Genomic DNA, 70,597 nt, shown 5'->3' with positions numbered 1-70,597 from the left:
TTTCACAGCATCTTTTTATTCCAGGGAGGGAGGGAGGGAACAATAAATTATTTCAGAGGGATCATTTCAATCCGGTGTGTCCTCCTGGTGTCTCCATGCTTCCTGCAGAGGACGTGGAGAGAGGTGAAATCACTGAAGCAGCAGCTGCATTTCTCTTCAGTCCTGTTCCAAACAGGAATGTGGCTTTGGTGCCAGGCTTACAGCTCGGCTGCCGTGGTGACCGCGGACCAGAGCCAGCCTGCCTGCCGTCTTGGGGCTGGTTGCCATCAAATTTCCCAGGTTCCCTTTGCTCTGGCACCAGGAGGAGAAACATCAAGAAACGGGTTGGAAATTTATATCTGTAACTCGCTTTTGTGCACTGGGTCCAGGGAACTGCGGGGTCCAGTTTTGTACCCCTTGCCTCCATCCACCTCTTTGGAAGAAAGTATGAGATGGAAAAAGTTCCTGATACGTCTGCACTTTCACTGAGCAGCTGGAGTGGAAATTGCTAAAAATAAGGTGACTGAAGGCCTCGGGCCATCAAGAACTTGGCAGAAGCTCGCGCCACGCTGGAAGGTGAGGGACCAGCTGCATTAGGAAAACTCAAGGGTCGAGAGTTTGACCTAAAAATGAGTGGTAATGAGAGGCCATCCCAAGAAGGGGCCCTTGCTGGGCGGACGGCAGACACACAGCTCGCCCTTGGGGGTGTGCCGAGCTCGGCTGCCCCGGGGCTGCCCTTCTCACTGCGGGTCTGCCCGCCCCAAGGCACACGACCGTGTGACCGTGTGACCCTGGGACCAGGCCACCCAGAGCGAGAGCTTCTTCCCAAGGAATCGCTCTCAGTTAAGATCTGGAGTGGCCGGGAGGACATTTTTATATACAAAGAAATGCGGCCTGATGGAAGGGGCCATCCAGCGTGGAAACACTTCGTAATTAAATGTGTCCCCTCCTTGGAGGGCTGCTTCAGGCCTCCGGCCTGGCCCTGCCCAAGGTCAAGTCCCTGCCCCTGGCCGCCCCACCCCGAGGCCCATCTAGACTCCAGCTGAATGAAGGGCCTTGTGATGCCAGGGGTGGTGCCTACGGATCGGCCCCCGAACTGCAGAGCCCGCCCTGTGAGCCCTCACGCGTGTGTGCGCAGGTGTGCGTGTGTGCGCAGGTGTGCGTGTCTGCACCACCCCTTCCCCTCCCCAGATGTCAGGCACCAGGGCCTCTGTCTGTGTGTCACTGTGTTACATTGTATATGTGTATGTGCACACGTGTGACAGTTCACATGGCACACACAGTGCGGGGGAAGGTCTCTCACCCCTTCTGGCAGTGCCATCGTCATCCTTACGCAGTGACCACTACGCTTTCCCGGGCTGAGGGTCCACGTCCACAGAGTAGGTGTGAGGATGGTGCCCACCCCGGTCCAGAGTGCCAGCGCCACCTCTCCTAGGCCACCTCCAGCCCAGGGCCCACTGGACTCACCGCCCAGACCGTTCAGAGGGCAGAGGGGCCCGCGGGCCCCCAAGTAGCTGTGCATGTCGGGGGTCCCCAGTCACTGTGTCCAGACTGGACAGGCGTGCAGGGAGGACCCAGGGAGGGGGTTCAGGGCCGGGCGTCAGCCAGTGGACAGTCTTCACGAGGCTTCCTCTCCCGGGAGAGCTGGCCTCTCAACGAGCCCCCCGAGGCCCTACACATCCTTCTGTCCCACTGCTCCCTCCTCTGGAAGTGACCGCTGCCCTCGGGTCAGGCCGGACAGCCCCCCAGGAGCCCTCAGAGCTCCACACCCGCCTCCCTGACTGTTAGGTCAGCCAAGGTCACAGGCATGTGCTCGCTAGGTTGGCTTTTGTCTGGTTGCTCTGAAGCCCCTCCCCCCACCGTGGGTGGGAGAGCCATTTGGGGATACTTATTAGAGGAGGGAGAAGAAGAGGGGGCAGGAGCGGGTCTACGTGAGCGCTGGGAGCTCCCGCCCATTGGTTAAGTATTTGCTTGAGTAGTTGTACTGGGCTGTCCTGCTTCCCTGATCCTCTCTGCTGGGCGCTGACCCTCATCTGCTCACATCACTGCGGCCACCAGCGTCCAGGTGGGTCACTGCATGCCCCCTGGGCGGGCAGAGGCTCCTTATAAGCGGAGGGCTCCGTGGACATCTCCTCACCTGTCAGTTAAGCTGGGAAAGGGGCACGATGAGGGAGGCAGTCCGGGGGCCGACCCCCACCTGTCCCGTCTTCTTCCAGGGCCTTTTGAGTTTTCGTGAAAGCACCGAAGCTTGGGGGTTAGAGGAGGGGCTGGGAATTGGAGAAGGACTGGCCCAGGAAAGGACTGCCCAGCACGGAGGAGGCCACTTCCCCAGATCCCAGCTCCGTGGCTGTGTGGCCTTAAGCAAGTTACTCAACCTCTCTGTTCCCTGGTGTCATTATCATTATTCTTAGTGGTTCATCTGCTCAAGCGTATTTGTGTTCCGCCTGAGTAAAGGTTCTACTGGACCCTGGGTTCACGACAGAGACAGACACAAATATTTCCCATACTTAGCTTGTCGTTCAAGGAGACAGAAAATAAATAAGGAAGGAAAACTGTTTACAAACTGTGAGAATGCCACATAGGCAGCAGCCAGGGTGTGGTGACAGTCATGCAGGGGACCTGGATAATTTGGGCAGGTGATCCTGGGGGCCTTCCTGGAGGAGGTGACACTTCAGCAGTAACCTGGGTAATGGTAGAGCCAGGCGGTACCCAGAGAGGAGCATCACAGGCATGGAGGAGGGAGGCCTGGACCCCTGTGCTTTAGGCTGACCTGTGGCCCTGAGAGACCATGAGGTTGCCATGGGGGCCATGGAGTGTGGGGAGGATGATGCGTCAGGCAGCCACCGCTTTTTGTTTTCAGGGCCATTTTGATGGGGAGTTTGGGAGATGATGTTGGTCTCTGCCGTCGTGTGGGTGTCCATTCTCCTGTTGGCGAATGCTGGGTGGCCTCCTGGCTTTTGTGGCTGTAACCAGGGCAACTGTGGATGGGCCGGAACAGCCGCTGGATTGGATCTGGGAGGGTCAGGTTGAGGAGAGTAGCCACGACATAGGTTTCTCCTTCAGGCAGTGGGGTGGGGGTGGGGTGCCTGTACAGAAGAGGGAGGGCAGGAAGAAGCATCTGGAAGGCAGTTTGCAGCCCCCTGCCTGCTCCTACCTGGAGAGACACGTGTGGCCTGAGCTAGGGTCCCTTGCTGTCCAGGACTGGACTCGTCTGGTGGACGTGGCCCATCAGTGGCAGGTTCTGTCCTACGTTCCTTCACCCTGGAGTCAGCCGGGAGATGCTGGCCTGAGCCCAGGGACCGTTTGCAGGGGACAGCAGGGCCCTTGGCTGTGAGCTGTCTCCCTGCCACTGCTTCTGGGCTCCCTTCGTGGTGGGCTACCTGCGTTGTTTTTTCTTAATTGAAGTATAGTTGCTTTACGGTATCGTGGTAGCTTCTGGACGGCCACCTGCGTTTATATCACAGACAGAGCTCACTTCCTCCTGTTTCCCAGCTGTACGTCAGTGGAATCCGGGCATCTGGGTTCTTGGATGGCCCGCTGCTGCTTTGGCTCTCGTGGTGCATTTGAGGTTTCTCCTCAGAGAAGTACGTGCCTTATTTGCTTTCCCAGGAGATGTGAAGGATTCCACTTAAGACCAGACAGGTCCTTAGTGCCTCATCCGGAGCCCACGGGGCCAGGCTCCCTTCAGAGCAAAGGTGATAAAATAAATATGCATTATGTGTATATTTTATACTATAAACTAAATGTTAAAAAAAATACAAGGTTCTATTGTATTTCGTATAATCCCCGTGAGTAGCACCGTGTAATCAAGCACATTGATTTTTCCGCATCAGAATATCGGGATGTTCACACGAAGTGGGATCGATGTAGGTGATTAATGCCTTTGCTCCTGTTGCGACCAGGTTTTGCCACCAATCAAATTACCCAAAAAAAGGAGAAACGCGTTTTGTTTTCAGGGCCATTTTGATGGGGAGTTTGGGAGGTGGTGTTGGCGTCTGCCGTCGTGTGGGTGTCCACTCTCCTGTTGGCGAACGCTGGGTGGCCTCCTGGCTTTTGTGGCTGTAACCAGGGCAGCTTTCCCAGGGGCTGGCACAGAGCTTCTGGTAGTGGCCGTTCCGGTTGCCCCACCCCCCGCACCCCAGCCCATCGCGCTGGGAGGCAGGTCTCAGAGCTTCGCAGCTATTGCCCAGACCTTGTGGTTTTTGCCAGTCTAAGGGCATTCAATGGTTTTTCATTGGCATTTCAATTCGTATTGCCTGGTTACCAACGCACCCTCTGGAGCATCTTTTCATATGTTTATGAACGTTTGGGGTTCCATTTCTGGGGAATGCTTGTTTTCCTCTTTCGCCCAGTTTTCCCTGGGGTTGTTTATCTGTTTCTTCCTGATGTGTGTTCTTTGTATATTCCATAATGTACTAGAGATGAATGTATCCAACTTTTCCTTAAGGGCTTGTGCTTTTTGGTGACTGACTTAAGAAATTCTTTTCTACCAAGAGGTCATAAAGATATTTTCCAGTCTGACTTTCTAGGAATTTCATAAGTTTGGCGTTCACATCTAAGTCTTTAATCCAGGAATTTGTGTGTGTGTGTGTGTGTGTGTGTGTGTATGGTGCGAAGTAGGGACCCAATTTCATTTCTTCCCCCCCCGCCGCCCCCCGCCAAGGTGGAAAAACCCGTTCTTCCGGCATCACTTGTGGAGTAAGACACTTTTCTCCAAGTAACGCAGCGCTGGCTCGATCATAAACCGAGTGTCCACGCGGATGCGGGTCTGTTTCTGGGCGGGGCGTTGGTGCCATCGTCCGGAACACGTTTCCCTTCCCCCACCCAACCCAGCTTGTTCTTCTTTAGGATTATTTTAGCTATTGGACCTTTACTCTCCCATATACTTTTTTTCAGTGAATCAAGTTACACCAGATAACAAACAAAGAAAACACCCTGTTGGGATTTTTATTAGCATCGCATTGACCCCAAATAGACCAATTTGGGGAGAATCCACACCTATGCCGTATCATCTTCCTCTCCAAGAACGTAACTGTTTCTCCATCTGTTAAGGTCTCCTTTCGTGTCATTCAGAAAGATTTAATAATTGTCTCCATAAAGCGCTTAAAGGCGCCGTTTTTAGATTTATTCCTAAGTAGTTTCATCTTTTGTCGTTTCGTGGTATATATATTTTTTAATTACATTTGCTGATTGTTGCAGGAGTGTAGAAATGCAGCTGACCCGAGTATATGGACTTTTTATCCTGCTGCCTTGCTAAAATTCTCTTATTAATTCTCATCTTTTATCTGTTGGTTGTATCTTTTATTCTTTTTTCTCTCCGCTGAGTAGGACCCACCCGCCATAAAATATTGAATAAGAAGTGGTGATAGAAGGCACACTTGTCTTGATCCTAAAAGAAATGCTTTCAAAATTTCTGTCGACTCTAGGCGTTTCTGGATGCGCCGTCTATCAGGTTAAAGTATTTCATTCTCTTCCCAGTGTGCTGAGGGGTTTTGGTTTAATTACAAATGGATATTGAATTTTATCAAGGGCGTTTGCGTATCACGTGATACAATCGTGCGGCTTTTCCCCTTTGCTAATTAAGTACATGAATCGATGTTCTAAGAGACCCGCCTTAGGCTCCTAGGATAACCCAAGTCGCCATGATGAAGTAATCTTTTGAATACATCGCTAAATTCCATTCGCTATTACTTCATTTAGGATTTTTGCATCTAAGTTCATGAATGAGATTTCCTGTGATTTTCCTTTCTGATACTGTCCTTTTCTGATCTGAGAATCAATTCAGGCTCACAAAACAAGCTGGGGAGCCGTGTTCTCCCATTTTACCTCTGGAAGACGTTATTGGGGTTAGAATCATTTGTCCCTTCCGCGCTGGGTTGACCCTGCTCAGGCAGCCAACTGAGCCTCGTGTTTTCCTGGTGAGAAGATGTGTAATTGCTGGTGTGATGTCTTTCATGGTTGCCGGACTGTTCCGGTTTTGCTTCCTTCTTGAGTCATTTGTGCTAACTTGGGATCCATTCTAAACTCCTTCCCCAGATATTTAAGGCCCCCGAGCCTACATTTCCAGCCTCTCCCCCTGCCTTCTCCACCTTCAAACACCCTACACTCCAGACGAGCAGAGCTGTGCGGAGCTCCACGCACGCGCCCTTCATTCATCCGACAAACTCCCTGCTGCAGCCTTCCTGCCCGTCCTCCTGCAGCGGCCTCGGGCTCTGCTGGCCCCGGACTCCACGGGGTGGGGGTGGGGGACAGATAGGGTCTCTTTCACTGCCAGATCCCAGCCGGGCCCCGCCTGTGCCGGAGGGAAAGCGCAGGCATCCGGGTGGGCTGCCAGGAAGGCATCTCTTGGGAGGTGACATCTCAGGTGGGACCTGCAGGGGCAGGGTGACCGTGACAGGTGAGGAAGCTCTCTAGTCCCGACTGTGGCCAGCTGCCGCAGGTGACCTTTCACGTGGCTTTTCCAACAGGCCCCAGACCCATGGTGAGGTCCAGAAACTACGCCTGGGCTCCTTGGCCTCCGGGGTCTTCTGGAGCCATAGCTCTCCCGTCTCCCAGTCTGAGTCCTCGAGTCGTGGGTGCTCTGGAAGGGACAAGCCCCAAGAAGGCAGAGGGGCAAGAGTGAAGCCCGAGCAGGACACGGGGCGGGAGCCGTCAGCCTCGTGCCCCTTATGTGCCCAAACCTGCCCCCAGCGCCCCACTGCTGCTGCCCACCTGGCCCGAAGGGAACGGCCACACCTGGGAGCAGGTGCATTTCATACTCAGCTTTCTCCAGAGGGCCCTGGGGGGGCCTGTTCAGGGCTTTCGAGATGGATATAAAATACAGGTGCAGACAGGTCTCACTCACTGGGGTGCGGGGGGAGCTTGTATCCGTCCATGGCCAGCAGAAGGACTGAAATGAAATAAACTAAAATATTCACAGAGCGCAGGGGCTGAGTGGTGGCCCCTAAAATTCATGTCCACCCAGAACCTGTGAATGTGACCTTATTTGGGGAAAAGGTCTTTGTAGGTGTAATCAAGGTAAGGGTCTCAAGACCAGGTCATGCTGGATTACCCGGGGTGGGGATGGGGCCCCTAATGCCAGGGAGGGGTGTCCTCATAAGAGACAGAAGATGCCGTGTGACCACGAGGCAGAGGCCAAGTGAGGCGGGGACTTGACCCCAGATTGTGGAGGCTCCTGGGATAGCCGGGTGGTAGACCCCAGGGTCACGACCACACAGGAGCCCCCTTGTCCCAGTCGGTCCTCCTGTCACTTCACTCATGAGTGTGATCTCCCCCAGCAAGACCTCAAAGAAAGGGCCAGGCCCTCCCCTGGGCACACCCTCTGGCCGTGGTGGCAGAGGTCAGCGGTTAGCGTCGGTTGCGGATAGGCACTCGCAGCCTGTCCCACTGTGGCCAGACAAGACACGTGTTGCCCACACCCCCGGGATGAAGCCCGTGGCAGGTCGGCCGCGTCTCCCTCCATCTCTCAGCTCCCCCCAGCCCTCCACCTCTAGGCCTGTGTCCGTGCTGTGCCCCAGCCCCTCCCAGCCTTCAGGCTGCACTGTGGACCCCACTTCCTCCTCTGAGGAGCCTCCCGTGACTCCCCCAGCTCTGGCACCCCCAGTGCCCTAGGCTCACCCCGTCAAAGCACCTGTGCCCCTGGGCTAGGCGAGTTGTCTGTGGGGCCGTGGCACAGGGCGCCTGATAAATGCTGGCCGAGGGGAGGGGCGGGGCGGGAGTGGAGAAGGGTGGCTGCGCGGCGCCGGCCCCTTGACCCACCGGCCCCGCTGCCTGAGCAGCGCCTGCTGGACCCCCAGAGCCAGGACCCAGGCCACGGCTCTGGGTCACGGCGCTTCTCCCGCCCCAGAAGCTAGAACCCCCGAAGCCCCTCGCCCTCGCTCCCACCCAACCCCAGCCCGTCTCAGAAGCCCCCCTCCCCCCGGCCCCGTGGCCTGTGGTTTCTTCTGGAACTGCCTGGCAGATGTGCCCCCCGGCCCTTTGGTCCCCACACACCAGGTCGTCCGGGAGGAAGTACAAGGGGTAGGAAGCCTGGAGGGCAGCAAAGTGTCCAGTTCGGCCATGCGCCCCTCAGGTCTTCCATAGATTGTGGCAGGTGCCTCCTGTGTGCCAGGGGCTTTTGTCAGAGCACAGGGGAGGGAGCTGTCCTTGGAGCGGGGATGGTCCACGTGCCGGGGCAGCCGGAACAAGTGACCACACACCGGGCAGCTTAAACCACACAAACTGATGCTCTCACCGTCTGGAGGCCAGAATCCAGGGGAGGGTCCTTCCTGCCTCTTCCAGCTTCTGGGGGCTCCAGCTGTCCCTGGGCTTGTGGCCTCGTCCCTCCAGCCCCTGCCTCTGTCATCCCATGGCCACCGCCTCCGTGTTTGTGTATAAGGACACCAGCTGTGGGATCAGGGCCCACCCTACTCCCTGTGACCTCATCTTAACTGATGACATCTGCAGAGACCCCGTTTCCAAATGAGGTCACATTCTGAGGCTCTGGGTGGACACGGATTTTGAGGGGACACCATTAAACCCAGTACGGGGGGGCCCTTGGCCTGGGGAAGGCCTGCGGGTCCCACCTCTCCTGTGACGGGGGGTGGAGTCTGGGCCCGGGACTGCGGGTTTTCTCCTCCGACTTCATAGACACGTGCGAGGCTGCTGGGTGGCAGAGCAAGCGGCCCTGGGCGGAGAGCGCTCGGTGCCAGGCTGTGCTTCCCTAGGTGGGCGCGGCTCCCTCTGGGTCTCTAAAGCCCCATCTCAGAGGTGGAAGTTCATCTTTAAAAGAAGCCTCGGGCCCATTATAAGGAAATTTATTCAATTAAATGTTGCTGCGCAGGTGGTGCTGTGGATTTTGAACAAACGGGCACAGAGTCCGCTGGCTGCGGGGAGGGCGGGGAGGGCGGGACTGGCACGGGGGCCTCGGGGCCAGCCAGGCCTGCAGCCCTCCCCCCACCCGGTCCCGGGGCTGGTGCCAGGGCCGGCCTGCGGTTCTGCCTGGGCTGTGGGGCAAAGAGCAAATGTAGGAGGGGCCTCGGGCTGCAGTAAGCAAGGCTGTGGCAGCCGGGCACCCTCCCTCGGGCACAGCCCATCCCGGGAGCTGCAGGGGCAGCGGCCCCTTCCCCAGCCGCCCAGGGAGCGGGGAGCGTGAAGTGAGTGGCGTCCACGAGAAATGGGCTCCCTGTGGAGGGCCCAGCACATCAGGCTTGAAGCCTGTCTCACCCATCATCGGTTCAAGTTCACTTTTTAAACGTTTTACTGAGGTGAAGATTAACCATTTCAAAGTGTCCAATTCAGTGGCATTCACTGCTTCCACGGTGTCCCGCAAGCACCACCTCTGGCAGGTTCCAGAGCATTTTCATGCCCCCCCAAAGGGAGCCCTGCACCATCAGCTGGCGCTCCCCTCCCCCTCCCCCAGTCGCTCCCTCCCCCTCCCCCAGTCGCTCCCCTCCCCCTCCCCCTAGTCGCTCCCCTCCCCTCCCCCCCCCCCCCAGCCTGGCAGCCACTGGTGGAGTTTGGTCTCCTCTATGGATGCTGGACACCTGTTCTGGATGTTTCGTGCACATGAAATCACACAAGATGTGACCTCCTGAGTCTGGCTACATTCACTTAGCGCAGAACGTCATGGAGGGTCATCCACGTGGCGGCGTGTGTCATGGCTTCATTCCTTCCTGTGGCTGAACACATTCCCCTGCATGGATGGACGTACGTGTTTCGTTCACCCATTTGTCCGTCAGTGGTGTTTGATGGGTGTCAAGCTCCCTCTTTAAAGGGACCTGTTTTCTATTGATACAGAGCGCTCATGGCCCTGAAGAATGTTCTTTCTGTCTGATGGGCAGGGAAGTGGGGCCAAGCCTCTGAGGACGGGGGAGTTCAGGTGGGACAGTGTCACGGGGCCTTCCTGGTCTTTCTCGGCTGACCACAAGGTGTCAGGGGTGGCCACGTGTGTCAGGCCAGTGGACACAGCCAGGGCAGCCTGGGAAGGTCAGCTGCAGGCTGGCCTCACTGCCGCCAGGTGGGTCCAGACCACGCCTGACACCACAGGTCCCGCACAGGTGTCCTCATCGTTGTATCAGAGGGACCAGCGCGGTGTCTGCCATGTGCTTGTTGAATGAATGAACTAGTGAAGGAATGATGACAGCTGCACAGACACCCCACCCCCCAGCTCTCCGTCTGCCCCCTCCCTTCTCACATCGGCAGTGACCTTGGGCTGTGAGGCTCCAGGGGCCTGGCCCCCCTCCAGGAGGTGGACAGGCTGTGCGGGGACCCGCGTCACGGGGTGCGAGGGGGGAGTGCCCGTCTCCTCTTGCCTTTTCACATTCTTTCCTTCGCAGGGAGCTGGGAGGATGCTCGCCTCTGTTCTCGGCCTGTTGGGGAACTTTGGAGAGAAGCTTGTGTTGGAATGGCCTTTCTGTCTATGGAGGATTAGAAAGGGGACCCCGGTGGCCCCCACTGTCTCCGTCTGCCTTGCCTGGGTGCCTCCCAACAGCCGGGGGAGGGGGACTGCCAGCCAGCAGGCTCGGGGGCTGGTTGAAAGGACAAGATCGCCCCTTTGTCCCTTCAGAAGGTGGACACGCTTTGCTTGGCCACCAAGAACCGCCCCCCCCGCCCTGAGGCTTCCTGGCCCTTAACCCTCGTTTGCTCGCTCAGTCATTCATTCATTCATTCATTCAACAGATCGGCCGTGGACGCCCGCTGCCTGGGGATGTTGTAGGAGGGCACCTTCTGAGCACTTTGGGGTTTGCTGACTCTCCTCCTCGGCAGCCCCATGGGGCAGGCGGGCGGAACAGCCACCAGGCCCAGTGAGGAGGCGGAGGCTGGGGGAGGGGGCAGTGGCAGGGCACCGGCATCCTCCAGGACGCCTTTGCCAGGAGCTGAGAGCTCGCGAGCTTTGCCAAAGCAAAGAGATCTAGAAAAGACATTTTGAGGCTCCAAAACTTGAAAAGATAATAAAGCCATTTAAATGAGTAACTATTTAATGAAGTTTGTATCCAAACTTCATGTACTGTTACATGGAATGTTCATTTTAAACTAATTTGTAGGTGAGATTTCTCAGTGGGCAAGAAATCTCAGAGCCACGTGAGGATCACTGAGCAGGTACGGTCCATCCCCAGCAGAGGACCCACCCAGCCAGACAGCGGCAGAAGCAAACGTGTACAAATGCCTTCTTTCACAGCCAAAAAGTTACACTTGCTGGGCTGCATGTGCACTGATATTTGAACTAGTGTTGGGGCAGGGGCTTCAAAAGGCAGCAGAGGTGGCCTGGGCCTCCCCTGGGCTGTGGGCACCATGCATGGTCCTGGGCACGAGCGGTCTGTGATGTGGGGTGAGAGCCCCCTGGCCCCCGCTCACGGCCAGCACCCCAGAAAGCCTCCGGCTTCCCGAGCGACTCTGTCTTCCTTTCACCCAGGGTTTGCTGAGCACCTGCTCTGTGGCAGGCCGGGGTGGGGGGATGGCTGGACGTTGATCGTTACCACAGTGAGATGGGCATGTCTGGGCTCCCTGGGTGGGAAACGGGTGCCCGGAAGGTCCTCGTTTCAGGCAGGTGTGAGTGATCGAGGCTGCAGGCACGTAGTGAGTCCCGGGCAGACGTCAGCCCGTGGTGAGATGATGTGCAGAAGTGCAGGGGTGGGCGTGTAGGAGGACACTGTGGACCCAGAGACACGGGCCAAGGAGCTTGCCCAGCAGACTCAGCCAGGGTGCATATAGCTTCCACTAGAGGGGATGGAGGATGGAGGGCTCGGAGTGTGTTCACCCTCCAGCGAGCCAGGCCCTTCTGCCTCATTGTTCAGCCCAGGCCTCGTCCCCTCTTGAGGCAGCCAGAGACTAGGGTCCCCAGTGCCCAGCTTTCCCCACAGTGTCCACCTGACTGGTGGTCTGTGCACGATGAGGGAGGCCACCCCTCACTTCTTAGCTAGCATTTACTGGTGTCCCCATGACCCAGCCTGTGCTCACTCCCAGCAGGGGTGACAGACGGACAAGCCAGTGAGCACAGGACCGTGTCTGGGAGAGAAAGGGGGATGTGACGTAGGAAGAGAAGCCTTGAGGTTTTTCGATGGACTGGACTGCGTCCCCCTAAATTCACAGGTTGGAGCCCTAACCACATGTGAGGGTGTTACTAACTCGGGTCCGGCTGCTCACAGCTCGGAAGCCGATACTCGAGAGACAAGTGTTGGCAGGAAGGAAAGTTGGCTTTATTCAGGAGGCCAGCAACCTGGGGAGAAGGCAGACTCGTGTCCAAGAACCAGTCAGGGGGCAAGAGCTTTTAGAGGGGAGTTTCAAGGGTGCACAGTCGGAGGGAGGGGGCTACGTTCAGAACAGCACAGTCAGCCCTGACGCTCATCTTGAAATCGCTGGTGTGTGGTCTGGTCAGCGTCATCTTGACTGTTTCAAATACAGTTAATCTTCAGTTCCAGGGTCAGTTTGTTGCCATTTCCTTGAGGAAATGTTCTCAGAACTGTGTAAGATGGGGCAGCTTATGTCATGGCTACAGTCTGGTTATCATGCAATTAACTTCCTCCACCTGCTGGGGATTTCAGCAGCTACATAACAGCTCCAAGGGTACTGCTCAGGATATATTAGCTACAGCCCTGGCGGAGGAACTAAAGGTCCTTGACTTCGTCTGATGGCTAAACTATGATTATTTTGTCTTGTTTGACTGCTTTTGTTTACTTCTGCCTTTTTTTCAATTCTCTGGATAAATGTATTCTTTGCGTAAAGTTTTTCTACAGACAAGAGGCAGGTGAAGGGCACGGGTGGTTGGGGGAATGGGGTGCATGTGTCCTGGGAAAGCCCCATAGGATCCTGCTTAGTTACAAGGGTATTTGGAGGAGGGGGTCTTTGGGAGGTAGTTAGGGTTAGATGAGGGTGGAGCCCCCACGATGCGATCAGTGCCCTTACAGGAAGAGGAAGAGACCAGAACTCTTTCTGCCATGTGAGGACACAGAGAGAAGGCAGCCGTCTGCAAGCCAGGGAGAGGGTCCTCAGCTGAGCCTGACTGTGCTGACACCCTGACGTCTAGCCTCCACACTGTGAGACAGTCAACTGCTGTTGGTTAAGCCCCAGTCTGGTATTTTGTCCCAGCCATCCGAGCTGACTTATACAAGGTCTGACAGAGCCGGGTTCAAATCCCAGCCCTGCAGGCTCCTAGTCAATGACTTGCCAATGACTCCTGACCACAGATCTGGTGTGCAATCCCAGATGGGCAGAAACCCTGCCTCTCACTCTGGGTGGGGACTGGTGATGGCATCCCCTCCCCAGCTGGCCGAGAATGGGTTCCATTTACCTGCACTGCTAGTTCACCTGTGGTCACCTGTGCCGGCATGCCCCGGGGGGTTGGGCCCCTTTTCCCACCCTTGCTTCTTTCTTCTCTGTCTTCTGTTTTCCATCCCATCCTAGTTCTGGACCTTCTCTTTCCCTCCAGCTCTCTGTCTTTTCCTTTTTAAGACTTAACATCTATCAGCGGCAGACACTACTTAAAAGAGTAATTATTCGAAGGCAAGCGTCTCGCCCCCAGGAGCGCCCTCGTCAGCCCCAGGTGCCCCCGGCTCTTGTTTTCTGTGGCTCTTCTCCACAAACACCTTTTCTCTCTGAAATATGGACTCGTCACGTTCTCCATCGTAACCTGCCCTTTTTCAGACAACGCAGGGAGACCATTTTTCCGCCTCAGTTAAGTACCGACGTCTGTGATCTTGACGGCTACACAGAATCCCCCAAACCAGTTTCGTCTCCCTGGCTTTCACTGCTAGGACTGTTCCTGCGATGATGGTGCTGTCGGGGCATTTCCCTAGGGTCTCCTCCCCTCCCCTCCTGCCGCCCGGTCTCTGGCCTGGTAGGACTTGCCTACTGGGGGTTTTGATGGCCAGTCTGCCTTTAGGGAGCGTTTACAAGAGGGGCAGGGAGGTGTACTGTTTGATCCTCTGGGTGACTTGTGCGGTGTGATGTCCCTGGATGGCTGAGGGAACTGCCTTCGTCAACCCCAGCACAGTTCTCCGTGGAGTGTGGTGCGGCCGTGGAAATCAGTGCCAGAAATCCAGTGTCCCAGATAAGACAGCCAGGTGATGAGGGCACAGACTCGAGAGTGACCCCATTTTATTAAAAAGGACACCTACATGTTTCTGTATTTGTACAAACGTCTGAAGAGGCATGTTTGCCGTGCTCCCGGGAAGGGGATGATGAAGTTGGCGGGGGCGGGCGGAGGGGACTTTGACTTTTCTATGGTATTCAGTAGCAAAGCATTCTGAGACAGCGTAACTTACGCACCACCCCCACTCTGATAGGTGAGGCGCTCACCTGTCCCGGGTAGAAGCCTCCAGAACACAGTCCCGCAAACAGCACTGGCTATGAGCTGTGCTTCCTGCATCATTCTCCTGGAAGAAGGGAGTCCGGAAAAAGAAACGGGAGGGAAATGCCTTGTTCAAAAATTCAGGTGCCTCGTGACCAGTCCTGCCAGTTGGGTTTCAGGGAGATGGTGCTCGAGCCCAGCAGTGGATGCTAAGGGTCCACACGTGTCCCCTCCACGTGCGACTCGGCCAGCCGCACAAGATCCCCACGGAGATCCGCGTGTCACACTGCCCGGCTCTGAGTGACCCGCTGCGCGCCAGGGCCACCTGTGCTGCTGGTTCCCAGCTCTTCCCTAAGAGAAGCAAAACCAATAGACAAACACAGTGGCCTTCTAACAGCATCCCCACCCCGGGTGCTCGCCCCTCCCCCATGCCTGCAGGGATCTCTCTAAGATACCCAGCTGATCGCGCCCCAGACGCTTCCACTGAGGACGCGCCCCTCTCCCCTGGCTCTCCAGCGTCCCATATTCTGCCCAGAATGCTTCGTTAAATTCTGCACCCGTAAATAAGGCAGTAAAGTAAGAGCCCCCCCTTTTCCCTGCCCCGATCTCACCTGCCAGCCCCGGGCACCAGCCAGGTCTGATGGTTGCGTGCTCGGCAAAGCCTTTTCTGACCTTTTTGCTTGATTAGAATGGCCCCCACTGCGTGACTCGCCCCAGGGCAGGCACCTGTGCCACCCTCCAAGAACCTTCACACTCTGATTAATTGTTCATTCAGTGTTCCTGCAGGCTGGGAGCTCCACGGGCCAGGGTCAAATCTGTCTTATTCCTCACTGTCTCCCTAGGGGAGGTGCTTATTCAATAGTTCACATCGCTGTTGGATGGAAGGATGGATGGATGGCTGAATAGATGGATGGATGGATGGATGGAGTGATGGATGGATGGAAGGATGGATGAAAGCACACCTGTACTCATTAGCAACAAAGAACAGGGACAGGTTCTGGCCAATTTTTTAATGACACTTAGGGTTGGGCGGGGGGGCATATTGTAGGACAGTGTCCTCTGGGAGTCGGAGCCTGGGGGCCTGGGGCAGCTTTACAGACTGGATACTGTCCCTGTCCCTCCCTCATGCTGTCCCAGCCCCCCTCTGCTAGTCTGTTCTACTACCACTGGCCCCGAATTCTCTGATTCTGAAAGTAGCCGGTCCGTCTGGCTCTACAGGTCATCCCCACTCCATTGGGCAACGACTTTTGCATCAGACCTTGACAGTGGCCCCTGGCCGGCCAGTGGATGAGCCACCCCTGGGTCAAGTCCCCTCTTGGGTCAGTGGGGCTGCCAGCGCACAGAGTATGGTGCACTGTCCGAGCTGAGGTGAGGTGGGGTGGCCTGGGCAGGCCCAGCGAGGAGGGGCTGTGAGGTGGCGTTCACCCTGACTCCCGCACAAAATCCAGGACAACCCCACAGCACCTCAATCAGGCCCCAGGCCCAGTGCCGCCCCAGGGGCGGTGGCAGTGAAGCTGCAGGGCTTGTCCTCCAACCCTCCGACCTCCACGTCTCTGCTGACCGTCTGGACAGGCACCAGCTCGAGTTGCAAATGGGCAGAGCCACGAAGTGAACTGTCTGAGTAGAGAGCAGGTGATGATTGCTAGAGGGCGAGGATTGCTAGAGGGCGGTACAGGACGGCCGGGAGAGGGGTGGCGGCAGCATTCAGTGCGGTGGTCAGGGCTGCTCAGCACGAGGGGAGAGAGGAAGCTGTGTGGGTGTCTGGAGAACATCATTCCAGACCCCACGAGCCGTGCCTAGAAGCTGGAGGAGAGTGGGGGGGGAGCTCTTGAGGCTGGGCTGAGTGAGCCGGGAGAATGGTTGGTGGTGACATAAGGGGCGTGGCTGGGCCAGGCTGCGGGGACCTCGCTGGCCACTGTGCAGGGTTGGCTTTACCTGCCTATGTTTTGTGCCCTGGGCAGTAAGCTCTTCTTTGGCCGCCTGGTTGAGAATAGACTGCAGGGGGCGAGGGCAGCTCGGAGAACCAGTTCGGAGGTCCCTGCCCGAATCCACGTGAGAGGGTCCTGGCAGTGGGCATGTGGGGTGGGCGCACTCAAGGTCGACGTTGGAGAAGGTGGGTGCTGGTTTGCTGGTGGTGGGGTGGAGGGGTGAGGAGGGCCCCCAGGAGGACTCCAGGGTTTTATCCTGGGCGACTCAGCACAGAGGGGGTCACCCCTGGGGACCTGGGGATGCGGCTATCTGGAGCGTCTGCGCCCTGCTCCGTTTGCCTCGGCCCCCTGGCACTGCCCCTCTGTAGCCCGCAAGTCAGCTGACCTGTGGCTGAAGGAGACCCCTGCTGGTATTTGCCAGGCGCTCACTTGGTTGTGTGATGTAACACAAGCCGGGGGTCTCTGAGCACTGCCTTCCCTCCCAGTCGCTAGCTCCCGTGCTCCCAAGCACTCCCCCCGCCCGGGAGGCCTCCTTCCCACTCCTGCATCAGTTGGGGTGACACTGCTGGGCCACCCGGAGTCCCCCGGGGGTCCCCTCCTCCAGAGACACCCCCGTCCCCTGGTCTCCACGGCTCCCGCACACCCCTCAGAGAAAGCCCCTTGTCCCTCCCCGAGGGCCAGGCAGAATTCGGAACCCCCCACTGTCCCCTGCCAGACGGCCCCCCAGATCGGCACCCAGCACCAGCCCTGACCGGCCGGCAGGTCCTTCCCCGGCACCGAGCATCACCCCGTCCACACGGCAGCACCCGTATCCGACACGCAGACCCCACTCACTGACCCCAGCCCAGACCCACCAGCTCGGATTGTCTGGGGATAGGGCCCAGGGTCCCACATTTCTCCAAAGCCCCCCTCCCCACTGGCTCTGAAGAGCCGCCAGATTCCTGCACGGCAGATGCAGTGACCCCTCTGGCCGTGACCTCTGGGCAAAGCCTCTTCAGGGACCCCCGCTGCACCCAACGCTGGGCTGGGGTCCTCAGGACCGGTATCACTCAGGGGCCACCCTGGATTTGCCAGGAACGTGGGGACACATTTGCGTGGCCTCCAGCTCCTGCAGCACCTCATCAGACCAGAGTGGGTTCCTGTCTGTATTGTCTGTGTTGTCTGCTGCTTCTGTGCAGAGCACAGGGCATCCACGACTTGAAGGAGGAGGAGAGGCTGCGTGTTCCGAGCAGATAAAGTCTCACCCTGGTGCTCAGACATGTGTTCACACGCTAACTGGATCTGGGGCCCGGGCATGGCGGGCTCCGCGGAGATCAACCAGCACAGATGGAGTTGAGGGGCTTGGAGGGACGGGATGCCGAGGGTGCCACCTGGGGGCTGACCCCCACCCAGGCCCCTCCCATCGCACGGACGCCGGCACTGGGTGTTTCCTTCCCTTTGACCTGCACGAGCTCTCTGGACGTCTCACAAAGCAGGCCCCGGCAGCTGCCCCGTCCCCGTCTGCTCTCTGCTTGGGCCGAGCCCTCCCCTGGTGCCGGCTCTTTGGCTGAAAGGAGAGACTGAGCCGGGACAGACGTTCCAGCCCCACCTGCCTCAGTCTGAGAGATGACGTCGGGACCTTCTCTCTATGGGAGATGAAGTGAAAGCCCAGAGAGGTCAGATGGTTTCCGAGGGTCACACAGCTCGGAGACGGCACAGCAAGGGTGGAGGCAGGTTCCTTCCGTGAAGATGCCGGGCTCGTTATACTTCGCGTGCTGCCTCTGAGCGCCAGCCAGCCCCCAGATTCGTTCTTTGCCCTCAGCTTAAAAAATACAGTGAAGGGGCTTCCCTGGTGGCGCAGTGGTTGAGAGTCCGCCTGCCGACGCAGGGGACACGGGTTCGTGCCCCAATTCGGGAAGATCCCACGTGCCGTGGAGCGGCTGGGCCCGTGAGCCATGGCCACTGAGCCTGCGCATCCGGAGCCTGTGCTCCGCAACGGGAGAGGCCACAACGAGAGGCCCGCGTACTGCAAAAAAATAAAATAAAAACAAATACAGTGAAGTTGTGCTGTCAGTCAGAAGTAAAAATATATAAATAAATAAAAAGAAAGCCCAGCAGCCCTGATGTAGCGCACAGTGTGTTCAGGTGGGAAGGGGACCTTGTGGGGCGGCAACAGGCCTTTCCTAATTTAGCGGAATAAGGGATTAGTTGGCGGTTTTATTTCAGTGACCACAAAATCCTTTCCTCCCCTGCCCCCCTGCAAAGGAACTGATTCCCCCACTGCGTCCCTCCCCACGAGGTCCTCGTGGACGACTCGTCTGCAGGAAAGGAGGACCACGAGCCTGGGGTTATCGTGAATTCAGGCTCCTCTTGTCCCCAGCCTAGCATCTTCCCCCCTGGGTTACCTCGCTGAGGCCGTTTAACCCAGGACAGACAGGGGCTGATGACGGCAGAAAGGGGTTGGGGGCCTCACGAGTGCCCTGGACACGGCAGGCTCTGTGACAAGGCAGGGTGACTGGGGGGGGGGGGCGCTCCTAGGGTTCACAGAGGGGCTCGAAAACCAGCAGACCAGCCCCCAGGCCCGCCCTCACCTGCCCTGCGTGTCTCGGCCGCTGCGGGGGGCACGGTCCCGAAGCTTCCCACTGGCACATAGACTTGGTGCTGGAGCCAGGCCCGCTGGCCTCGCTCCTGCCCGTGCCAGGTTCTCTCTGGCTGTCTCAGGAAGCCAGGCCAGGCGACCACTGGTGGAGCTGGAGGTGGACTGGGGCCTGGAGAGTGGGGAGGCCGCTCGCGTGCACGGTCTCAAGGCGCCGCGGCCGAGGAGCTGTCCTTGGTCCTGGCGGGGGGCCTGGCCCCTCCCCTTCATCTTGAGCCCCCGTTGGCGGCAACAGTGAGCAAACCCCAGCGTGCCCAGAGCGAGGCTGTGTCACCAGCAGCCCAGCCCGCTGATCCACGCTGCACGTCAGCGGCTGGACTTCCTTTTGCGGGTGGAGCGTCCTGGAGGCTGACGGGGTCTGTGACAGCGAGGGGCACTCGGAGACGGCCCGCTGGTGCCACGTGGACACGGGGGGAGTTTCAGGGAGCAGAACTGAGTGCCACCGCCTGCCTGTCGAGAGGTGTTAGCACAGCTGGTCCCCACCAGCGCGCAACCCCACAACCGAGAGGGAAGGAGCTGGTCTGGGAAGACCCCCCCCCCGCCCCCCGCCGTCAGCCCTCAGCCAGGTCCCCCGCGGCTCACCCTGCTCCGGCCTCTGCAGAAGCCCGCTGTACCTGCGTATGTGTTCCCTGCGGCTGCTGTAACACGTGACCGTGTATGTAGTGGCTTAAAACAGCCCACGTTTATTATTTTGGAGTTCTGGAGGTGAGAAGTCCCAAGTGGTCTCACAGGGCTTAAACCAAGGGAGCGGCAGGGCTCGTTCTTTCTGGAAGCTCCAGGGGAGAATGCATTCTTTGTATGTTCTTGCTGCGTCTTCGGGGAGGCGATGCGGCGTGGGGGGCCATCAGGACAGACGGCACACCACTGGTTTCAGCCAGTGACTGCTCCCCCGTCCCCCCGATTCTGCCCACACTCACTCCAGAGTCCCAGGTGCCCCCCCACCATCCCCATAGCTCTGGCTCCCGCCCACCCCCAGTGGAGCTGTTCTTCCCTCTCCTCCTTCCCGGTGCCAACGCCCCTGCCCCCACTCCCCAGGATCCGCTTTTCTGCTCTGCTTGCTGTGCCCGCCCAACCCCTAGCACGTATCACCAAGTGCACGCGGCTGTGCCTCCTGCCGCGCTGTGGCCGTGTCTGTCTCCTTCCCCATCATGTCCCGGCCTGGACACAAGGATGGCACGGAGGCCCCGAGGAGAACGTGTGGGATGAACGTTGCCATCAGAGGGTCCCGTGCCACAGGCCAGGCTGCAGAGGTGGGTATCACATTGTACTTCAAAGCCCTCTGCATCTTTCTAGGTGACTCTGGGGGTCTCCTCTGTCTGGCACAGGCTGGGGCTGGTTGTGAGGTTTTGCCGAGAGAGCCGCAGCGCCCGGGTGCAAGCCTTTGCCTGCAGGGCTCGGGGGGTCCCCCAGACGCCGCCTGTCACACAGGACGGTCGGCTCAGCGGCAGATTCTGGTCGCGGCCACACAGCACCGTTGAAGGGCCAGCCCAGGCTGCCCTTCAGCCCAGCTGCCGCGTGGCAGAGGCGGGTCTGTGCCGACAGGTGGCCGACACGGATCCATCACCAGGCAGTGAGCAGGGCCGATCGAGTCTAGGTTGGGGTCCCCGGGCCTGGCACGGAACCTACGCATCCTAGGTGCCCCGCACAGGCCAGCTCCTTCCTCCAGGGCTCTGCTCGGCGAGCTCACCCGGCTTCCCTGTGATTGTAGACACGGGCCAGGGCCTCGCAGGGGCCTCCTTTAAGTAAGATGCATTTCAACCCTGCCCAGCAGTGGATGCCCCCGGGCAACGGCTCCCACCCATCTGTCCTCTCCGAGCTGTGTGGCAGCCAGACACTGATGGGGGCCGTCACGGGGACCACGCCGGGGCCGCCTCCTGTTTTTTCAGGAAGTCGTACCTTTGTTGTTCATTTAGACGCTTGGTCATGCCTCATGGGTTCACTGGCTGGGAATGATGGTCTTGACCAGTAGGAAGACCTCACCACAACTGGTACAGAGCGGGGCTGGGCCGGGGCGATGTCCACACCCTCTGCGTCTTCACGCAGCAGCGATGGTGTGGGTGCAGAAATTACAGAAGGACCTACTTTTTTTTCTTTTCCATGATGGTTTATTACAAGATATTGAATATAGTTCCCTGTGCTCTACAGTAGGACCTTGTTGCTTACCTGCTTTACATATAGTAGTTTTTATCTGCTGATCCCAAACTCCTAATTTATCTCTCCCCCAGCCCTTTCCACTTCGGTAACCATAAGTTTGTTTTCTATGACTACTGTGATTCTGTTTCCATTTTGTAAATAAGATCTTTTGTATGATATTATATTCCACATATAAGTGATATCATATGATTTTTGTGTTTCTCTACCTGACATACTTCACTCAGTATGATAATCTCTAGGTCCATCTATGTTGCTGCAAATGGCATTATTTCATTCTTTTCTTATATAAATTTATTTATTTTATTTATTTTTGTCTGTGTTGGGTCTTCTTTGCTGTGCGCAGGCTTTCTCTAGCTGCGGTGAGCAGGGGCCACTCTTCGTTGCGGTGCACGGGCTTCTCATTGCAGTGGCTTCTCTTGTTGCAGAGCACAGGCTCTAGGCATATGGGCTTCAGTAGTTGTGGCTCATGGGCTCAGTAGTTGTGGCTCGCGGGCTCTAGAGCGCAGGCTCAGCAGTTGTGGCGCGTGGGCTTAGTTGCTCCGCGGCACGTGGGATCTTCCCGGATCAGGGCTCAAACCCGTGTCCCCCACATTGGCAGGTGGATTCTTAACCACTGCGCCACCAGGGAAGCCCCTTCGTTCTTTTTTGTGGCCAGTACTGCATTATATATATATATATATATATATACACACACACACACATACATATATATATATTTATAGCCACATCGTCTTTATCCATTCATCTGTCGATGGACAGTTAGGTTGTTTCCATGTCTTGGCTATTGTGAATAGTGCTGCTATGAACATTGGGGTGCATGTATCTTTTTGAATTAGAGTTTTGTCCTGATATATGCCCAGGAGTGGGATTGCAGGATGATATGGTAGCTCTATTTTTAGTTTTTTAAGAAACCTCAGTAATGTTCTCCATAGTGGCTGCACAAATTTACACTCCCACCGACAATGTAGGAGGGTTCCCTTTTCTCCACACTCCCTCCAGCATTTATAATTTGTAGGAATTTTTAATGATGGCCATTCTGACCGGTGTGAGCTGGTACCTCATTGTAGTTTTGATTTGCATTTCTCTAGTAATTAGTGATGTTGAGCATCCTTTCATGTGTCTGTTGGCCATCTGTACGTCTTCTTCGGGGAAATATCTATTTAGGTCTTCTGCCCACTTTTTTGATTGGGTGGTTTGGTTTTTTGTCATTGAGTTGTATGAGCTGTTTGTATATTTTGGAAATTAAGCCCTCGTCGGTCACATCATTTGCTCTTAGGTTGTCTTTTTGTTTTGTTTGTGGTTTCCTTTGCTGTGCAAAAGCTTATAAATTTGATTAGGTCCCATTTGTTTATTTTTTTTTTATTTCTGTTGCCCTAGGAGACTGACGTAAGGAAACATTGATACAATTTATGGCAGAGAATGTTCTGCCTGTGTTCTCATCTAGGAGAGATGTATGGCGTCATGTCTTACATCTAAGCAGAAGGACTACTTATAATAGATCAGAGTAAGAAGGGTATTTAACCTAGTGTTTACACTCGCCTGTATTCAGCAAAGGCTGGAAAGAAAGGGCAGATGTGAGACCCCCCGCTGACACTGCTGTGGGCATGGGAATGCCACCCACCCTGGGTCAAGGCAAGAAACAGGCTGAGAGTCGCCACAGTACGTGATGTCTGAACTCGTGGCATCCCAAGGGTCTGAACCATCACAAATGAGCAACGTTTTCTTGGAGGGAGCAGTCATTTGTTCCTTAGTTGTCTCTGAGCTGTTGGGCTAAGATCCTTCGGCTGGCTGTGCTGATTGTTCTGATACTGTGAAAATCCGCAGGTGGAATCATGTAACCACTTCGCTTGCCTTCAGGCACAAGGCCGCCCCTTGGCTGGTAAGCCCTGGTGTGCGAAATAACGGCCCAGCCTGTGACCCTCCCGGGCCCCTCGGGCCGTGGCCACCATACCCTCCACCTTCCTGGGGACACGCTGTTGCCATCACTGTGTCCAGACCACCGTCGTCGCCCCATGGGAGTGAGCACATGGGGGCCCTGGGACATAGGCCAGGAAGTCTGTGTCCTCTCTGGGCGTCTCCCGTGCCCGCTGTGGGAAAGGATGGTGTGTGCGACCTCGTGGGCTGTGCGTGATGTCACCATCCTCGGGTGAGCAGAGAGTGAAGCCTCCTGGAAACTGGCTCGTGTAGAGCTGGGCTACAAGTTCTAAAGCAGTGCCTACCCCTCCTTCCCTCGGGAGGCAGGGCCCCGGCCCTGGCAGCCTGTTGTCATTCTGAGAATCACAGACGCATTCTGCAGACAGAGGAAGGTGGGGCCTGGCAGGGCGAGGGGGGCCCTGGGCGCCAGCCTGCCAGGTGCCGTACGCCTCTGTGCGTCCGTCTCCCGCTCTGTGAAATGGGTACAGAGCGTCTAGGCATTGACGGGACACTGCACTTACCACGTGTATGAGTTTGCTCAGGCTGCTGCCACAGAGTGCCACAGCCCGCGCGGCTTAAACAGCAGAAATTATCGTCTCCAGTCCTGAGGCTGGAATCCGAGATCCGGGTGTGGGCAGGGCTGGTCCTCCTGAGGCCTCTCTCCTCGGCGTGTAGACAGCCGTCTGCTCCCCGTGTCCTCACGGGGTCGGCCCTCTGTGTCTGCCTGTGTCCTGGTCTCTTCTTCCTATAAGGACACCAGCCATGTAGGAGTAAGGCCCACCCTAGTGACCTCATTTTACCTTCCTCACCTCTTGAAAGACCCCGTAGCCACATCCTGAGGTGCTGGGGGTCAGGACTCCAACATGGGTATTTCAGGGACACAGGCCAGCCTGTAAGTGTGTTCTGGGCACTGGTCAAGTACTTCACGTCCCAGCCGTGAAGCTCCCACAGCCCTGGGAGGGTGAACCGGTTGGAGGCCCGGGCAGCTGACCTCTGACCTCTTCTCCCCAGACCTGCCCGGCCCCCAACCTGTGCACTCTCCGCCCCCTGCCAGGTCCTCCCCAGACCTGATGTCGTGCTCAGAGGGGCTGCCCTGAGCCCACTGCCCCTGGCCCTTCCCCAGCATCCTGAGCCCCTTGCAGCCCTGACATTCCCTCCACCCTCCCCACCCCTACCCTGAGGCAAGAACCAAGAGCTGATTCTGCCGGGCGCCGAGGTACCTGACGCAGCTCAGGCATCGAGGTCGCAGTCCAGGTACCGCTCAGGCTGCCGCTCGTCGCTGGCCCCAAACTTCTCTTCCTCTTGGTTTGGGGCCTCTGCCAGGGTCGGAGGAAGGACCCTGGTGACACAGGCCGTGTGGAGGCCCAGCTGTGTCTCTGGGGCAGCCACCGAAGCAGCAGATCCCACGGAGCTTCAGGATGGGGGCTGCGAAGAGAGCCTTCTGGGAAATGGAAGGCTCTGGAGCAGAGCTCATGACGTGGACGGGCCACCGAGGGGAGTTGGGCCCGGAGCCCTGTCGCCGTCCTCGCCGACCACTTGTTCTGTGCTGCGGTGTTGGTCAGGGCTCCCGGGGGCTGCAGGGCTGACCGCGACCAGGCGGGGAGTCCTGGGCTCTTGTCCGCACGTGCCCTGTGCCGGGAGCAGCAGTGGTCAGTCGACGTCTGTGCTGCTGGCCACTGCCCAGGTCCCACACGCCCGTCACCCGGCTTCATTCTCGAAACCGGCCTGTGCACTTTGGGTCCTTGTTTATGATGAAGTGGAGGGTCTGGGAAGCCGTGTGACCCCCTCCCCCCGAGCCCGAGCGGTGCCGCCCAGGGGTCCGAGCCTGGCCCCACCGTGGCCATCCTGCAGGGAGCCAGACAGCCACAGCCGGGGTCTGGGACACTGACGACCCCCTCGTCGTGCTTCAAAATGTCAGTGGTCACCCCAGGCGTGGTTTTGAGTCACTCTTCCTCTTTCTAACGGGGTGGGAACTACCAGTGCCCTGGGGGCTTCTGGGCTCTGCTTTGTCACGGTTTCCAGACTGAGGGAAGAGGGCCCTTGGTGACGCGGGCGCGGAGATGGGGGTGGGCAAGGAGGGCCCTCACTGCTCGTGCTGCCCCGAGACAGGGCGCAGGGAAGGGTGCCTTGAATAGGCCCCTGGGCGGCTGGTGGAGGACCAGAGTGCCTGGGCAGCCGAGTCTTGGGACCTACGTAGGGACCATCCCGTCCACAAGCTGCATGACTGTGGTTACTTCTAAGGGGCTGACGTTCACTGGGTGTTCACGGCCTGCGGACTGTGTCCCTGTTTCTAGTCATTAACCAAACCGATCCCTCTGGGACAGCAGCTCTGCTGCCCTGTTTCCCAGTGAGGCCTCAAGAGAGGATGGCTCACAGGTGCTTTCAAGGACCTCTGCTGAGCCTCACAGCGCCCGTGGGCATCCCCATCATATAAAGGGAGAAGCTGAGGCTCGGGGAGGCTGTGGCCCCGCACTCCAGCAGCTAAGGGCAGAGCTAGGGCTGGGAGTGTGCTTTCCCGACCCGGGCACCCTGAACGCTCCACTGAGTCAGTCAACAGGTGCTGAGCCCCTGACGCCACCACGCTGCACACAGCCAAGCTCCGGGGATCTGATGGCGATGCTGGGAAAGGAACGTCCAGCCCCAGCTCTCAGGAGCCTCGGGAACTCGCCTTCCATCACTGCCCAGCCCGTGTTCCCGAACCTCTGCACTCGCCACTCAGCCACGGTCCAGGTTTTCTAGAAACACGTCAGGCGGTGCTCTGAAGCCCCCAAACCCCTGCCCTTCTCCGACCTTGCACCCCCAATGTCTGTGTGTCTGTTTATGTATCCACACACTGGGGTACACGCACGCCTTATCAAGCCAGCCCCCCACACACACACTGCCTGCCCGGGGCGGGGGGGGCCAGGGGCGCATGCTGAGTGGGGGAAGAGCAGGGGGTCCCGTGAGCCAAGTCCCCGTCGAGGGCAGAGGGACGATGACCAGAAGGTCCTTGTTAGTGCGAACGTGTGAACATGGGAGGAACCAGGGGCCAGGAGGCAAGTACTTGATTGATGAATGAATGAATGAATGAATGAATGGAGATGTCAGACGACCGGTGCAAAGGTGCAGTGTGAGGGAGGGGCAGAGGCAGGCACCAAACCAGCCTGTCCTGCCTCCAATGGCCCCCCACCCTCCTAGTACCGTCCACCGTGGGGAGGTGGGGCTTTGACATCCTACGATGTTAGTTCCAGAGGGATGTGTGTGGAGTACCCAGCCCTGTGCACCAAGATGTTCCCAAGAGGCCGGCGCAGCCTGGGCCCGGTGACGGTGCCCCAGCAGAAAGGCCCCAAACAAAACGGGAGCTGGAGGTTGACCGGCCGGGGTTCAACTCGGGCAGGATCTAGCGGGATGGGGCCGGGGGCTGCTGTGAGTACTGCGGGCCGTGAGGTCGTACACCAGGGGGGCACTTGCTGGGTTCTCCGTCAGTGCCAAGCTGGGGGGCATGGCTGCGCCTGGGCCCTGGCCCAAGCAGGCCAGACTGGGCAGAACTGGGAGATCTGGGCTGGGGGCAGAGCTTTGGGCGGGAAAAGAGAAGGGCTGATGGCCAGAGAGCGCCTGGCGTAGCAGGGCCAGCCCCGGGGAGGATGCAGAGACCAGGGCTCTGCCGGGACACCATCGATGTCGGCCCAGGCCCTGCGGCAGGGTGAAGAGCAGCCCCACTGTCACGGGGGGGCCGCGCGCCCCCGAATCCTCGGGCCGAGAAGCACTTTGCAGCCGCGAGGACAGAATACAGAAATGGTCTTTCCTGAGCTGACGTGTGGGGTTTGGGGCAGGAGTGTCAGTTAGGGTCCCATTTCCCGTCCTCACGGCAGGAGCAGTGGGGCTGGCAGAGGGCATGGATTCGGACAGCGTCTCCCAGAAATTTGAAACGTTGGAGGGGCCGTTGCGAGGTCACGTTCACGTCTCGGTCACCCTCTTGTATTTTCTTCACACTGAATGCCGTTTCCCCACGTGGGGCAGCCTCTCTGCTGACCTCCCGCAATATGGTGTGAGGATTTTTCCCCAAAGAGCTTTACTGAGGTATCAATATAATCAGTGTACAATAAACGTCAGATATTTAAAGCGTACACTTTTCTGAATTCTGGCCTATGTGTACCCTGGCGAAGCCGTCACCAAGTTCAGGATAATAAACACATCCGTCACTCCAGCAGGTTCCCATGCACCTGTGTCCCCCCCCGCCTCCTACCGGCCACCATCCTTCAACTTGCTGCTTCTGCAGAGTAGTTTGCTGTTCCTAGAATTTTACATAAGTGGAATCACACTGTCTATGCTCTTTTTTTGGTTTCTTTCGCCCAGCGTAATTATTTCAAGATTTGCTTGTGCCGGCCGTCCCTTCCCCCGTGTTTCTGAGTGAGGGTCCCATCCACGATGTCCCACTGCGTGGTCGTGCACTCACCTGCTGATGGCCTTTGATGGTTTCCACCCGGCTGCAGTTGACAGTGCTGTGAATATTCATGTTCAAGTCTTTGCTCAGATCTGTGTTTTGTCTCTTGGATAAATACTCAGAAGGGGAGGGGGCTGGGTCACGTGGTACATAAATGTGTCACTTTTTTTTTTGTTTGTTTTGTTTTTGTTGTTTTTTTTTTAATGTGTCACTTTTTAAGAAATTCACAAACTGTCTTCCAAAGCGCCTGCCCCATTTTGTGTTCCCGCCACGTGTGAGAGTTCCGGTTCCTCGATGCCCTCACCCACGCGTGGTGTGGTCGGGCTTTTTCATTCTAAACATGCTGATGGGTGTGCAGAAGTGTCTCGTTGTGTTTTTTGTTTTTTTTTTTTTGCGGTATGCAGGCCTCTCACTGTTGTGGCCTCTCCCGTTGCGGAGCACAGGCCGTGGACGCGCAGGCTTAGCGGCCATGGTTCACGGGCCCAGCTACTCCACGGCATGTGGGATCTTCCAGGACCGGGGCACGAACCCGCGTCCCCTGCATCGGCAGGCGGACTCTCAACCACTGCGCCACCAGGGAAGCCCTCGTTGTGGTTTTAACTTGGATTTCTCTTATGACCCACAATACTGCACTTGCTGGCCAGCTGTGTGTCTTCTTTGTGACCAGAAATAGGGAGTTGTGGGCAACACACCACCTTGGGGGGTCTTCTTGTCCTATTCTCTCTCTCTTTTCCTCTCCCTCTACCCCCTCACTTGGCACCTACATCTTCGGTTGTGTGACAGGCAGGGTCTATGTCCCTGGAACCACACTGATAGCTCCAAAAAGGGAGCTGCATTTGAGGCCCCATTGGATGTGGGGCTGAGTGGGCACGAGTTTCTGGGTGCCTCGGCCACCCTGGTCCCCACTCCAGGCCTCCCCACGTCCTACAGCCCCTCGGCTGAGAGAGGCCCCCTCGGTGTTCCCTCTCGAGAAGCCAGCCTGGAAGGAGGCTTGGATCCAGGCATCAGGCTTTCAGCAGAGCAGGCGAGGTAGCAGCCCTGCCCACAGCGAGGCGTGGGGTGCGGGCTGCTTCCAGGGCAAGGCCTCCACGAGGAGGCGGGCGATGGGACGGGGGTCCGTATCCCCAGAAGCAGGCTCGGGGGTGCCCTCGGGGGTCCTCAGCTTCTAAAGAGAGCCAGGCAGTGCCCCTGCTGGGTCAGGGCCACCTAGGGAGCGTACCCCAGGGAGGTGCTACCATTAGGAATTTGAAATACCGTTTTTTTAGACGGCTCGTCAAGGACAGGAGTGCTCTGTGCTCCTCATGAACCCCATAAGATCTAAACGAAGGAAGGGCTTCAGAGGGCCGGGGCAGCAGTTCAGCGTAAAAACCAGCTGAATCCATTTTTATCCTGGGCTCTTTCAACTTTGAGTGATACAAGTCCGCTCTCAACAGTCATTTTTTTAGGTCAAAAAACAGATAGCGAGACAGCTGATACTGTCCAGCTGAGTAGCTGGCGTCTAACGTGCGGGTGACTCAGCAATTAGGCAGTGGGTCCCCAGACGCTTGGCTGGATGCCCCGCTCTCACTCGCTCTCTGTCTCTCTGTCTCTTTCCTCTCTCTCTGTCTCTCTGTCTTTCTGTCCCGGTCTGTCTCTATCTCTTGCTCCGTATCTCTGTCTCTGTCTCTCTGTGCCTCTCTCTCTCTCTCTCTGTTTCTGTGTCTCCATCTCTCTCTCTGGCTCTGTCTTGTATCTCCCTCTCTCTCTGTTTCTCCCCGGTTGACTGCTGCCCTTCCAGGTGCTGGCCTGTCTTTCCCACTAAGGACCCCCTTCCCTGTTCACACACCCTCCCAGTGCCCCACCCCCCAAAAAACAGACCACCTTCCCCCGGAGATCTGGCAGAATCCAGGTAGGATTCTGATTGGCCTGACTTGGGTCACATGACCCTCCCTAAACCAATCACTGTGGCCTGGGAAATGGGGAGCTCTGATTGGCCAGGACTAGATCATGTGGGTTTTCCCATGACCAGAGAGGGCTGTCCTCCCATTGACAGTGTGCGGGACCGCATGGGGAGGCCGGGGAAAGAAAAGGGCTGCAGTTACCAGCAGAAGGGAGCTGGGGAGCCGCAGGACAAACAGAGCGAGGACCCCCATCAGCGCCACCTGGGCCTCTTCTCCCTCCTGGGGTCTCCTCCCCGTGTCAGCCCACCATCCACCCCGGCCCAAGGCAGGGAGCAGGGAGTTACCCAGGTCGTGCTGCCCCACCCTCCGTAGCTCTGGGACCAGTCAGACCGAATTCCCTGCCACACCCTGCCTGGAAACCAGGGAACAGGACGTCCCACTGGGGAGACAAGCAGAAGAAAACCCAGGCACAGCTGATCAGGCCCCCCGCAGCCATCCACCACGGAGGCTCAGCCGGTTAGCCCTGCGCACCCTCACTCGGCACTGATGTCTGCTCAGAGGGCAGGGACCCCAGAGCTGGACTCACTTCCCCCTGGTCATTCTAGGGTAAGAGGAGGCAGTGGAGGCCATGGCCTGTGTGTGCAAAGCTGAAGAAAGGGCAGACTGGGAGCTTAGAGCTTCCTCGGGGAACGGGAACCATGGCCTGGCTGTGACTCTGACGCTCACCTTCCAGGGCTTCCCAGGCATCTGGTAGCCAGCTGCGTGGGAGTACCAGGGGCTCGAGTCCCCAGGAAGGAAGGGGGCGGGGGGAGGGCACTCTACAATGAGGATGATGTCAAGAACAAAAGCCTCGGAGGCCGCAGGTTGCAAACAAACCCGGCTTTGCCCCGCTCAGTTGCCTCCAGACCAACACTCCACCTGGATGAACCGCACCCAGCCCGCTCCGTTCTGCCTTTCATTCATTGCTTTCTCGAAGAGAACAAACCCCTCCCCTCCCGGGAGAAGTGGGCAGGCCAGCAACAATGCGCTGCCCACACAGGGAAGGAGGTGCCGAGTGGCCCGTCGTCCAGGAGGAAGCTGGCTGTCGTCCACAGCGAGGTGGCTCTGGGGAAATGCAGGCACCTTCCCTCCAGCCAGAGGTTCTACCCAGAATGAGAAGTTCCCCCGCTCCCTGGAGCTCTGAGAATTTCAGCCGCCTCCAGGAATCCATCAGGTGCGGTCTCCGGGATCATGTTTAGTGCTTTTTCTGGGTTATGAAGCCGAGGAATTCCCGCAAGGGCCTTTCGGGGAACTGAGAGGGGGAAGGGAATTTAGCTCTCTGCGTTTCTTTAACGGCATTACCTTTTACTGAGCTCTTAAGCTCATGGCCGGGATGTTTTCAACGAGGAATTCAGGATCCATCCTGGGGCTGGAGACAGCTCCTCCCCTAGCAGGGTCCCCACCTCCAGCCTCCCCCGGTGACTGTCTCCGTGTAAGGGGTGACAGTTGCAGTTACCAGAGGAAACTGACCTCTAGATTCCTCCTGTCGGGAGGTCTCCTCTGACCCCTTAGCAGAAAACACCCCAGCCAGGATGGAGGCTGAATTCCAGCCACCTGCCCCAGCCTCGCAGCCCTCCGTGAACGCACCCCCAGACTGCGGTTGACCATGAGCTAAGCGCCTGGACATCTCACTTCTAGGGTCATTCTTCCGTCTTCTGTGGCCTCTCTCTTCACTGTGTTTTGGTTTGAATTAGCCCCGTCCATTTTAAGCTGCTTACTCAGCATCCAGTCTCCCAGCCATCCTTGCAGCCAGCACAGGGCTTAGCACCTGTCTTAGCTCCAAATGCCATAGCCAGACACCACAGACTGGGTGGCTTAAACAGAAATTCATTTTCTCACAGTTCTGGAGGCCGGAAGGGCCAGTTTCCTCCGAGGTGTCACTCCTTGTCTTGCGCGCGGCCGCCCTCTGCACACGGCCATCTCTCTGTGCAGGCACGTCCCTGGGGTCTCTTGGGTGTCCCAGTTTCCTCTTATAAGGACACCGGTCAGGTTGGATTAGGGCTTACCCGACCAGCCTCAGTGTTACCTCTTAAAAGGCCCAATTTCCAAATACAGTCACACTCTGAGGTACTGGGGGTCAAGACTTTAAAATATGAATTTGGAGGGGACACAAATTAGCCCATCACAGGAGCCCTATAAAAGATGCTCTGCAGGGCTTCCCTGGCGGCGCAGTGGTTGAGAGTCCACCTGCCGATGCAGGGGACGCGGGTTCGTGCCCCGGTCTGGGAAGATCCCACATGCCGCGGAGCAGCTGGGCCCGTGAGCCATGGCCGCTGAGCCTGCGCGTCCGGAGCCTGTGCTCCGCACCGGGAGAGGCCACAACAGTGAGAGGCCCACGTACTGCAAAAAAAAAAAAAAAAAGATGCTCTGCAGACCACCTTTTCATCAGTCGTAGCCAAGTGTGCCTGGCGTAAGGTGGAAAGGCGGCACCCCTTGCAAGAGGGGTGGCACTCAGAAGCCTTGTGCCTCAGTGAAGGGGACCATGCATCCTGCTAACAGAGGAGTCAATCAAGCCAGGTGGGGCTGCTTCGATCGTGGTTAGCAGATGTGTGGCTGAGTGGAGATCCTTCCTTCCTTCTGTCCAGGTAATTAGTGAGCAACTTCAAAACCTGGAGGCTTTCCTGCTCAAATCAGTTATTCAGCCTGATGCATCCAAAGGTCCCCAACAGGAAATAGAGAGAAAAGAGGTTGCTAAGTGGTTATGATAGAGACTAAATGACTTACTTGTTAGTGGCCCGCGCCAGATGTGAGCTGCTGTAGCAGCTAGGTGCCCGCAGTCTGCCAATGCAGGAGGGGCAGGGCGAGTGGGGGGGGGCTCGGGCTCTCAGGAATACCAGTAATTTCTTCCTTTATCCAGATCAGTGGTCACCTGTGTCTTCATCAGTTGTGATCACGGACCGCAGAATGAGCCCAAGGGGATAGCCTCGGCGTTCATTCCGGCATTCGGGCTGCGGGCGTCACCTCACCTGCCAGTGCGCCTGGGGCCAGGGGCTGGTGAGGGTCTTCTCAGCCCTGAGCTGGGGCCAGGGGGTGAAAAGTCACTGTCCGGGGCTGGATGGAAGTGTCACTTTTCCACTCCCACTGGGGGTCAGCTACTAACAGCACAGTGAGAAGCAAGGTGGTGTGGATTCAAGGCAGGGACGTGTGATTTTGCTTAGTAAGAATAATACCGTGAATCAGATGATTGTGGAAGTTTCAGGAAAGGTCGTAGGGTTTCCCGTGATACTCTTCTTTCCTTTTGTTTATGTTTGCAATTTTCAAAAAAGAAACTTAGACATTTATAAAAAATAATAATAATGCTTACTGCTAAGGCTATTTCTACCTGTGGCCGTGATGGGAAAACAGAGGCCAGATTTACCTTTCCTCAGGAAACAACCAAAGCTCAGACAACATAGGAAACAATAGATTTAAGACTAGGCATCGAGCAACAAGTGACAGTGATCCCTGAAAGGTGGGAAACAAAAGAGATTGTTACTGAACTCAGGTATAGTTGCTCATCGCTCAAGAATCCAATACTGAGAGACAAGTGTTGGGTAAAAGGAAAGATAGCTTTGTTGAGGAAGCCAGCAATCCTGGGGAGAAGGTGGACTCATGTCCCAAAGAACCAACTCCCCATTGCTGATCAGGGAGCAAGAGCTTTTAAAGGGGAGTTTCAGGGGTGCACATGCCGGGGGCGGAGGGAGGGTGCTACATGCAGAAACAGCACGGTCAGCTCTGACAGCCATCTTGAAATTGGTTGTGTGGTGGTCTGATCAGTGTCATCTTTATTGTTTTAAGGACAGTTAATCTTCACTTCCAGGGTCGGTTTGTTCCCATATCCTTGAGGCCAGTTCTCGGAATTGTGGCAGCTTTTGTCCTGGCTACGGTCTGGTCATCACATAGTTAACTGCTTCCACCTGGTAGGGGTTTCAGTATCTGTAAGACAGCTCACAGGATACGGCTCAGAATATTATCTGGAGCCCTTGAGGAGGAACTAAAGGTCCTTGACTTTGTTTAATGGCTAAATTATTATTATTTTGTCTTGTTTGGCTGCCTTCCTTTGTCTCTGCATTTTCTCACTTCTCTGATTAAATTTCTTCTTTGGAACTCGGGGAAGGCCTAGGAGGCTAAAGTTTTTCTACAGACAAGAGACAGGCAGAGGACATGTCTCTTGTCCTCAAGGCCCCATAGGGCCCTGTTCCATTACGAGATGAGCCCTCTGACCACCCAGCTTCCTGCACCGAGAGTTTCCAGGCTCCGCTCACAGAGTGAGAACCCCAGCAGAGGCTGCAGGGGAACTCCAGGAGAAATAATGAGCTGAGAGCCAGTTGGTGGGGGGGCACGGCAGCTCAGTTTGCAGGCTAGAGTGCCAAAGGAGGCTACCCTCCAGAATTCAGCAGAGCACTGATTAGCACGTGTGTGAGGAGACTACCAGAAGCTGGAGAGAGCATCACCCAAAGGATTAGAGAACCAGTATCTGGCAGTCACTCAGGATGGGGGCAGTACCTCTTCCCACCCACCAGACTGAATTCATGGAGCGTCAGGAAGAGTTCTCAGAAGGGTCTTGCCTCCAGACTGGAGAATAATTAGCCTTAGACTAATCATGGCTCTGGTCTCACCTAACAGATCTTAAAATCAAGACCTGAAAGAATCAAACTCTTTCCAGGTAATTTAGCCACACCCAGAACCAAGCTCAGGAATATCTATAAGAACATAAAAATATCCAGCACCCGCGAAGTAAAATATGCAACGTCTGGCATCCATTCAGGAATTCCTGGATATGCCAAGGGCAGGGAAACACCACCTGTAATGAGGAGAAAGTTCACTTGGTCAAAACAGACCAGGGACACAAATGTTAGAATTTGCAGGCAAGGATAGTAAGGAATCATTATAACTGTATTCCATATGCTCAAAATGTTAATATAGACATGGAAGATTTTTTTGTTTTTTTTGTGGTACACGGGCCTCTCACTGTTGTGGCCTCTCCCGTTGCGGAGCACAGGCTCCGGACGCGCAGGCTCAGCGGCCATGGCTCACGGGCCCAGCCGCTCCGCGGCATATGGGATCTTCCCGGACCGGGGCACAAACCCGTGTCCCCTGCATCGGCAGGCGGACTCTTAACCACTGCGCCACCAGGGAAGCCCGGAAGATTTATTTTTAACTCACTGAACTGTACACTTAAAAATGCGTAAGGTGACAAATTTTATGTTCTGTGCATTTTACCACAAATAAAAAATTTTTTAATTTTAAAACTCAAACTTCTAGAGGTGAAAATTGCAATCAGTGTCTGAGATGAAAAATACAGAGGGTAGGGAACTTCCCTAGTGGTCCAATGGTTAAGAATCTGCCTTCCAATGCAGGGGAATTGGGTTCCATCCCTGGTCGGGGAACTAGGATCCCGCATGCCACAGGGCAACTAAGCCTACGCGCTCTAGAGCCCACACACCACAACTGGAGAGAGGCCCATGCGCCACAACAAAAGATCCCACGTGCCACAACTAAGACCTGACATAGCCAAATAAATAAATAATTTTTTTTTTTTTAAGAAAAGAGGTTTGTTTAAAAAAAAGAAAGAAAAAGAAAAATACACAGGGTGGGATTCATGGCAGATCAGATGCTGCAGAAGAAAAGAAGAGTGAGCTTGCAGAAGCATTAGAAACTACCCAAAGAAAACAGAGAGAGAAAAAGGAAGTGTCATTAAAAAAAATAAGAAGAAGAAAAGAGCAGAGTTTCAGTGAGCTGTAGAACTCCAGGCAGCCTAATGTGTACATGTGAGTCCATGAAGTAGAGGGGATTGAGGTGAGGAAGAGAACAAAGAGAATATTTGAAGAAATAATGATGGAAATGTTTCCAAATTTGAAGTGGTCTATGAATTCCCAGATCCAAGAAGCTCCATGAATCCCAAGCTCAAGACATATAGGGAAAAAATATACACCAAGGCACATAGTTTTCAAATTGCTCAAAACCGGGGATAAAGGTAAAAATCTTAAAAGCCACCAGAGAGGAAAAAAAGATGCATTACATACAAGAAACAAAGACAAGCATGAAAGCAGATACATTTTCAGAAACAAGAGAAGACAGGGGAGAAATGTCTTTAAAGTGCTGAAAGGGGAGAAAAAACAGCTATTTCAAAAACAAAGGTAAAATCAAGACTTCTTCAAAATACAAAAGCTTTGATACTCCATCACCAGCAGACCACACTATAAGAAATGTTAAAGGATGTCTTTCAGGTGAAAGGAGGATGACAGGAGATGGAAATACTCAGAGGAATGAGGGGCACCGGAAATGGTAGCTGCATGAATATGTAAGGAGATTGTCTTACTATTTAAGTCCCTGTAAAAGTCATTGACATTAAACAGAAATTACAACAATGTACTTTGTGGATATAACAGGGAAAGGTAATATGTATGCTCCCAATAGCACAGAGGCTGGGAGGAGAGGAGTGGAAAGATTCTTATCCTGTATGCAAGGTCAGAAAACATCACTTGATTAAAAGTGAAGGATATACACCATAAACCCTAAGGCAACCACTAAAATAACCAAATAATTACAGCTAATGAGCTGACAGAGGAGATAAAATGGAGTCATAAAAAAATACTCAACCCAAGAGAAGGCAGAAAAAGAGGGAACGGGGGGTTACACACAGGACAAATAAAAAATAAATGGAAATAAGACAGAGCTAAACCTAGCCATATCAATAATCCTATTAAATATAAATGGTATAAATTCTGCCCAATTAAAAGGCAGAATTATCCAGTTGGATGAAACAGCAAGATGCTTGCCTCCAGGGGACACACTTCAATTACAGAAATGCAAATATGTTAAAAGTAAGAGGGTGAAAAGAATATACTACATTAACACTAATCAAAAAACTGGGATGGCTATTTTAGCATCAAAGTAGATTTCAGAACAAAGAATGTCAACAGAGTTAAAGAAGGTTACTTCATAATGATAAAGAGGTCAGTTCTGTAGAACGACATAAGAACCCTAAGCACCTCAAAATACAGGAAGCAAAAACTGCAAGGAGAAACACACAAATCCACAATTATAATCAGATTATTTCAACACCCCCTCTCTCAATAACTGATAGAACAAATAGACAGAAAATCAGTGGATAGAAAATTTGAACAACACCAACTAACTTACCTAACGGATGTTTATAGACCTCTTTATGCTTTCTTTTCAAATGCACTTGGAACAGTTATCGGATAAACCATATTCTGATTCACAAAACAAGTGTCAATAAACTCAAAATCATTCAGGTCATACAGATGTGTTCTCTAACCGCAAGGGAATCACATTAAGAACCAAACAAGAGAAAGGTCTCTGTAAGATCCCCAAATATTTGGAAACTAACGAACGCTATTTTAAGTAATGCGTGGGTCAAAGTAGAAATCCAATGGGAAATTAGAACGTATTCAAGCTGAATGAAAATGAAAACACTACATATCAACATGTGTAGGATGCCACTAATGCGGTTCTTCATGAGAAATTTATAGCACAGATTGCCTCTATTAGGAAAGGAGAAAGCACTCAAATCAGTGACCTCAGCTTCTATTCTTAGAAGCTAAAAGAAAAAGCAAATTAAAGCCAAGTAAGCAGAAGAAAGGCAATAGTGAAGATTACAACAATTGATGAAATAGAAAATAGAAAAACAATAAGGAAAAATGATGACACCAAAAGCTGGTTCTTTGAAAACATCAATGAAACTGATAAACCTCTAGCCAGGCTAACCCAGAGAAAAGAAAGAAAGGAAAGAAAAGAAAAAGGTACAATCTACCAGTAGCAGAAGGGAAAGCAGGGACTTCAAGTCCTTTCTCCACTGAATTGCCTTTGCCGTTGTCACAGACCAGATGTTCACATGTGAATGCAGGTCCAGTTCTGAGCCCTCTTCTGTTCCATTTTCTGTTTGTCTGTCCTGGACCACTGTCTCGATTACTACCTCTCCATGATATGTCTCCAAATCGGGTTGCGTTAGTTCTCCAACTTTGTCTTCTTTTTCATGAGTGTTTTGGTTATCCTAGATATTCTGCATTTCCGTGTGAATTTAACAATCAGCTCATCATTTTCTATAAAAAGCCTGCTGGGATTTTGACTGGGATCACGTTGGGGAGAATTGACATCTTAAGACAATTCTGAGTCTTCTGCCCCATAGTCATGGGGAATCGCTCCTTCAAGTCTAGTCTTTCACATCTCTCAGCAGTGTTTTTGTTTGTTTTTCTGTTTTTTGGGGTTTTTTGCGATGTTAATACTCAACTTTATTTCATGTGCACTGGTTGAATATCAGCTGGAGAAGTATTTCATTTACAACAAAAAGTCAGGATTCTGGGGCATAAAACACAGTCTGGGTCATAAAAACACACATCAAAAGAAAAATATGGCTTAATTTATTACCTCAATTTTGTGCCCAAATTTCCCTTGCTGTTGTTCTTTTTATTAATTTTATGATTCTTATGGTTTATTTATAAGCAGAATGCTGTCCCCAAATGGAAGAACCTGTTTACTGGTAAACTATAAACACTGCTCTAAAATAAAGCAGTGTTTTTAAACTTTACTTTCTTAATTCATTTTATTTATTTATTTGTTTGTTTTGTGTTTGGCTGCGTTGAGTCTTCGTTGCTGCGCACGGGCTTTCTCTAGTTGCGGTGAGCGGGGGCTACTCTTTGTTGTGGTGCGCGGGCTTCTCATTGTGGTGGCTTCTCTTGTTGCAGAGCACAGGCTCTAGGCACGCAGGCTTCAATAGTCGTGGCGCACGGGCTCAGTAGTTGTGGCTCGCAGGCTCTAGAGCACGGTCTCAGTAGTTGTGGCGCACGGGCTTAGTTGCTCCACAGCATGTGGGATCTTCCTGGACCAGGGCTGGAACCCATGTCCCCTGCATTGGTGGGCGGATTCTTAACCACTGCGCCACCAGAGAAGTCCCTCTCAGCAGTGTTTTAGAGTTTTCAGTGTGCAGGGCTGAACATCTTTTGCCAGATTTGTCCCGAGCTGTTTCATATTTTTTGAAGATATTGTAAAGGTGTTTGTAAACTTCTGTCTTGGTTGTTTGTTGCTGTTATACAGAGTTACACTGATGGTCTCCACAGGGTTCCACAGTTTTTGCCAACTAGGTATCCAGCCCCAGGGTATGGGTGGTCCCCGGCGGGAAGAGAGAGGGCCGATCTGTCTCAAGACCCTTTTTTTTACGTCCTACTATCTGCTGTTCGGGCAAGAGTAGGGTGGGCAGAGGTGCTCTCTTACATTTGGGGGAGAGGTTACCTGCACCCAGGGCCTTTTGGTGGACGGCCAGGCCCTGCGATGTGAGCGCCACAGAGAGTAGACCCAGGCCCCTCTGTGGTGTCGCCCCGTTTCCCAGCTCCATGTGGCATTTCTTTGCTTGAAAGATGAAGGATGATAGAGTTCCTGGTGGCATTTTGTGTCTATTGGTATTTAATGTATTTGCCAAGCCTGTCATTTTGAAGAGGGAAAAAGCAGTGACTCAGACCCCGGCTCCGCATCCTGGTCTACCGGCCTCCCTCTCTCTGCTGGGGGGGCGGGGGGGATGTGTGATGGACACCCTTCCCCAACTAGGAGCACAGGCAGCGGGAAGCCCAGCCTCCGGTCCAGGGTGGGCGCTGCTCCCCTCGGAATCACCAGGCAGCTGGGTGGCCACAGGAAGCTGCCTGCCCACCTGGGAACTTCCAGGCCCGGCTCCCCTGGCATCACTAGGGACTCAGCACCAGGAGGGGTGCCTGGTCTGGCGGGTCGGGCGGAGTGGGGCTTTCTGCTTTGGGGGGGCCGTGACGAGCGGGCTGCCAAGCATGTCGGATGTCGGGGGCCATGGCTGGAAGAGCAGGGGCTTCTCACTGCCCCCGTGCCTGCAGCACTGCCAGCCTCCACACCGGCTTCCTGCCCTCATCCCACCGGCACCCCCATACCTCGCCCCTCGTGCTGCTGTCCTGGCCTCTATTCCGTAGAGAGCTCACCCACACGGAGCCCCCCGGGGCCACATCAGGCCTCAGAGCCAAGGCTGCTGACCAGGTCCAGGGCTCCCTCACCCACAGCTCCTCCAGAACAGGCTTCCAGAAGCTTCCACGTGGAGCCCCTGCAATGTCAGTCCCTCCCTTCAGGGTGACCAGCAGGGACTTCGGGGCAGGGGCAGGCCTGGGGACTCACTATATGACGGTACGTTTGTCCATTTTTTGTCCGTAACTCACGCGAGCCTGAGACGGGTCGGCTGCCCTGTCCCCGGCCCTCAGACGGACCTGCCTGCAGGAAGCACGTGGTGAACTGCAGGAAGCACGTGGTGAACTGCAGGAAGCACGTGGTGAACGTAGCGTGAAGGAGAGCTTCTAGCGCAGTGCCTGGTGTGTGATGAGCAGCTGGAATATGGGAGCTGTGATGGACCACAGGAGTCTCAGCTGTGACGCCCAGACGCTCGTGGCTGTGGCTTTGCAAAAACACAGTGAGGCTCCACGTGAGGATTTATAGCGACTCTATTCCTAATCACCCAAACCCGGAAGCGACCAAGGCGTCCTTCAGTAGAACCGTGGTACGTCCATTCAGTAGAATGTTATTTGGTGATGAAAAGAAACGAGCTACCAAGCCACAAAAAGACATGGAGGAACCTTCAGGGAAATAAGCCAGCCTGCAAAGGCTTCCCACTGTGTGAGTCCAAAGGTATGACATTCTGGAAAGGGCAAAAGTATGGAGACAGTGAGAGCATCAGTGGTTGCCAGGGGCTGGGGAGGAGGGGGGTGAACAGGGGGACCACGGGGATTCTTAGGGCGGTGACACTGTTGTATAGGATGCTGGGACACAGGTGGGTACCTGGCAGTACACATTTGTCAGAACCCAGAGAACCTACATCAGCAAGAGTGACTTCATGTAAACCGAGGGCTTTAGTTGATAATAACGTATCACTGTTGGTTCACCAGTTGTAACAAGTGTAGCACATCAATGCCAGCTGTTACGAGTAGGGGGACTGGGTGGGAGGAAGGGGGTCCATGGGATCTTTTTGTTCTAAATGCTCAATTTTTCTGTAAACCTAAAAATGTTCCAAAATATAAATTCTTTTTTTTTTTTTTTTTTTTTTTTTGCGGTACGCGGGCCTCTCACTGCTGTGGCCTCTCCCGTTGCGGAGCACAGGCTCCGGACGCGCAGGCTCAGCGGTCATGGCTCACGGGCCCAGCCGCTCCGCGGCATGTGGGATCTTCCCGGACCGGGGCACGAACCCGTGTCCCCTGCATCGGCAGGCGGACTCTCAACCACTGTGCCACCAGGGAAGCCCAATATAAATTCTTAATTAAAAGAAAACGTGATCATGTACATCCTCCCAGGTTCTTACTTGTGGCAGAGTGGGATTCTTAGGGAACCCATCACCCAAAGAGGACAGAAAAGAGAAGCAGCCCTAGAACCTTCTGCAGAGCCCCACGGGGGTAATGACCAGAGTGTGCCACTGGCCTTCCAGTCCATCTGAGGGGTGACTCCCTGTGATCCCATCAGAGCTGAGGTCCAGGGAGGAAAGCGGGGTGTCCGGAAGTGGCTGGCGGGTCAGGGAGGTGCGTGTGATTTCTGATCAGGGGACTTCGGGGCAGGGTTGCAGACGTGGCGTTTTCTCCTCCCCGTGCAGCTCTGGGGAGGCTCCTGTGGAACCAGGAGTCCCTGGCACACGAGCACAGGCTGATAATGCCCTCCACTTCCTTCCCAAAGAGAAATCATTTTGAGGCCATCACCCACATGGAGGACATCCTACAGCCAGAGGTCCCCACTCCTCAGTGGCCCCAGGCTGTTTCAGGTTCTCCTTCACAACTTTATTCAAATCACAACGCCCTGCCATGCACCAGCTTGCGGTCCACTAGGTGCACAGCCTCTTCTTCTGGGGCACGCAGCTCGACACCACTGCCCAGGTGCCCATGTTCTGCAGTCAGGCTTGCCCATGGGTCTGAGCTGTCATTCTGTGGCCAGAGCTCTGTGTGTCACCTCACACTCTCCATCCGTCCACCTCATGGATGCAGATGGGCCCCAGGCCCAGAAGCTCCCTGTTGAGAATGAATGGCAGCCCCTGGGGCCCTGAATCACTCTTTGGAACCAGGCTGTCACTTGTCATCACCTGCATGAGAAATAACTTCCGGTGGGACTGAGCTCTTAGTCATTAGGAAGCGCTGGTTTTAGCAATGGCTGTGAACTTGTTCAAGGACACAGCACACACCCTGACTTCGAACCCAAGTCACCCAGATGACCCCTTGAAACCCAAGTGCAGTAGAGGCAGAAGGGACCTTAATATTGTCCAATTTAGCCCACTCAATTCCCCAGAGAGGGCACATGTCTTTCCAAAGATCACAAAGCCATGTGGAAAAGGGCCGGGTGCCAGGGGTCCTGACCCTGGTTCATTGCCCTTCCCCACACATCACTTGGATGTGACCTCCAGCACCAAGGGGTCGAGAGGAGCTAGGGTGAGCAGTCAGGATGAGAAAAAAATCGTTGGGACTTCCCTGGTGGTCCAGTGGTTAAAACTCCACGTTCCCAATGCAGGGGGCAGGGGTTCCCGTTCCTGGTGGGGAGCTAAGATCCTGTATGCCGCAAAGTACAGCCAAAAAAAAAAAATTGGGGACTGTCATGGGCTGAACCGTGTCCCCCAAATTCATACACTGAAGCCCTCACCCCCAGCACCTCAGGGTGTGGCTGTATTTAGAGGTGGGGCCTTTAAAGAGGTGATTAAGATAAAATGAGGTCACTGGGGTGGGTCCTAATCCCGCAGGACTGGGGTCCTTATTAGAAGGGGAGGTCGGGACGCAGACACACACAGAGGGACGACCCCGTGAGGACACAGGGAGAAGACGGCCGTCTACGTGCCATGGAGAGAAAAGAAATTACCCTACTGACACCATGATCTCAGATTCCAGCCTCCGGGACTGGGAGAAACATTCCTGTAGTTTAAGCCGCCCGGACTGTGGGACTTTGTTATGGCAGCTCAGCTGACTCACCCAGAGACTGTTGGAACTGGGTCCAGCTGGAGGTCAGCTGGACCCCAGATCATCCTCTGTCTCAGAACCCATGTGTAATGGAAAAAACATCCCAGTCCACGGGGACTTGGCTGGCCCCTTGCTTGTCTTGCATTATGAGGGCGTCCGCCACCCTCGTGGGCCCAGGTGGGAAGTGATGAACTGCCGTCCGGGATGAGCGCCTAGAGACCGGTACCTTGGAAATGAGGCATCTCATCCCCTTTGAGAGTTAATCGTTTGCTTCGGGGATTAATTTTTCAGTTGCTGCCTTCGAGCTGATGCACTCGATAAATTACTCGTCGTGATATGGGACACGCAGGAGCTCAACTGAGCTATAAATCTTCTGGTCTCCTGAATGCTAGAGCCCAGCCTCCACCCACATTCCTTCCAGGAGGTGCTCACACACGCGCTCAGCTGGGAGACCCGGCCGATAGAGGACGCCTGTCCGGGGCTCTGCTGGCCTGGGCTGGATATTCCCGGCGGGTTTTACTGCATCCCCTCCTCCTGGGAAAGGCCAGCACAGACGGCCGGGTTAGGGGGCCGAGTGGTGGGCGGCACGTGCACCTTACAACATCAAGAAAGCAGGAGGTACCACGGCCTTAGGACCTGTGGGCCAGCCGTCTCCCACCCACCCCCAGGCAGGTGAGGGCAAGGGGGGTCTTAATCCTCTGACAAAGACTGCATTTTCCATCACTGGTCCCCCCTTCCCCAGGCCTTAGCGGGGTCCTTCCGCTAAAGACCGCGAGTGTTTTCCACCGCCATAGCTGTGAGTCCGTGTCAGCCTCCAGTTGGAGGGTGAAGGCTTCTCTTAGGAAGGAAAACTCAAGTCCTGGGTTTGGGCTCATCTTCGGCCACCCCTGTACCCCATCAGCCAATGGGCTGAGAACTGAGTGATGTGGGTGGCACTGGTCCCAAATCAGGGACAAATTTGGGAGGGGCTCGGCAGAGATCAGGGAGCCCAGGCCCTGCGTCCTGTGCGCATCCCTGCAAAGGAGGGGCAGCTGCCACTGTAATCAGAGCCAGCGGCAAGCCTGAACGCTGGTGGCGATAGGTATTCTCCTGTCTCCCTGGCCGAGACTGTGTGCAGTGTCGTGAGCCTGTGTCTTTCCCCGGTCTCGCTGGGCAGGTCCTAAGAATGTAATCTGCAGGTGCCGTCAGGAGAGGCCGGCTAGGATCGGCTGAGAGCCGGACTGGGGCTTCTGGGTCTTTGCAAGCCTGTACCTGCTGGGGAGCCTGGATTTCGAAATGTCCCGAGAATAACGCATAAAATGCAGCTCTGTGTCCTTGACCCGCGCCTGTTGGTGTTGACGATCATGGAAATGGGCGGCCTTCCAAAGGCACAATTTTCTAGGGAATTCCTGGAGGGTCAACCACACTGAGACTGTTCCTCTGTTCTTCTTGGATGAAGCAGCCCTGTGCCGGGGGGTCCACAGCATGGGGGCCCCATTCGCGCTGCCCCACTCCCCAGCCGGCAACGACGGGCAACTCACGTCCCAGCGGAGCCCCGGCTGCCCTCCCCACGCTACCCAGGGGACAGCGGCCGTGGACTTGCTTTGTGGTGTCAGCAAGGGTCGTCCTCGCGGCCTGGTGTCCGGCACCTCAGAGGGGCGGGCGGCTTCCAGGTCGTGAGTAAACAGGACGCCTTTCTGGGCCATCAAGTCCCCGGTTTTCAGGGGCACACGTTGTGGACTTGGTGTGAGAGAACCCCCCGAATAAAGTAGAAAGGGCAAGTGAGGGCTCACTCCTCTGAAGCTGCCGGGTAGGAAGAGTTTTCCTCCGCCTTCTAGGGACCCTGGCTGGGTCTGAAAATTAAACTGACAAAGATTAACAGGAGAAAAGTATACAGATCTTACGAAATTCTTGCAAGTACGTGGGAGCCTTCCCGAGAGAATGAAGACCCGAAAAAGTGACCGGAGCCGGAAGGTTTTATATCTTTTAGACAAAGAAACAATGAATGTGTGAAGAATTGACAAGACAAAGGGTTTGGGGTGGTCCATGGCGAGGGAGTAACTGGGAGATAAGGGTTAGTTTAACAAGGTTGGTTTGTCCAGATTTCTCGGCCAAAGGCTCTGGGGAGCGTCCTTCCTGCCTCTTCCAGCTTCTGGGCTCCAGGTGTCCCTGGAATGTGGCCCAGGCTCTGACTCTGTGGTCACACAACAAGTTTCCCTCTTCTTAGGAGGACATCAGTCATTGGATTAGGACCCATCGCAATGCCCTCATCCTAACCTGATTGCATCTGCAAAGACCCTGTTTCCAAGTAAGCAGGAGTTAGAACGGGGACACACGCTTTTCACCCACAGTGACCCCTGATCCCAGAACGCAGGGTGCAGCACCATAAGCCCCTCCTGTGGGCCACACTCAGAGCCCTGCAGGGACACAGCTCATCTGGACGCTGGGAGTCCCCACCTGCCACCGCTGCAGGGAGAGCAGCGTGAGGGGACAGGGCTCCCGAAGCGTGTGCCCAGGACTGTCCACGCTGGTCGGAGGCCAGGCCCTGAGGACGCTGCCACCAGCCCCGCTGAGCCCTCAGGCCAGCAGGAGAGGGCAGGCGTGTCCACTTCTAGGAGTGCATCCTGACCTGAGTCGATGACAAGCTGTCTCCCCTCTAGAGCCTCGGAGCTCAGACGTGGGCTCCCAGGGGCTCGATAAGAGCTTTTAAATTCTCTGTTTTCACTCTGTTGTCCACGTAAAGAGTTAGGAGGACAAAGCTTCCCTCTAGCAGAGGTCATTTGCACCAGGGAGACAGTTACGTCAGATAAGCGCTGTCTTTCAAGTCGGTTATGCCAGTGGGGGTCTCCGGGAAGTTTTTCTTTTCCAAGTGGGTCCGTTCCTTCCTCACGGCTGAGGAATAGCGGGAAAACGCAGGCGTGCACCCCGGCCAGGCACCGTGTGGGACAGGGGCCGGCGCAGAACCAGCTGAGGCAGGATTTGCGCAGAAGGTTCCACAGCTGGAGGGACCTCAGGGCCCGCAGGAGAGGTACCTGCTCTGCACTCACTTGGCCGGACCAGGGAGGGGCCCGGAGCAGACCACAGGCAGATCCCAGGCAGACCCCGCCTGGTCCAGCAAAGGGTCTCCACCAGCCCCGCCCCAGGGAGGGGCTCAGACAGAGTCACCCAAACATGGGGTGATGGGGGGCCGAGAGGGGTTCATTCTGAAGGAGGGACTGCAGAAGGGGGCAGGGTATCTGGGCAGGTGACAGCTGTGACGTGATAAAAAATAAACTCGGTCTATGTCCTCAGTTCCTGGCACAGAGCGCCTGAAAATCTTGGGATTTACTGTCTTTTGTACGCTAAGGAGACAACTCTGGTGTGCGTGGCAGGAGGGGGTTCCTAAAAGGCTTCAGGACAGGGGATGGGGGGTGCTGGGGCCAGAAAAACCCTCCTCTGGGGAGGGTGGGGCAAGCGGAGATGGGCTCAGTCACCATGGCTCAGGGATTCCATGTCACCCCTACAAAATGCAGCTCCCTCTAAAACTGAAACAGCAGGCTGGGGGAGCTTTGGGGTTCTGGGAGGGTGGGCCCCAAGAGGGTATGGAAACAGCCCCCATACTGTGTCCTGTGCATTTCCTCCATCTGGCTGTTCCTGAGTCAGGTCCTTTAAAATAAATAGGTAGGGGCTTCCCTGGTGGCACAGTGGTTAAGAATCCGCCTGCCAATGCAGGGGACGTGGGTTCAAGCCCTGGTCCGGGAAGATCTGACATGTCACGGAGCAGCTAAGCCCCTGTGCCACAACTATTGAGCCTGCGCTCTAGAGCCCACGGGCCACAACTACTGAGAATGCACACCACAACTACGGAAGCCCGCGCGCCTAGAGCCCGTGCTCCGCAACAAGAGAAGCCACCGCGATGAGAAGCCCGCGCACCGCAACGAAGAGTAGCCCCCCGATCGCCGCAACTAGAGAAAGCCCGCGCACAGCAACGAAGACCCAATGCAGCCAAAAATAAATAAATAAAAATTTAAAATAAACAGGTAGTTTATTATAGTAAGTAAAGCACTTTCTTGAGTTCTGTGAACCATTCTATCTAGTTACTGAACCCAAGAAGGGGATCATGTGAACCCCTAATTCCTAGCCAGCGGGTCCGAAGTGTGGCCCAGTCGGGCGATGTCAGAGCTGGGAGGGGCCGTCCGTGGGACCGAACCCTGCCCCGTGCGGTCTGCGCTGACTTGGGATTGAGTTAGTGTGTGGGGGGCTGGTGTGGGAATGATGGACGTATTTGGTGTCAGAAAAAACACACAAGAACAATAACGGCTGCTCCTGGAGCGCCTGCTGCGTTGCCAGGAGCTAAGGTGTTCTGTGCATGGTCCCCTCTCGGCCCCCCAGCAGCCTTGCGAGGTGGACACAGACACGAAGCTGCGTCGGGGGGTCAGGGGGGAGGGGGACTGAGGCTGGGAGGTTGGGACTCAGCTCTGCAATGGGCTTCAGGCAGAGGCTGCACAGGAGGGCAGCGCAGGGCTTCTGGGGCCCATCCGTGCCCAGGGTCTGTGCCCGGGACGCCGCAGAGACCGAGGCCCCAGGCCAGCAAAAGCCGCAGGGGAGCGGAGGCAGCGAACGGCCTCTGGCGCAGGAGCAGGGAGCTCATTCAGAGGACGACACATGCGGGGAGAAGCTGATTAGCCACGCGGGGCGGCGCTAGACGAGCGGGATTAGTAGTGCAGGTGGTGCGCTCGGGGACCCAGCCTCGTCCAGCCACGTACCAGGCTCCCTGGTTGGGGAAGCACAGCAGACGGACCGCCCGCCGCATCCGTCAGCGCAGGCTCTGCTCGCCCTCCGCCCGCTAAGGCTCGCCATCCGGGTTTGGCCTCTGCTCCGCTCGTGTTGGGGAAGCTTCTCCAGCCCTGCGGCCCCCTCCTCTTGGGCCCACTGCCATCCTGGAAACAGCCCTGTGGCAGCTCCGGACCTCAGGCTAGGCAGCCCCGCGGCCCCTGGCACGCCTGTGACCGCTCCCCTCAGTCTCCAGGGCTCGGAAGGACGCAGCCCCTGCAGGGCTCCAGCAGGGACACGGAACAACAGAGGTGACGGCCTTGCCCACGACTCACCCACACCTGTGCCTCGAGGGCTCCCTCTGGACTCAGAAGCCAGGTGGGGTCTCGGGGTGGCCCCTGTTGCCCTCGATCCTTTGTTGCCGAACGAGCTCAGGGCAGGCTGAGGTCACCCTTCCAGGTGGAATAAAGAATAAATACTTGGTCCTTGTCCTGAGTTACCGGCACAGGGCTCCTCAAACTCCTGGCATGTAGATCACTGGGGCAGTTGGCGCCCAGGTCACTGCAGGGGTGGTCTGTTTAAGCCCTTGACATAGACCCTGCCTGTAGGGCCATGCTGACTCCAGCGGCTGCCCTGCTGGTCCCGGCGAGGGGAGGAGGCCCCAGGGGGCGTTGCGCACCGTGGACTCAGGTGGCAGGAGGGAGACGGCGAGCTCTCTCCTCGTAAGGGCACTACTCCTGTGCGGTCAGGGCTCCACCCGCATGACATCCTGTAACCCTAATCACCTCCCAGAGGCCTTGCCTCTAAACGCCATCCCATTGGGGGTTATAGGGCTTCAACACATGAATTTGGGGGACACAAACATTCAGTCTGTAACAAGCGGCGGTCATTACCAGCTGGCGCAGGAGGGTCCCAAACGTGAGGGCTCCACCTCCGGGGGCTCATTCTACCCTCATGGCAGCTCTGAGATGGGCACTGAGATCGCCCCATTTTACAGGCGAGGAAACAGAGGCCCGGAACCATACCATGGCCCCAGGCCTCTCCGCTGGACGTGGAGGGTGTGTACTTGAACCGGCCCATCGTCCTCAGCCTGGGCGCCCCTCCTGGGCTTGTGCAGAGTGGGTACCAGGCCGGATTTCCCTATGGGCTTGTTTCTAGGTTCTTCCAAGGAGGGGTCCTGCCAGGCGGAGCCTTGTTTGCTAATTGCCTCCTGCTGACTACGAACTGGGCACCAATTCGCACCTGCGCCTTCCTCTGAGCTAAGTCTCCCCACGTCACACACTGCAGTTCCCCATCCGACTGCCCTGGGGGAGCTGGGCCGGAATCCCCACCGGGCCAGTCGAGGGGTCTGGACGGGGTCCAGCGCAGGCTTCCCGCCCACCCGCCCACCTGGTTCCAGTATGACAAACGGGACTAGTCAGCCGTCCTCGGGAAGCCCCCTTCCAGCTGATCCTGGAGGACAGTCAGCCCGGGAGACCCTGGAGAAGCCCCTCCCCAGAACATCTCCCACTCTCCCTGGCAGCAGGGGAGCTGAGTCCCGGGTGCACGGGGGAAGTAGCGAGAAGGCTCACTGGACATGCCGACGGGTTCAGGCCGTGTGATCGGAGTTCATCATTCGGAACAGCTTCCATAGGAAATGGTTTTCCGGGGGCGGATGGTCCTGGGCCATTGTTGGGGTGGGAGAGGGTCCTGCTCCAGGGAGCACCCAGGAGCTGCAGGGTAGGGCGGAGGCGCTGGGGAGGGTTTTCACAGACGCTGGAGGGGGCGGGGGTCAGGAGCGCCGTGGCCTGTGCACTGTGCCCCACCCCCGGAGGCAGCGCTGAGTGCAGTCTGTATGAGTTTCCTGGGGCGGCCATAACAGAGGGTCACCAACTGGGTGGCTTCAAACAACAGACATTTCTTCCCTCCCAGTCTGGAGGCGGGAAGTCTGCGATCAAGGTGTGGTCAGGGGCCCCGCTCCCTCTGGAGGCTCGAGGGGAGGGTCCTTCCTGCCCCTTCCAGCTTCTGGGGCTCCAGGTGTCCCTGGCTCGTGGCCACATCCCGCCATCGTCACACGGCCTCTCCTCTCCCTGTGTCTCTTCTCTTCTCCCTTATGAGGACACCAATCACTGGATTTAGGACCCATTCCGATAATCCAGGATGGTCTCTTCTTACGATCTTTACCTTCAGTATATCCACAGAGACCCTATTTCCAGATAAGGTCACGTTCACAGGTAACTGGGTTAGGACGTGGACAGATCTTTTTGGAGGCCACCATTCAACTCACCACATCACAGTCTGTCCTCATAACCTCCCTGCCTCCACCACCCACCGAGGGAGGCCCAGGCGTACAGTGGTGCCCAGAGTCTGCCCAGCCCCCGTGGGAGGCTGCCCCGTGACACTGCCCTGGACTCAGCGGCCCTTGCACAGAGGAGCTGGATGGGTCCTGGGTGGTAAATCCCCTCGGCCACCGTCACCAGGGTGGGCAGGGGCCTGTGTAGCTGCCTCGGGGACTGCCAGGTGCCTTCCAGCGTGGCCGCCCTCGGCCCCAGAGTGGCGGCAGCCTCAGCCCTGGGACACTCAGGGCCAGAAAATGCTTTGCTGCCGGGCTGTCTTGTGTGTTGTAGGATATGCTTAGCAGCATCCCTGGCCTCTACCCCCTAGATGCCCGTAGCACCCCTCCAATTGTAAATGCCAAAAGCGTCTCCAGACATCACCAGATGGCCCCAGGGGTGGAGGCACAGTGCCCCAGTTGAAAACCACTGCCTTAGACTACAAACTGGGCTCTTGACGCCGCCCGTGGACGGCAAACCCAAAGCCCTGGACCGGCCTGCCGCCCCCATCCCTGCTAACCCAGCGATCTCTCAGGCGTAGTCCACAGCCGCCCTGCAGTACTCCTCCTCTGCTGACCCTACGTTGGCCCACTCACAGCCTGCCAGCCCACCCCCTCGGGTGCAGAGGGGACCGGGGCAGAGGGCATGCCGGGGACCCCCCAGGGGGACCAGAGCCGCCGTCAGTTTTCTCGGTGCAGCCCAGGGCCATTGGTCTGGGGCAAGTGGACATTGATTCCTCCCCTCAGGTGATGGACTGTGGGAGATTTAGGGCGCAGTCAGGCTCGATGGGAAGGACAGATGTTCTCAGATCAAGAGCCGGCCCCGGCCTGAGCGTCCATCCGCAGGTGAACGGATAACTAAAATGTGGTCTGTTCATACCGTGGACTGTAATTCAGCCTTAGAAGGGGAGGAAATCCTGGCACTCGCCACACCAGAGATGAACCCTGAGAGCACCACCGAGTGAAAGGAGCCAGTCACAGAAGGACAAATACTGTGCGATTCCACTTCTAGGAGGTCCCCAGAGTCACCAGATTCATGGAGCCAGACCGTAGGAGGGTGGGGACCAGGGACGAGGGGACGGGGAGGGGGGCGAGTGTTTAATGGGGACAGAGTTTCAGGTTATTCAAGATGAAGAGTCCTGGAGATCTGTTTCACCACAATGTGAATACACTTTAACACAATAGAACTATAGATGTAGAAATGGCTACAGTGGTCGATTTCAGGTTACGTGTATTTTATCACAATGAGCGCCGCTCTGGGATACGTCTGGAGGGGTGAATGGAACCGTTTCAAGGTCTCTGCGGCATTTGCTTCTCCTCCAGTTACTAATCGTAAAGCTTGTGTGAGCCGTGTGTCAGGCTCTGCACTGAGCACATCACACGTGTGAGGTGGGCGCCCTGCAGCCCTCTAAGGAGAGTATTAGGGTCGATGTCACCCTCCTAGCCCCGACTTCACAGAGAGGGGAGCCCACGATCTGAAAGCAGCAGAGCTGGGGCTGGGTGCAGAGCCCCATCCGTGCCCTCGTACCACCTTGGCCGAACCGTTCCCCGAGGCCGTGGTGTCCCCTGGCTGGCCTCGGTCTCCTTCTCGCCAAGAAGGAGGATGAGACCAGCCCCGCCCTTAGGGGGAGGGGTTTGAGACAAGCACGTCCACACCTCACTGTGGCGGGCTGAACAGTGTCCCCCAAATTTGTGCATCAAAATCCTAGCTCCCCCAGAACCTCCGACCGTGACCTTATTTGGAGATGTGATCAGTCATGGTCCTAGTGGAACTGCGGCAGGGAGGGGGGGGGCGGGGAGGGGGGGCGGGTCTTAATCCGATAAGACTGTGTCCTTATAAAAAAGGGAAATTTGGACACAGACACGGGGCGGGCGCTGAGATCAGCTGATGCCTCTACCAGCCTATGAATACCGGCAACGGCCAGAAACCACCAGAAGCTGGGGGAGGGGCCTGGACCACATCCTCCCCTGGAGCCCCCGGAAGGAACCAGCCCTGCCGACACCTTGACTTTGGACCTCTGGCCTCCAGGCCTCACAGTGCTGCCGGGTAAGCCGCCCGGGCCGTGAGCTCTGTTTCCCAGTCCTGGAAACTCAGATCCTGGAGCCAGAACAGGGCCCTGACTCGGGCCCACACTCTCTGTGTCCTCAGGGGCGCTGTGTGGCTTTGTCCTCCTGCCCAGGGGCTCGACCGCCCAGCCTTCCCCCCCCCCCCCCCCCCCGCCGGCTTGCTTTCTGCCTCTCCCCTGTGATCAGGGACCGCTGAGAGCGCGTAGGCTCCGAGGGAGGGGCGGAGCCGGCTGCTAGGCAGGCATGTGCGTCGTGGCGGGCGGCTCAGGAGATTCCTGGCTGGCAGGGGAGTGCCTCCTTGCTGGGGGGCCCCGAGCAGCCCCCACACTCAGGTGGACGGTTCTGCTCCAGTCTGGCTTCTGCCTGGAGTCTGGCTCTGCCCGGCGGTTGTTCTCACGGGGGTTGACGGGCCTCATTCCCACGGGGTCCCCCCATCGCCGGAACCGAAGTGGCCTGGCTTCCTGCTCCTCCGTTTCTTGCTTTGGAAATGCCACTCTGGGTCCCTCTTTCTGTCCTGGCTCAAACCGACTAGGGCCAGGACCCCGGTCATCTCATGGGAGAGTAAGGGGGCCGGGTCGGCTCCCCCAGGGCCCCAGTGAACTACCCACCGTGCTCGCCTCGTCCTGACCCGGGCACAGAGGCCCCACGTGCCGTCCAGGAGAGGCCCGAGCGGGTGGCTCTGCTCCCCTGGGTGTCCTGGGCCCAGCCCCTCGGGACAGACTGTGGCCCCGGACCCCCTGACCCCTCGGGCCACAGATGAGCGTCCCGGGAAAGGATGGGAGAGGCCGTTTGGGACCTGCTGGCTGTGTCCACAGGTGAAACCACCGGATCTTGTGGGGCGGGGGTGACACTGGACCCCAGCCCAAGGCCAGGCCTCAACCCAGTGGAGACAAGGGGGGACACATTGATCCCTCCCCTCCCCACCTTTGTGCTGTCCCTCTCCTGCTCGTGGGTGGCTGCACGCGGGACCAGATGGCTGAACGAGCGTTGGGCTGTAGCGCAAACCTGAAGTGAGTCAGCCGCTTGGAAACATCACTTTCAGGAGCCTCTGGAGCCCTTCACTTGCCCTCCAAATGTAAAATCCAGCTGAGCAGGTAACTCACCTGAGAGTCACACGATGGCTCCCGGACCCGGGGCTGGGATCCAGCGCGCTGCCCAGGGAGCCCCCTACCCCCACCCCCGCGCTGGCCGGGGTCTCCGCGGGAGCCTGTTTCTTCGCTTCGTTCGGCATTGGTGTGTATGAGTGTCCTGGAGCTACCCTAGCAAACGACCACAAACCAGGCAGGTGGCTACGGACAACAGTTTATTCTCTCCCAGTCCTGGAGGCCGGAAGTCCCAAATCCGTTTCACTGGGCTGAAATCTAGGTGTCGCAGGGCTGTCTCCCTCCAGAGGCTCCAGGGGAGGCTCCTGCCTGCCTCTTGCAGCCTCTGGGGGCTCCAGGCGTCCCTGGGCTGTGGCCGCATCCCTCCTGCCTCCGCCTTCACACGGCCTCCTCCCCTGCGTCTTCTCTTCTGTCTCAGAGTACTTCCGTGAGTAGATTTAGGGTCCACGCTAGATCCAGGGTCATCTCATCTTGAGCTCCTTATCTTAGTTACATCTGCAAAGACTCTTTTTCCAAATAAGGTCGCATTCACAGGTTCTCCTGTTAGGGCACAGACGTGTCTTCTGGGGAGACCCCTGCAAGGGGCTTCCAAGGAGGGATGCTCGGGGGACACCCGGGGGCAGGGCTGCTGCCTGCTGAGGTTGGAGAGATCAGGCTGCTGCTCTCCTTCCTGGTCTACTGCACTGATCCTAGCTCCATTCTTCTTCCTCGGGCCCCCTCCTTATCCACTCTGCTGTCACCCTGTCTGCCCTGGAAACCCTCCCCACCTGCCTGCCACCCACAAGACAAGCTCCCGGGCTCGTCATCCCCAGCCTCTGAGGGGCCTGGCTGCCCCAGTTCTACTGCTTCTGGCCTCGCTCAGGCTTCACCTTCACTCGGAAGGCTGCCCCACTCTCCCCAGCCAGTCCCCCCCTCCAGTGCCCACTCTCCTCTACCAGGCCGCCCCTCTGGCCTTCTGTGTCTTCATTGCCTTCCCCTGGCACTGGGCCACCTGGGCACACATCTTGTCTGCTTCCCCCCTGGACCAAGTTGCAAGCAGGTCCCTCCTGGGCACTCACTTAGCAAATGTGTCCAGTGTGGAATGCCTGGCCCAGCTGTGCCGGCCGCATCCTGGGGGGGCTGCAGAGAAGGGAATGTGTCCACATGGAACCATCACTTGGTTTTCCTAATGGAGGAAGCGGGAGAGAGATGCAGACAGACTGGCCCCAGCTTATACCTCATGTCCCCACCTGTCCTGAAGGGCTGGGTCTCTTCTCCTGGCTGAGGAGAAGAGAGAGCCCAGCGTTCCTGAAGAGCTGGGTTTCGTAGTGATTGATCCTTCTGGCTCCTTATCAGGGCTGTGGGCATAATGTCACAAGGGAGCAGGACCCAAGGGCACAGGGACGTGGAACCTCTGAATGGGACAACACCTTATTATCAAGTTTCTCAATTAGGGACTGGCTTCCACTTTAAAGATAACCAAATTAAACAGCAGCTTTTAAACAAATTGAAGGTTATTTGATCTTTAAATCTGTAGGTCAGTAGTTACAGGCATTAGTTCAACAGGCCAAGGATCCAACAGTTCAAATTATCTTGGCCATCACCTCATTGTCACAAAATGACTGCTGAAGGTCCAGCCTTAGCAGCCACATTCCAGTCAAGAAGGCCAACGGAAAGGACAGATGAGCACCTATATTAGAAAAGCCAAACCTTCTTAGAATTCCCAGGAGATTTGCACCTGCGTCTCACTGGCTAGAACTCTGCTGCATGTCTCCCGCAGTTTCAGGGGAGACCGGGAAATTATTCACTTTAGAATCTGGGAGCATTGCTGCCCCAAACAACATCAGGATTACAGCAAGATGGAAGAATGGGGGAAAACAGCCATCGGCTGGGCTCCGGGAAGTACCTGCCCTGCCACACTCCTGGGGCCAGACATGTCCAAGCCCTAGAGCCCAGTGCTTGGGAGCCCCCGATGGAGGGAGAAGAGGGTGAACAGACCAAGCTCCAGCCCCTCCCCAGCCTCATCTGGGGAGCGCCTCTTCTTGCTGGGGCACAGCCCGGAGCCCTGCACTCCAAGGGGCTCAGGAAGGGCCGTGTTTGTCTCCTTGTGGGAGAAAGCGGCCTCTGCTTCGTTCTGCCTCCGAGGCTCCCTGGCACAAGAAGTCAGGGGTGCCTGCTGGCTCCCAAGCCACGCAGAGGCATCCACAGACTCCAGCCCCAAGTGCTCATGGGGGAGACTGAGTATGGGAACCAGGCCCCGAGCGGTGCGTCCTTGTGTCCACCAGAGACACGGCCTCCAGGCTTGGGGGCCGGCTTCTCTGCCCTCGGGCTCCCAGGAAGTGGCACCTGGGCTCCGGAGGCACGGGCCCGGGGCCACACAGCAGCACGCCGCCTGTAGCCCCCAGCCGCTGTGGAGCGCCCTGCAGCCTGAGGCACCAGCCCACACACTGACGCAGCTCCGGTTTTATTTTAGACCAAGTCTCATGCTTAGCACAGTCCAACAGATTTGAACTTTAACAAAAAAAGAATAAGTATGACGGGCCCAGCCACGCCCTGCCGTTTACAGCTGGGCCAGCCCCCCGGCTTCCGGCCACGTGGGGACGGCTCAGCATGACGCCCGGCAGAGGCAGGGAGACCAGGAGGTCTCCTGGGCTGATGTCCAGGCATGGGTGGCCTTCAGCCCAGGTGACCAGCCCTGGGAGGGCAGGTGTGGTGATGTCTGATGGCCTGGACCTGGGGGTGCTGGGCGTGTCCTCGTGGCCCCAGAGGGTGTGAAGGTGTGTGTCTGCGGAATCGGGCCCAGTGCCCCCCAGCCCACCTCAGTCACGCGGCCTCATTCTGGTCCACACTCCTTTCCTTGGGTTCCTGGCCAGTATCCACGTCCTCCCCTGGCTTTCCAGGGCCCGAGATCCCTGTCCATTCTTCTCAGGCTTTCAAGCTCCCCGAGTACCAGGGCCCTGCCCCCTGCCAGCAGGCGGCCCTGGGCTGCCCGCCTGGATCTCCCTCCAGGATTCAGGGACCTCGCCCAGCCCTGCAGGGGGGCACCGCCCTGCTGCAGCGCTGGCCCAGGCTCCTGCTGGTTGGCCATCCTCATACGTTATACGTTTACAGTGTGTCACACAGTGCTTGACCGAACAGACATCAGCTGGACCAGTGGATGGAAGGATGGATGGATGGACAGACTGATGGGGAGATAGATGGATGGGAGTTAGGGTGGATGGTGGGAGAATAGGAGGACAGACAGATGGATGGATACTGCATAGGTAGACAGACGGATGCGTGGACTGACGGATGGATAATGGGAAGGAGGAAAGGAGGGAGGAAGCATGTTTGTAGGAACTTTCTCTGGCTGTAGCGTCGCTCTGGGACCCTGCCTTTTGTGCGGTGAAGCTGGTCTTCCCTCCAGTGTCAGCTCTGCCCCATTCAGCGTGCCAGGGAAGGGAGGGTGTGGGCGCCAAGGACCACCCTGCTCAGGGCCCTGGAGGCACTCGTCTGTATGTCACCCGGCCCCCTGCCCCCATGCACAGGGGTCCAGCTCCCCTTCCTGTAGATGTGAAACCTGGCAGCCCTGGCCCCGTCGGCTCCCACACACGAATGCGGACGGTGACCGGACCTGCCTCCCAGGCCCAGCGAGGATGCAGGGGCTCCTGCCCCCCTGGTACAACACCTGGCAAATGCTGGCTCTTCTCTCTCCTTCTCAAAGAGACAGAGCAGGCGGACCAGCCACACACAAGCTCCCATGAAAGCGCATGGGGAATCCATGCAGTGGAATATTACTCACCCGTAAACAGGAAGGAAGCACGGCCACACACTACAGTGTGGATGAACATTGTGCTGGTGAAACAAGACAGGTACAAGAGACCACATTTTCTATGATTTCATTGGTGTGAAATGTCCCGGAATGAGCAAATCCAGGGAGACAGAAAGTAAATTAGTGGCTGCCAGGGGCTGGGGCAGGGGAAACGGGTGTGACAGTGGGCAATGGAAACGATCTGGAAGCAACCGGGGGCGGTGGTTGTCCAGCACCCTGAATGTACTAAATGCCGCTGATTAGGAAGGGTGAATTTTACATTATGTGAATTTCACTTCGACTTTGTCCGCATGTTCCAAACCAGAAAGGCTTGTGGGAGCAGGTTACTGGGAAGCAGAGAGGTGCTGGTGCAAAGAATCCGGGGGGGGGGGGGGCGGGGCGGGGGGCGCTGGGCGATGGCGGGGCCAGAGCCCCTGGGCCCCGGGCCCCATGCGGAGCTGGGCAGGAGGCTTGAGCAGCCTGGACTCCCTTGGCTTCAGGGCAGAAGTGGGCCACAGGAGACCAGGGTCCTTCCCTCAAGGTCTCCCCGCCAGGCAGCTCACCCGGCGTGATGTCTGCTCTCCTGGCCACCCTAGCTCCAGGTGGGCCACCCAGGGCCACGTGCTGGGGGGCGGGGGGTGGCACCAGCGGCTCGGTCCTGGGGTTGAGGCCTGGCTTTGGTGGCAGGAGAGACAAGAGCAGGTGGTAGGGGCTGTGACAGGCGGCCAGACGCTGCCTGATCTGGGGACCAGGGACGCCCCCTCCTACTACCTGATGGAGGCAGCCAGCTCTGGGGGTGTTGAAGGCCCACGTTTTTGTTTTTGTGTGTTTTTTAATCCCAAGAAGCATGTGCAGAGCTCCAGAGCAACTGCTCATGTCAACTGCAGTTTCTTTCTTTTTCCTCTTTGTCTCCTCTGCGTGACGAGGCCCCCAGTGCCAGGAGAGTGTGCCTGCTGCTGGGGGCCTCAGAGGGGGCTGTCCGGGTGCCCTGTGATGAGGGACCGGCCGGGCAGATGAACAGGCTCCGTGTGCTCACAGGGTCCTGGCGTCTGTTCTGTGCTTCTCAGGGAAGCACTTGCCCGAACGTTGTGTCATTTCGCCGCCCTGAGCAGGGGGTCATGGTGGCTCCAAATGTAGGTCGGTACGCAAAGCTGTCCCCGAGCCAGCGACTTCCCGAAGACCTTGTGAGGACGAGACAGAGCCGCGTTCTTATGGGCTGAACGGTGTCCTCCAAAAAGATGTTGGCATCCTGACCCCTAAAACCTCAGAATGTGACTATATTTGGAAAGAGTGTCTTCAAAGAGGTGATGAAGGTAAAATGAGGCCACTAGGGTGGGGCTCTAATCCAATGTGACTGGTGTCCTTATGAGAAGAGGAGAAAAGCACACAGACACACACAGAGGGACGACCCCGTGAGGACACAGGGAGGAGACGGCCGTCTACACTCCGAGGAGAGAGGCTGCAAGAGGACCAGCCCTGCCCACACCTGGATCTCGGATTCCAGCCTCCCGGACTGGGACACTATGAATGTCTATTATTTAAGCTGCCTGTGGGGCTTTGTCACAGCAGTCGGAGCTGACGAACGCACAGGCCTTGACCCCCAGCTCCTGCCTCGAGTCCCAAGAGGGAGGCTGTGTGAGCACCACGTCTGGCCTGTGGGCTCTGGCCCCGGTACTGGCCGCACTGCTCCGGAAATCCTCACACCCCAGGGCCCTAGCTTCCCAGACCCAGGTGGATGAAGTGTCCCCAGGCCCTCCCTCCAGAGCTGAGGCCCCTTCTGCATCAACACAAAAAGCATCAATTCGCACTGATAAATTGTAACTTGAAGGTAGCCATGGCAACCACCAACGCGGGGGCTTGCGGCTTCCTATGGGGGCTTAGGGTTTGGTCTTTATAAGGCCAGACCCTGCATCTCGCGCCTGTGGGTTCTCCCCAAGGATGAGCATCTTAGGAGAGACCAGCTTCCCTCTGTCTTCAAGCCCAGGGAAGGATAAGGGTATCTGCCTAAAGGCTCACGTTTTTTTCAAATGAGGTGAAACTCACGTAACATAAAATTAACCATTTTAAAGTGAACCATTCAGTGTGTTTAGTGCATTCATAGTGCTGTACAGCCACCACCCCTCTCTAGTTCCGGAACATCCTCGTCGCCCCCGGGAAGAACCTCTGAGAAGTCGCTCCCCGTCCCCCTGCCCCGCCCCTGCAGCCGCTCATCTGCTTTCCATCTCTGTGGATCAGCCCGTTCTGGGCATTTCGCAGAGCTGGAATCACACAACATGAGGTCATTTGTGTCTGCTGCTCTCACGCAGCACGACGTCTTCAAACCTCATCCACGCTGTAGCTAGCGTGTGTCCGTGTGACATTCCTTTTTACGGGTGAATAATATTCCATTGTGTGGGTAGACCACAATCTGTTTATCCATCCATCATTCATCTGCCGATGGACGTCAGGCTGTTTCCACCCCTTGGCTGTTGCGAAAACGCTGCCATGGACGTGGCTGTGCCGATACCTGTGCCGATACCTGTGGCAGCCCCAGGTATGTCCTACGTACCTAGAGGTGGAATTGCCGGGTCAGGTGGGCATTCTGTGTTTCACTTTTTAAGGAACCTTCAAACAGTTGTCCACACCAGCTGCCCATTTGCACATTCCCATGAAATGCTCACTTTTTTGCATAGGACGTGGACCGTGTGGGGTGCAGCCCTCGTTAGGACGGGCCTCCTTCCCTCGTGGGGGGGCCTCTCCACCTCCATTTTAGAATCTGGTGAGGACCGGGGGCCCTCCCCCTAGGAGGATGCACACAGACCCACAGTGCTGCCCACAGCCTCAAGGCAGATTAGAAAAGGCACCCCTTTGCGGGGCGGGGTGTGGTCACAGCGAGGCGAGCAGAGTGCAGGCTGGACACGAGCGCCACCCAGCGGGCACGCTCACGCAGTGAACAACCCGCACCGTCGTCCAGGGCATCCCCGACCGCTGACGTGTGGAAGTGCATTCATCCCCTTCTGGAATGGAGGCGTTCCCGAGAGCAGCACCGCAGTGGAAATGTCTGTCCAGCAAACTCAGTCTTTCTCCGATGCGCAAAAGCATCCAGGAGTGGTGTTCTCCGCTCTTCTGCCCAAGTGCTGTGAGCTGCAGCGGGGAGGCCCGGGAGGGGGAAAGTGCTTGGAGGCCCACGCCTGGCCTCTGCCCTAGAGATGGGAGCTCAGGACCCAGCACGGGGCAGCCCGGCTTCCAGGGCTACGAGGCCAGAAAGAGACGCACAGGTGGATGGCAGGGCTGAGGAGCCTCTCGGGTCAGCGTGGCACCAGCCAGCGAGTGACCGAGAGTGGACGAGCTACTGCCAGCCCCAGCTGACGTGCAGGCGGGGCTCCCTGGGGCTCAGCCTCTTCTGAGTTCTCACCTGAGCCCCATACCAGCCAGGAGGCGCTGCTGGCCCCTGCAGGTGGGGGGGCAGAGCTGCAGCACAGCATCTGCTGCCCCACGGCAGGGCCTGGGGGACATGGGTGGGATCTTGGCCTCGTGTTCATCCCGAAAGCTGTGCTCCATCCCACGGGACCCTGGCCTGCCCTCCAAGTGGCCCCAGCCCTCCCACTGTCGGGAAAGTGCGTCCATTCACGGGAAGTCAGCCACCAGTCACCCCGCTGACTGTGCGTGCCCCTGCCCCAGGCTGGGGCCAGCATTTTGTGGGCATTTACTTGGTCCTCTGGGACCCCGTGAAGTGACCCACCGTGGCCCAGAGAGCGGCTCCCAGAGACCAGTGGGTGGGCATGGAACCAGGACTGGGTTCCTGGACCTCAGGTTGTTCCTTTCCCTTTTTTAAAAAAAAAAAAATTATTTTTAACTGTGGCAAATACACATAATATGGAATTTACCGTCCTAACCATTTTTAAGTGTATAGTTGAGTAGCATTAATAAGCACATTCATAATGTGCGACCATCTCCAAGCTTTCCATTGTCCCGAACTGAAGCTCTGTCCCCATGAAACACTCACTCCCCTTCCCCTCCCCCAAACCCTGGCCCCCACCATCCTACTGTCTCTCTCTATAAATGACGACTCCAGGTCCTCTTATGAGTGGAATCACACAGGATTGATCTTTTCATTGTCTGGCTTCTTTCACTGAGCAGCACGTCCTCGAGGTTCATCCGCGTGTGGCAGGTGTCAGAACTTCCTCCCTTTTCCAGGCTGAGTGACAGTCCCTTGTATGTGGGCCACACTTTATCTGTTCATCCATCCATGGCCCCTTGGGCGTTTCCACGGTTTAGCTGCTGTGAATGGTACCACCATGAATGTTGCACACAGGTATCTGTTCAAGTTCCTGCTTTCAGTTCTGTTGGGCACATACCCAGAAGTGGGATTGCTGGATCGTACGGAAATTCTATGTTTTAAGTTTTTTTGTTGGTTTGGGGGTTTTGGGGGGTTTTTTTTGGCTATGCCACGCAGCATATAGGTTCTTAGTTCTCCAATCAGGGATCGAACCAGTGCACCCTGCACTGGAGGTGTGGAGTCTTAACCCCTGGACCGCCAGGGAAGTCCCCCGTGTGTAAGTTTTGAACAACCACTACACTGTTCTCCACAGCAGCTACCCCATTTTGCATCCCCACCAAGCCTTTTCCTTTTGGTATGAAGTCCAGCCGTGCCCCATGGACGTACTTAAGACCAGGTGACGGGTGAGTCACTGATGGAAGGACAGGTGTGCTAGGTCCTGAGCGTGTGTCTCTGGCCCGGAAACTGGAAACGTTTGCGTGAACTTTTTTTTGGTTGTTATTTATTTTTGGCTGCATTGGGTCTTCGTTGCTGCGCGCGGGCTTTCTCTAGTTGTGGTAAGTCGGGGCTGCTCTTCGTTGCGGTGCGCAGGCTTCTCATTGCAGTGACTTCTCTTATTGCAGAGCACGGGCTCTAGGCACGTGGGCTCAGCAGTTGTGCCACGAGGGCTCAGTAGTTGTGGCTCACGGGCTCTAGAGTGCAGGCTCAGTAGCTGTGGCGCACGGGCTTAGTTGCTCCACGGCATGTGGGATCTTCCCGGACCAGGGCTCAAACCCGTGTCCCCTGCATTGGTAGGCGGATTCTTAACCACTGCGCCACCAGGGAGGCCCGTTTGCGTGAACTTTAACCCCAAAACTCCACTGCTCCAATGTTGCGGATACAAATACTTGATATAAAAGGCTTATATACGCTCAACATCATTAGTCATTAGGGAACTCCAAAGCAAACCACAGTGAGATGCCACCGCTCACCAACAGGATGTCTGAGCAAAAAGTAAGAGGCGTTACTGCAGGGAAACCGGAACCCTCGTCCACAGCTGGTGGGGATGCCAAATGGTGCAGCTGCTGGGGGGCAGTTTGGAAGGTGCTCAGAAGTTAAACTCAGAATCACCGTATGACCCAGCAATTCCACTCCTAGGCGTGTACCTGACCACCTGGTTCCACTGTGTGCTCACGGCCACCACTACAGGCGCTGTGGCTTTGGGCAAACTGCTCACCTTCTCTGGGCCCCGGTCCCCCATCTATAAAATGGGGATAATAATAGCGTCTGCTGACCAAGCTGTCCGGAGGATTCAACGTCATGCTAGCCCCAGGTTGGCTCACAGTAGGCGCTGTTATTATGTTCTAGCATGACCTGCAGGGTCGGGGGGCCGCCTTGGAGCTCAGATTGCTTGACTCTGAGATGCCAGGTCTGGGGCCCAGGGGCTGCTGTGAGGCCAGCCAGGCTTTTCCCCCTGTGCTGGGCACCCACCCTGGGACTGGGCAGGTGGCGCTGGCGGGCGGACACCTGCACCGTGGGCTTCAGCCGTGGGGCTCGGCCCGACCCGTGGAGGGGGAGGGGCCTGGATTCTGAGGGCTGCCCCCCACCACCCGGAGTGGGCTCAGCTGGTCCTGGAGGTCTGGGGGGCACAGGCCAGTTCTCCCAGCCCGTCCAGCGCCAGCACAGACAGGGAGCCACAAGGCCAGGCACGCAGCTCGAGGCCCTGCCGGCCTCCTTGTGACCCCCCGCAGGAGACTCAAGGTTTCCGGGGAACCTGCCCAAGGTGCTGAACTGCCGTCAAGCCTGGTGGGGCAGGTCCTGACCCACGGATGGCTCCCCGAGGCTCCGCCGTCGTCCCCTTCTGCACGAGGAAGCTGAGGCTCCCGGAGGCCCTGTGCCCTTGGCCGCCCGGCCTCGCCCTGGGTACAGCCACTGTCCCCACGGGCCGTCAGAGGAGGGGCGGCTTGCCCAGGAGCCTGGTCGCTCCTGGAGGCCTGGGCACGTCCGACCGCACCAGGCTCAGCCACGTGTCACCGGCTTCCCCTCCTCTGTGATCTCACGTCTCAGTCACCGGCCGTGGGGCGCAGGCGGCCCCTGTTCTGCTCGCTGCCGCCACGGGGCCTCCAGGGAGCAGCGCCCCCTCGCCAGCCCCAGCCGACTCTTGTGCCGTGCGCAAGGCAGCTGGAGGGCCTTTTCTAGCGATTGCCTTTCCGAGTTAAGAGCAAAACGATTATTTTAAACACACCGGGAAGTCAACCACTTTAGGATTCCCCAGCCTGAGTTAGGCCCACCTGAGCCCACACCCTTCCCGGGACCCACGGGGGCTGTTCCGGAATGAGCTCCAGGCGGTGGCAGCGGCTGCCCCAGAGGAAGGGGCCAGCGTCAGCACCTGCCCGTCCCCAGTAGGGGTCACCGAAGTCTGCAGTCAGGCAGGGCACCCGCACCCTCTTTGGGAGGCTTAAGTCGAGGGGTCCTGGGGGCAGTGGTGGAACTTTCTGGAGAGCCTGGACAGTGGAGGGAGGTGTGTGGGTCAAGGGCCAGATGTGCCCAGACCAAGGCTCCAGGCCCCCAGGCTGTGCTGGAGGAAGCCGGGCCAGACAGAGGAGGGGTCCCGGGTTTGGGGCCGGCACAGAACTAATCGAGGCGTCTGATGAAACGGCTGCACCACCGCCTCCGCCGAGTGAGCCTTAGCGGGTGGTACCACCGCTCTGGCCTCAACCCCTCGAGGCCCCTAGTGAGCCAGTGGGTGCTTCTCAGAAGGAGAAGAGTCATCTGCAGAGAAGGGTGTCGGTCTGCTCCGTGGCGCCCGGGCTCTGCGCCGGGACCCCCTCTGTGCTCTAGGGACGGTCCACCCAGCATCCCCGTTGTCATGGGGCCTGCTCTCAGCATCACTGGAAACCCCGGACAGTGCGGCCACGTGGCCGAGGGGCCTGCCCTGCAGCCTGGGACTCGCTGCAGGCTGTCCACACTCCCACCCTGGTCCCCACTCAGCGGCAGCCTCACAGAGGGCTTTGGAGGCATGTGGGGAACACACGCTCAAACGTGGCACACGCTGCCTCCAGACGGGCTGCCGGGCCTCGTGCGTGCCCGCGTGTGTGGAGTCCTAACGCGTTCAGACCGCGGAGCCCCAGAGCGTCTCAGAGCCGACGGCCCCTGCGTTTCTGTGGGGTTCACCTCCCTCCCTCCTGTTTGTAAGGCGTCGGGAGAACTTGCTGCTTCCTGCTCACCAGACCCAAGCCCCACGATGTCACCCGTGCAGGGGCAGCGAGACACTTCGTGGGATGTCGGGTTGGTTGGCTCTGCGGCCGGTTTCGGCAGAGTCAGATCCGGCATAGCCCTGAGGCCGGACTGTGCGTGTGGGCTGCTGGCGTACTGCCCGCGGGATCCAGTGACATAACCGTGGCAAGTCCCCAGCACAGGGCCGCTCCACAGGTGCTCACTTCATGTTCGCTCTGGGTTTGGGTTGCTAGCAACGCTGTGGAGACGGCCTGGCCCCTCCGTGTTCCAGGAACCACGCCTGGGCCTCTGGGTCCTCGCGCCTCACGTGGGCCTTGGAGCTGCCCCCATGCCTCCCTGAGCAGCGGCGGTGGAGGGCGCGGGGATGAAGGGCACCGCGATAAAAGGGCAGCCTGCTTCCCCACTCGGCCTCCGTCCAACACCCCTCCACTGCCTTGCCCTCAAATGCTGGATGTTCACCTGGAGGAAGACAGCATAATGGGCTGAGAGCCCCCAAAGCCCCCGACCCATGCCCAGCTCAGCCCCAGCTTTGCCTCCGACACAGGAAGTGATGAACGTCTGGATGCCGGCAGAGGGGGACACAGGTAGAACAGCCGAGAAGGAGAAACGGCTGGAGACAAAGCCTGCCCGAATGAGAAAGGCTGGCCTGCGAGCGTCCCGTGGGAGAAGCCATTTAGGGGTGTCGGGGGGGGGGGGGGGGACCCTTTCCTGGAAGAGCCGAGCCTCAGCTTTGCCGACACTGATGTCACACACCCACCCACATCGTGTCCTCGTGGAGACGGGTGGGACTCGCTCTCCCGGTGCTGCCGCCGGAGCTCCTGGTCTCGAAGCCCCATCCGGCATCACTGTCTCGCTTGGAAAACAGGAAGCTGGAAGCCGAACCCGGCGTTCCGACCCCCAGTGTTTTCCCACCCTCCCAAATATTTGTTGGGCGCCTGCTGCTGTGCGGTGCTGGGAATCTGTATCTGTAACGGCCCCCGCCACCATGCTGCACGCTGAGGTGTGAAGCTCAGCTCAGGACAGGCCCTCCACGCGTGCAGAGCCACACGCCAGCCTGAGTGAACACAGACACACGCCCACGGCACTGCCACGTGCCTCGCTGCTCGGCGAGGGCAGGAAGGAAGCGGCCGGCTGGAGCCCACGCCGGGATGCTGGGTCCTTGGGCTCGCTGGTACAGGAAGCCTCTGCCCCCCACGTGGGGCCTTGCGTGCAGCGTCTTTAAAGGGGGTGTGACGTTGCCAGGAGCAACTGTGGCTGCTGGGAGGCGGGCCACGGCATTTGGGGCCCCAGCTCCTGACCCGCCTGGGGGCCCCTCCTCTTCTCTCGAAGTGGTCCCAGGAGTGATCCGCCCGGTCGGGTAAAGCAGACAGTTACCCTGCAGGAGGGGATGGCGCCTTTCTCCCTCCCCTCTCCCGGTCCCACCACAGTGGTACAGCTGAGGGAACGGCATACAGCAGGTGGCTGGCCAGCCTGCATCGGAGCCTGAGCAGGGGAGGGGCCCAGGTCTGGAGGGACCGCGTTCTAATCAAGAGGAAACAAGATCGGGGTTTGAATAACCCGTGGTTTGAGGCAAGCTAGGAATTAATTATGCCCCGAACTCCTGCACATGCTCACACACCCCCGCAAAGGACACGCAAGACGTGGCTCGCGGTGGCTGCCCTCGGGGAGGGCAACGGCCCGACCGCAGTGGGGGAGTCTGCCCGCTGGCGCCTTGTGAGTTTTGTCCCACGTGCACCTTTCCCCGTAGAGGGGTTTTCAGGGACCTGATTGGCGACGACCAGTTAGACAGCTGCTGAGGGCCGCACCTGCACTGCCTTCTGAAGTGTAAACCACCCAAGGCAAGGGGCTGAAACAGGATTTTGGAAGCCTGATGGCACGCAGACTTAGAGACCCCAGAGTGTACGCTCCTGGACTGCAGTGGGGAGAGCGAGCTGAGGTGGAACTGCCCCGCGGGACCCCCGCAGGCCAAGGGCTGGCAGCACCCGGGTCCTCTGGAGACGGAGGTCACATGGGGCCCCGTCAGATGAAGGAACCCCAGGGATTCCTCCCAGCGGAGAACCGAAGTGCTGGCAGGGATCAGAGCGTCTCTGCGCGCCGCCCGGCACTGCCTCCAGGGCTCGTTGTCAGGAAGAGGCAAGGGCGAGAGAAGTGTGGTCAGAAGGGGAGCAGACACACGCATGTGCATGGACACACGTATACAGGAACACACAGGTATTTTCTCGTTTCTTCTTTTTAATGGAAGGATGATCCACACACACAAATGTTTTTTAATTTAACGTTGCCTTGGGCGCAGAGCACACGAAGAGAAAGAAAAGGCTTCTGAATACAAATTGTTGTAGATTAGATTATGAAATTGGGTGAATACTTCACAACTAAATCGACATTTAAAAAATCAAAACCAAAATAATAGAAATGAACATAACCACAAATTAAACTAAGGGCATTAACGGGGAAATTATTTCAAGTGACAGTTCGTGTATCGCTGCACACTGAAATCTTAAGCTCTTTTCAGTAATTATATTGTTAGTAACGATAATGATATTGTTAGCCTGAAACTATCTAATGATTGTAATGGTAGATATGATAGAAGATAGATAAATGATAGGTAGATGGATAGATAATAGATAGGTGGTAGATGGACAGATAGGTGATAGATGGATGGATGGATGGGCGGACGGACAGACAGAAAGACAGATAACAGGGCAAGAAAGTAAGTCATTACCGGGCTTCCCTGGTGGCGCAGTGGTTGAGAGTCCGCCTGCCGATGCAGGGGACACGGGTTCGTGCCCCGGTCCGGGAAGATCCCACATGCCGCGGAGCGGCTGGTCCCGTGAGCCGTGGCCGCTGAACCTGCGCGTCCGGAGCCTGTGCTCCGCAACGGGAGAGGCCACAACAGTGAGAGGCCTGCGTACCGCAAAAAAAAAAAGAAAAGAAGTCATTACCTTAATGTCAGTCATTAGGAACCCAGATTTTTAGCACAGAGAAAGGGATACAGATATAAAATCAAAGAAGGAAAACCCCTGCTATTCTAAATTTCAGCTAAAATTATCTATAAATTCACAAAGAGCCTTGAATACATTGTGTCACCAGCAAGCAAGGACGGTATTGAAGACGTTCACAGTCACATAAAAAGGTCTCAGGAGTGGCTGTGAAGGGGCCCCACTGAGCACATGTGGGATAGTGGAGCATAAAAGGAACAGGAGCCCAGGGCCTCTTGCGGGGCCAGAAAGAAAGGGAATGGTGAAAAAACACAGGAAGGAGGAAGGCCTCAGGGACACAGCAGCTCCCGACGGCACGAGCTGGAGCAATCTGAGTGACCAGGTAAAGCAGTACTGGGTGCTAATCCACGAGTCCTGCTGACAGAAACGAACCACGGAATAATACACAAGAAGAGACAACTCTCCCTGCAGAAGAATCCCTAAAACTGATGTGGAAAGTCAGCCCTCAAAGAGACGGCCTTAACTGCCCACCCCTTGGGGGTGGCTGTGCACGGTGACTTCCTTCCAGAGGACCGGGTGGGAAGGAGGAGAGAGACTAGCTTCACAGGGGACAACCTGACAAGCAGCCCTCAGCCAGGTGAGCACGTGCACCAGCGCAGGGACCAGCCGTGTGCCTGATGTGATGGGATGAGAAGGCACTTCCTCCCCATCTTGGGGAAAGTCCCCAGTAGACAAGCTAGTACACAAGACACCTGACGGGTACTCAAAACCGTCAAGGTCATCGAAAACGAGGAAAGTCTGAGCTGTCACAGCCCAGAGGAGCCTAAACGTCATGTGTCGTCCTGGGGCAGAAAAGGACACTGGGTAAAAATTAAGGAAATCTGAATAAAACGTGGGCTTTAGTTAATAACAGTGTGTCAACATTGGTTCATTGATTGTTACAAATGTACCGTCTTAATGTAACGTGTTCGTAATAGGGGAGACTGGAGGCAGGCATATGGGAATTCCCCATGCTATCTTCACAATTTTTCTGTAAATCTAAAACCATTCTAAAAATTAAAAGTTTGGGGACTTCCCTGGTGGCGCAGTGGTTGCGAGTCCACCTGCCGATGCAAGGGACACGGGTTCGTGCCCCGGTCCGGGAGGATCCCACATGCCGCGGAGCGGCTGGGCCCGTGAGCCATGGCCGCTGAGCCTGCGCGTCCGGAGCCTGTGCTCCACAACGGGAGAGGCCGCGACAGTGAGAGGCCCGCGTACCGCAAAAATAAAAAAAAAAAAGGAATGGGGAACCCCACAGAGTAGAAAAGACCCATGCCAACAGACACAACGTGCGGCTTGTGTTCAGCTCCTGATTCCAGCGAACCAGCTGTATACTTGGGGACAGTTACGAGACAGTCAGGGAAACTCCAGCCTGCTGGAGTACTTGGTGATATGAGGATTGAGAGTTACCTTGCAGGTGTGATCGTGGTATTGCGGCTGTGCTTTTAGTGTGAGACTTTGTCTTTTAACACAAAGCGGCCTGGATTGCTTTCAGGCAGGGCGAGAGGAGGCTGGGACTTGCTCCATGGCGGGGGCGGGGCGGGGCGGCGGGGCGCGTAGAGGCACTGGAACTGCTCCAGCCTGTCGATGCTGGCGCTGGCGGACAAGGCCGCGGTGGTCCAGAATAATGGTCTCTCTGCTCTTGGTTATTTGTGGGACAATTTTCCATAATAAAAGACTGTAGAAATGAGCTTCCTTTTTAATTAATTGACTTTTTTTTCTGATAGTTTTAATTTACAGGAAAAAAAAATAGGGTGAAAGGTACAAGAGTTCCCACATACTCCCTTACCCCTCCCCACCTACCCATTTCCGTATTTTTAACATCTTGCTGTTGCGTGGTACACTCGTTACAATTGATGAACCAATAATGATATAATACTATACAATGCTGATACATTGTTATGAAGTGAAGTCCACAGTTTCCATTAGGGCTCCCTCTTTGCATTGTACACTCTATGGATTTGGACAGATGTATAATGTCACCTACCCCCCATTTCAGTATCATACAGAATAATAATTTCACGGCTCTAAAAATCTCCTGTGCTCCACCTGTTCCTCCCTCCCTCCCCCCAACCCCTGGGAACCGCTGATCTTTTTATGGTCTCTGCAGTTTTGCTTTGTCCAGAGTATCATGTAGTTGGCATCATACGATGCGTGTCCTTTTCAGATGGGCTTCTTTCACTTAGCAAGGTGCACTTAAGGTTCCCCCATGTCCTTCTGTGGCTTGACAGTCCGCTGCTTTTTATCACTGAATAACAGTCCCGTCGTCTGGACGTATCACAGTTCATCCACTCACCTACTGAAAGACATTTTGGTTGTGTCCAAGTTTTGGCGATTATGAGTACAGGTGCTATGAACATGCACGTGCAGGGTTTTGCGTGGACACAGGTTTTCGCTTACTGGGGTGAACGATCACCGAGGAGCCTGAGGGCTGAGTCACACGGAAACGGTATGTTCGGTTTTGTAAGAAGCTGCCAGACCGTCTACCACGTGGCTGTACCGTTGTAGCGCTTCCACCAGCAGCGAATGAGAGTTCCTGGGGCTCCACGTCCTTGCCAGCGTTTGGTGGTGTCAGGGCTCTGGATTTTGGCTACTCTAGTAGGTGCACGGTGGTATCTCGTTGTTGTTTTAACTTGCGTTTCCCTGATGACATAGGATATTGATCATCTGTATATCTTTTTTGGTGAGATAGCCAGATCTTTTGCCCAATTTTTATGGGTTGTTTTCTCATTGTTTTAAGAGTTCTTTGTGTATTTTGGACGCTGGTCCTTTATCTGATACGTGTTTTGCAAAACTTCTCTCCCCATCTGTGGATCGTCTTCTCATTCTCTTGACAGTGTATTTTGCTGAGCAGGTTTTCATTTTAATGGACTGTTTATCAGTTTTTTCTTTTATGAATAGTGCTTCTGGTGTTTTACCTGAGAAGTCATTGCTAAACTCAAGGTCACCTAGATTTTCTTTTACATTATCTTATAATCTTGTGTTTTACGTTTAGGTCTGTGACCCATTTGGGGTTAATTTTTGTGAAAGGTGTAAGGTCTGTGTCTAGTTTCTTTTCTTTTTTTTTTTTTTGCATGTGGCTGTCCCCATTGTTCCAGCACCATTGTTGAAAAGATTTATCTTTTGTCCATTGAATTGCCTTTGCTCCTTTGTCAAAGATCAGCTACTGGATCTGTGTGTGTCTATTTCTGGGCCATCTGTTCTATCCTGTTGGTCTATTTGTCTATTCTTTCACCAATACTTGATTGGTGAAGTTCTGTAGTAAGTCTTGAGGTCAGGCAATGTCAGGCACCTGACTTTGTACGTCTTCAATACTGCAGTAGCTATTTTGGGTCTTTTGCCTTTCCATATAAAGTTTAGGATCAATTTGTCAGTATTCACAAAATAACTGGCTGGGATAGAAATCAGCTCTTTAGGGGTCTTCCTTAAATATGACATTGATGAAAGAATTAATATGAAAGAGAAAGCCCAAAATAAATAAACATACTATGGAGGAAAAAAAGGAGACTATGCAGGGAGAGTACGATTATGAAAAGACATTGTTAATATGATCAGTGAGATAAAAAAAGATATTGCATCCTTGCAATAAGGACAAAATGCTCTTTTTTAAACTAACAGAGAACAAAATAAGAGCTCTTGAAATTAAAAATATAGCAGATATGAACATTTTGATAGATTGAAAGATAAATTGAAAAGAATCTCCCAGAAAGAGATGTGGAAAGTTGGAGAGGAAAGATAATTAGAGGGCCAGTCCAGAAGGTCCACCATGTGCTAAATAAGTGTACCTCAAAGAGGAAATGAGGGACTTCTTTGGCGGTCCAGTGGTTAAAACTCCGTGCTTCCACTGCAGGGGGCGCTGGTTTGATCCCTGGTTGAGGAACTAAGATGCCGCATGCTGCGCAGTGAGGCCAAAATTTTTTGAGAGAGAGAGAGAGGAGAGAGAGGAGCGAGTGAGAGAGAGAGAGACAGAGAGAGAGAGAATGAGAGAGAATGAGAGAAAATGAAAGAAATGTTCAG

This window comes from Tursiops truncatus, chromosome 8 (genome assembly GCF_011762595.2).
Source record: "Tursiops truncatus isolate mTurTru1 chromosome 8, mTurTru1.mat.Y, whole genome shotgun sequence".
In the NCBI taxonomy this organism is placed as follows: domain Eukaryota; kingdom Metazoa; phylum Chordata; class Mammalia; order Artiodactyla; family Delphinidae; genus Tursiops; species Tursiops truncatus.
Note: the sequence above shows the minus strand (reverse complement) of the source record.